Genomic DNA, 72,089 nt, shown 5'->3' with positions numbered 1-72,089 from the left:
ACCAAGTAACTAAGTCTGCCTGGCATACAAGAGGAGTTCCAGGATGACTGATTATATTTATCTTTTATTATGCATTTTAATACAAAAATAACAAAAAATTTAAAAGGTTCGATTCATCTGACACTTAAAAGTAATAGTCAAAAAGCAGGAGAAAAACAGGTGGCTGTGGCTTCTTTCTGGTGGCTTTTCAGTGCCTTCTCACCGTTCTACACTGGTTTAGCTGCAGTTCTGGTCCCCTAGCGGCTGGGAAAGAAAGGGCAAGGTAGGTCACACGTGGCCGGCACCCTCCATCTTGGTGAGGTCAGTCAGCCGGCAGCTAAGATGGCTGCCATCCACAGGTCACCTTCCATCTTGGTGAGGTCAATGAGCAATCACACCTTCCGGGGAAACACACACACACACACAAGTTGAATTTGAACTAAACATACAGTAGAGAAAAAGAAAAAGAGATCTAAAACAGAGAGCAAACCAAAAAAATATCCAAAATAACCTTTCCTGGGGTTAATGAAATAACAGAACCGCTGTGGCCATACACGCCTTTCATCCCATCACTCAGGAAGGAAGGAAACAGAGGCAATGCTGTGAATTGGAGGCAGGTCTGATCTAGATAGTGATTTCCAGGGCTATGTAGAGACTCCCCTGCCTGCCCCAACTAAGTCAATGAACAGGAAACATATAACTATAATTATTAACCTGGGATAAAACAAACAAACAAACAAGGGAAGGTGGTGCTGGGTGCCTGGTTTATGGTCTCTCTGTCTGTCTCTGTCTGTCTGTTTCTCTTCTCTCTCCTTCTTCTTCTCTCTCTCTCTCTCTCTCTCTCTCTCTCTCTGTCCTCTCTCCTTCCTCTCTCTCTGTCTCTCTCCTCCTTCTCTCTCTCTGTCTCTCCTCCCTCTCTGTCTCTCCTCCCTCTCTCTCCTTCCTCTCTCTCTTTCCCCCTCTCTCCTCTCTCTCTTTCTGTCTCTCTCTCCTCTCTCTCTCTGTCTCTCTCTCCAGTCTGTTTCTTTCTCTCTGTCTCTCTTTCTCTTTCTCTCTGTCTCTCTCTTTCTCTCTCTGTCTCTGTCTCTCTGTCTCTGTCTCTGTCTCTCTCTCTCTCTCTCTGACCCCAGGGGTGTACCTGCCTGCCTTGCTGAACACTGTATTATGTAATAAACTCAGTAGTTTTAGAAGTCAGGAGCTGGAAATATGTAAATTGCCTTTACATCCCTGTTATCTACAGGATGACAAGTAGTGTGGGGGCAAGAAAAAGAATTCAGAGAATCATGGTATGCACTCACTAATAAGTGGCTAGAAAATTGGAATAGCCAAAGCATAATCCACACATCAAATGATGTACAGGAAGAATGGAGGAGTGGCCCCCGGTTCTGGAAAGACTCAGTGTACCAGTATAGGGCAAAACCAGAACAGAGAAGTGGGAAGGGGTGGATGGGAGAAAAAGGGGAGGGAAAGGGGCTTATGTGACTTTTGGGAAGTGGGGGGGGGCAGAAATTGGGAAATCATTTGAAATGTAAATAAAAAATATATCGAATTAAAAAAGAAGAATTCAGAGGGTGGTATTTCTTTCTTTTTTCTTTTCTTTTCTTTCTTTCTTTCTTTCTTTCTTTCTTTCTTTCTTTCTTTCTTTCTTTCTTCTTTTTTTTTTTTTTTGGTTTTTTGAGTCAGGGTTTCTCTGTGTAGTCCTGCCTGTCCTGGAACTCATTCTGTAGACCAGGCTGGCCTCGAACTCAGAAATCCGCCTGCCTCTCCCTCCCAAGTACTGGGATTACAGGCATGCGCCACCATGCCTGGCTATGAGGGTGGTATTTCTTTCCTGGGTGACCCTGACTCAGAATCTAAAGAAAAAGAAAACTACACATTAAGAAGAAAATAAAGCAGCCGGGCAGTGGTGGCACACACCTGTAATCTCAGCTCTCTGGGAGGAAGAGACAGGTGGATTTCTGAGTTTGAGGCTAGCCTGATCTACAGAGTGAGCTCCAAGACAGCCAGGGCTATACAGAGAAAGCCTGTCTCAAAAAAAAAAAAAAAAGAAAAAGAAAAAAAGAGAAAGAAAGAAAGAAAGAAAGAAAGAAAGAAAAGCAAAGAAAAGAAAAGAAAAAGAAACAAATGTAAAAAAAGTGAATGAAGTCTCCAATTTATTGATTTGCCCCCCCCCATCTCAACTCTCTCTCAACAGCTCCATGCCCCTCCCACACACTGCCTTCTCCCTCCTCCCTGGGGGTGGGGGGGTGGGGGAGGGGTGGAGCAGAGCATTGCTGAGCTGACTGCACATTCCTGCCAGTCTGTGAAGTCTGCACATTCCCTGGCCTGGTGCACTTTACTGCTGAGCCATGTCTCTCCAGAGGCAAATTTCACGCGTGAAGTCTGCGAGCGAGTGATAGTTCAGCTTGAATGTCTGAACTCACTGTCTTTCAGGGCCACTTTGGCTCAGGCACCAGCCGAACCAAAACCCTAGGCTCTTTGGAAATGCTAATGGAGTTGCTAACACACCCTAACACAAAGAGGAAGACTATGGCCTAGCCTTGCCAGCTCTGGGATTTGTGAGGCAAAAATCTACACAATATTTACATGATTTGGAATTTCTACTTTATGTTTAATGTTTAATAAAATAAAGCGCCGGGCAGTGGTGGTGGCACACGCCTTTAATCCCAGCACTTGGGAGGCAGGGCAGGTGGATTTCTGAGTTCGAGGCCAGCTTGGTCCGTCTACAGAGTGAGTTCCAGGATAGCCAGGGCTACACAGAGAAACCCTGTCTCTAACGCCCTCCCCCCCCCCAAGAAACCTTGTTTCAAATAAATAAAAACTAAGCAAGTAATTGCATACATACATACATACATACACACATACATAAAAACAACAAATAATGAGAGCTAATGGCTGGGAGCTATCCATCACTCCAATGCACACAGACAGACATGCATCCACCCACTCACACGCATGCAACATACGCAAACATACAATACACAACACACACACACACACACACACACACACACACACGGTGGTCAAGCTAGGACCCACCCCAGATTTGTGTTTCAGAGAGCATTACTTATTCCTTCCTTCCTTCCTTCCTTCCTTCCTTCCTTCCTTCCTTCCTTCTTCCTTCCTTCCTTCCTTCCTTTTTTCCTTTCTTCCTTCCTTCTTTTTGCTTCAGACAGTGTGAATTACATTATCATTCTTAGTGACTGATATTTATGTTTATATAAATTTTAACCTATTTTGACTGTCTAGCTAACTAACCAAGTAACTAAGTCTGCCTGGCATACAAGAGGAGTTCCAGGATGACTGATTATATTTATCTTTTATTATGCATTTTAATACAAAAATAACAAAAAATTTAAAAGGTTCGATTCATCTGACACTTAAAAGTAATAGACAAAAAGCAGGAGAAAAACAGGTGGCTGTGGCTTCTTTCTGGTGGCTTTTCAGTGCCTTCTCACCGTTCTACACTGGTTTAGCTGCAGTTCTGGTCCCCTAGCGGCTGGGAAAGAAAGGGCAAGGTAGGTCACACGTGGCCGGCACCCTCCATCTTGGTGAGGTCAGTCAGCCGGCAGCTAAGATGGCTGCCATCCACAGGTCACCTTCCATCTTGGTGAGGTCAATGAGCAATCACACCTTCCGGGGAAACACACACACACACACACACACACACACACGCACACACACACATTGAATTTGAACTAAACATACAGTAGAGAAAAAGAAAAAGAAATCTAAAACAGAGAGCAAAACAAAACAATGTCCAAAATAACCTTTCCTGGGGTTAATGAAATAACAGAACCGGGTATGGTCATACATGCCTTTCATCCCATCACTCAGGAAGGAAGGAATCAGAGGCAATGTTGTGAACTGGAGGCAGGTCTGATCTAGATAGTGATTTCCAGGGCTATGTAGAGAACCCCCTGCCTGACCCAACTAAGTCAATGAACAGGAAAACTATGGCCGAATTTTATACTGCCCGCCTCGCTCCACCCCCCACGCGGTTGACCAGATGTCTTCTCTTGACTCTTTTTTTCCCCCCAATAAATGATTTTATGTACATATATACTATACATTGCATATATACACTTATATATTACACCTATACAAGGAATTTTAAAAATTCTACATGAGGTCAGGTATCCCAATGGGAGGAGCCTGGGAAGCCTTTTGTGGGCAACTGTGCAGGCATTGCATGAAAACATCCTGGGGTTCCTGATGGAATCTTGACTTGCATGTCTGTGCAGCACAAATTCAGCCAGATACATCGTCTTCCCCACTCAGCAAACACCCCAGCTCTCTCTTTGTTCCCTTCGGAACTATCACAATCCTTCTTTCTGGATCCTGTATTGGGTTTTAGGTGTTTTGTTTGTTTGTTTCTATTGCTGTGATGAGATACTGGACAAAAGCAACTTTAAAAAAGAGGGGTTAATTTTGGCTTAGAGTTGAGAGTACATTCCATTGTGATAAGGAAGACATACTAACAGGAGCTTGTGCCAGCTACTCGCACCAATTACCTGGGAAGCTTTAGTCCAGATATTTGAGTTTAAAAGCTTCCTATCTAGCCTTCTGCTCTGGTACTGGAGTTGCAGGGGACACTGAGGCCACTTATCAGGGGCCTGATGCTACTGAGCCATCCTTGCAGTGAAGTTCCCTGAATTATACATGATTCAAGAATGCTGGGAGATTCAGAAGCTTAAAATTGAATTTTCTAAGGATTTAAAAGAAATAAGTTATTTGTATTAGTCATACTTTTTCTTTATTATGGCTTCGTCATAAAGCAGGACAAGGTGACTGTCATAATCAGCTCCCGTTTTTCTTTTTGATCTGCCCAGAGCCCTAATTCATGCACGGTGATGGTCTCACAGTTAGGGTGGGTTGTCTCACTTCCATAAACCAAGTCTAGAAATTCCACCTCAGAATCAGGGCTCAAATCATAGTTCCTTTTTTTAAAAAACAACTTCCCTTTTCTTAAATCATGCTTAGCATTTTATAAAGAAGAAGTTATGTTGCATATAAAATTATGACTGCAATTGAAAGTGAAGCTGAGATCGCAGCCAATGATTTAGAAAGAATTCTGCAAGAGCTCAGAGGAGTTTCTGACAGAACTTTCTTAGGGGGTTCTGCTTTATCTGCTAGGTCAAAATGCCTTTCACCAAAATGGCGACTTCATGGTCATGAGCTTTCTAGGGGACTGCTCCCTTCTCTTTATACCTCTACAAGACTACAAGATGATAAAAGTTCTCACAGCAACCAGGCATGGTGAGGCATGTTTATAATCCCAGCACCTAGAGACTGAACCAAGGGGTTGTGAGTTCAAAGCCAGCCTAGGCATAGTGAGAGCTTGAAACAAAATAAAGCCCGTTCTCGACAAGTTTAAGTATTTCTAATATGTACGTATTTGTCTTTACTCTGCAACACTGTATTTCCTTATAACGTGGTATTCTTACATATTCTTTCGAGAGAAAACTCTCCTATGTGTTCTCTTTTGAGGCTAGATGCTTAGACATACACGCAACACCAAATCTTTTCGAGTTACAACGTGTTATTTAGGAAATACAAGACAATTTCGCAAGATGCGGGATTTCCTTAAAACATGGTATTCTGACATATTTTGTCGGGAGTACATTCTCCTGTGGGTTCTCTTTTGAGGGTACACGTTTATACATACATGCAACACCAAATCTCTTTGAGTCAGAACGTGTTGTTTATGAAAAACAAGATAATATTGCACGATGCGTTATTTATTCTCGTAAAGTTTAAGTATTTCTAATACGTACGTATTTGTCTTTACTCTGCAACAGTGTATTTCCTTATAACGTGGTATTCTTACATATTCTTTCCAGAGAAAACTCTCCTGTGCGTTCTCTTTTGAGGTTACACGCTTAGACAGACATGCAATACCAAAGATTTTCGAGTTACAACGTGTTGTTTAGGAAAAACAAGATAATTTTGCATGATGCGTTATTTCTTCTCATAAAGTTTAAGTATTTCAAATACGTACGTATTTGTCTTTACTCTGCAACACTATATTTCCTTAAAACGTGGCATTCTTACATATTCTTTTGAGAGAAAACTCTCCTGTGCATTCTCTTTTGAGGCTGCACGCTTAGACAAAAACGGAACACCAAAGCTTTTTGAGTTACAACAACTTGTTTAGGAAAAACAAGATAATTTCGCACGATGCGGGATTTTCTTAAAACGTGTTATTCTGACATATTTTTTTCGAGATAAAACTCTCCTGTGCATTCTCATTTGAGGCTACATGCTTAGACATACACGCAACACCAAAGCTTTTCGAGTTACAATGTTTTGTTTAGGAAAAACAAGATAATTTTGCACGATGCGTTATTTCTTTTCATAAAGTTTAAGTATTTATAATACGTACGTATTTGTCTTTACTCTGCAACACTGTATTTTCTTATAACGTGGTATTCTTACATATTCTTTCGAGAGAAAACTCTCCTGTGCGTTCTCTTTTGAGGCTACACGCTTAGTCATACACGCATCACCAAAGCGTTTCAAGTTACAACGTGTTGTTTAGGAAAAACAAGATAACTTCGCACGATGCGGGATTTCCTTAAAACGTGGTATTCTGACATATTTTTTCGATAGAAATATCTCCTGTGGGTTCTCTTTTGAGGCTACACGTTTAGACATACACGCAACACCAAATCGTTTCGAGTTACAACGTGCTGTTTAGGAAATACAAGATAATTTTGTACGATGCGTTATTCCCTCTCGTAAAGTTTATGTATTGCTAATACGTACGTATTTGTCTTTACTCTGCAACACTCTATTTTCTCATAACGTGGTAATCTTACATATTCTTTCGAGAGAAAACTCTCCTGTGCATTCTCTTTTGAGGCTACACGCTTAGACATACACGCAACACCAAAGCTCTTCGAGTTACAATGTGTTGTTTAGGAAAAGCAAGATAATTTCGCACGATTCGGGATTTCCTTAATACATGGTATTCTGACATATTTTTTCCGAGAGAAAATTCTCCTGTGGGTTCTCTTTTGAGGCTACACGTTTAGACATACACGCAACACCAAATCTTTTCGAGTTACTACGTGTTGTTTAGGAAATACAAGATAATTTTGTACGATGCATTATTTCTTATCGTAAAGTTTAAGTATTTCTAATACGTACGTATTTGTCTTTACTCTGCAACACTGTATTTCCTTATGACGTGGCATTCTTCCATATTCTTTCGAGAGAAAACTCTCCTGTGCTTTCTCTTTTGAGGCTACACGCTTAGACATGTACGCAACACCAAAGCTCTTCGAGTTAAAACGTGTTGTTTCGGAAAAACAATATAATTTCGCACGATGCGGGATTTCCTTAAAACATGGTATTCTGACATATTTTTCGAGTGAAAACTCTCCTGTGCGTTCTCTTTTGAGGCTACAAGCTTAGATATACACGCAACACAAAATCTTTTCGAGTTACAAAGTTTTGTTTAGGAAAAACAAGATAATTTTGCACGATGCGTTATTTCTTCTCGTTAAGTATTTCCAATATGAATGTATTTGTCTTTACTCTGCAACACTGTATTTCCTTTTAACGTGGTATTCTGACATATTCTTTCGAGAGAAAACTCTCCTGTGCGTTCTCTTTTGAGGCTGCACGCTTAGACATACACGCAACACCAAATCTTTTCGAGTTACAACGTGTTGTTTAGGAAATACAAGATAATTTTGTATGATGTGTTGTTTCTTATCATAAAGTTTATGTATTTTTAATAAGTACATATTTGTCTTTACTCTGCAGCACTGTATTTCCTTATAACGTGGTATTCTTACATATCCATTTGTGAGAAAACTCTCCTGTGCGTTCTCTTTTGAGGCTACACACTTAGACATAAACGCAACACCAAAGCTTTTCGAGTTAAAACATGTTGGTTAGGAAAAACAAGATTATTTCGCACGATGCGGGATTTCCATAAAACTTGGTATTCTGACATATCTTTTCGAGAGAAAACTCTCCTGTGCATTCTCTTTTGAGGCTACACGCTTAGTCATACACGCATCACCAAAGCTTTTCGAGTTACAACGTGTTGTTTAGGAAAAACAAGATAATTTCGCACGATGCGGGATTTCCTTAAAACGTGGTATTCTGATATATTTTTTCGAGAGAAAATTCTCCTGTGGGTTCTCTTTTGAGGCTACAAGCTTAGACATACACGCAACACCAAATCTTATGGTGTTACAACGTGTTGTTTAAGAAAAACAAGATAATTTTGCACGATGCGTTATTTCTTCTCCTAAAGTTAAGTATTTCCAAAATGTACGTATTTGTCTTTACTCTGCAACACTGTATTTCCTTATAATGTGGTATACTTACATATTCATTTGAGAGAAAACTCTCCCGTGCGTTCTCTTTTGAGGCTACACGCTTAGACATACACGCAACACCAAAGCTTTTCGTGTTACAACGTATTGTTTAATAAAAAACAAGATAATTTCGCAGGATGCGGGTTTTCCTTAAAACGTGGTATTCTGACATATATTTTTGAGAGAAAATTCTCCAGTGGGCTCTCTTTTGATGCTACACGTTTAGACATACATGTAACACCAAATCTTTACGAGTTACATCGTGTTGTTTAGGAAATACAAGATAATTTTTTACGATGCGTTTTTTCTTTTCATAATGTTTAAGTATTTCTTATACGTACGTATTAGTCTTTACTCTGCAACACTGTATTTCCTTATAACGTGTTATTCTTACATATTCTTTCGAGAGAAAACTCTCCTGTGCTTTCTCTTTTGAGGCTGCACGCTTCGACATACACGCCACACCAAATCTTTTCGAGTTACAACGTGTTGTTTAGGAAATACAAGATAATTTTGCACGATGCGTTATTTCTTCTCGTAAAGTTTAAGTATTTCTAATACGTACGTAATTGTCTTTACTCTGCAACACTGTATTTCCTTATAACGTGGTATTCTTACATATTCTTTCGAGAGAAAACTCTCCTGTGCATTTTCTTTTGAGGCTACACGCTTAGTCATACACGCATCAGCAAAGCTTTTCGAGTTACAACGTGTTGTTTAGGAAAACAAGATAACTTCTCACGATGCGGGATTTCCTTAAAACGTGGTATTCTGACATATGTTTTCGATAGAAAAATCTCCTGTGGGTTCTCTTTTGAGGCTACACGTTTAGACATACACCCAACACCAAATCGTTTCGAGTTACAACGTGCTGCTTAGGAAAAACAAGATAATTTTGTACGATGCGTTATTACCTCTCGTAAAGTTTATGTATTGCTAATACGTACGTATTTGTCTTTACTCTGCAACACTCTATTTTCTCATAACGTGGTAATCTTACATATTCTTTCGAGAGAAAACTCTCCTGTGCATTCTCTTTTGAGGCTACACGCTTAGACATACACGCAACACCAAAGCTCTTCGTGTTACAATGTGTTGTTTAGGAAAAGCAAGATAATTTCGCACGATTCGGGATTTCCTTAATACGTGGTATTCTGACATATTTTTTCCGAGAGAAAATTCTCCTGTGGGTTCTCTTTTGAGGCTACACGTTTAGACATACACGCAACACCAAATCTTTTCGAGTTACTACGTGTTGTTTAGGAAATACAAGATAATTTTGTACGATGCATTATTTCTTATCGTAAAGTTTAAGTATTTCTAATACGTACGTATTTGTCTTTACTCTGCAACACTGTATTTCCTTATGACGTGGCATTCTTCCATATTCTTTCGAGAGAAAACTCTCCTGTGCTTTCTCTTTTGAGGCTACACTCTTAGACATGTACGCAACACCAAAGCTCTTCGAGTTAAAACGTGTTGTTTCGGAAAAACAATATAATTTCGCACGATGCGGGATTTCCTTAAAACATGGTATTCTGACATATTTTTCGAGTGAAAACTCTCTTGTGCGTTCTCTTTTGAGGCTACAAGCTTAGATATACACGCAACACAAAATCTTTTCGAGTTACAAAGTTTTGTTTAGGAAAAACAAGATAATTTTGCACGATGCGTTATTTCTTCTCGTTAAGTATTTCCAATATGAATGTATTTGTCTTTACTCTGCAACACTGTATTTCCTTTTAACGTGGTATTCTGACATATTCTTTCGAGAGAAAACTCTCCTGCGCGTTCTCTTTTGAGGCTGCACGCTTAGACATACATGCAACACCAAATCTTTTCGAGTTACAACGTGTTGTTTAGGAAATACAAGATAATTTTGTATGATGTGTTGTTTCTTATCATAAAGTTTATGTATTTTTAATAAGTACATATTTGTCTTTACTCTGCAGCACTGTATTTCCTTATAACGTGGTATTCTTACATATCCATTTGTGAGAAAACTCTCCTGTGCGTTCTCTTTTGAGGCTACACACTTAGACATAACGCAACACCAAAGCTTTTCGAGTTAAAACATGTTGGTTAGGAAAAACAAGATTATTTCGCACGATGCGGGATTTCCATAAAACTTGGTATTCTGACATATCTTTTCGAGAGAAAACTCTCCTGTGCATTCTCTTTTGAGGCTACACGCTTAGTCATACACGCATCACCAAGTTTTTCGAGTTACAACGTGTTGTTTAGGAAATACAAGATAATTTTTTTGTACGATGCATTATTACTTCTCGTAAAGTTTAAGTGTTTCCAGTACGTAGGTATTTGTCTTTACTCGGCAACACTGTATTTCCTTATAACGTGGTATTGTTACATATTCTTTTGAGAGAAAACTCTCCTGTGCTTTCTCTTTTGAGGCTACACGCTTAGACATACACGCAACACCAAAGCTTTTCGTGTTACAACGTGTTGTTTAAGAAAAACAAGATAATTTTGCACGATGCATTATTTCTTCTCGTAAAGTTAAGTATTTCCAATATGTACGTATTTGTCTTTACTCTGCAACACTGTATTTCCTTATAACGTGGTATTCTTCCATATTCATTTGAGAGAAAACTCGCCACACCAAAGCTTTTCGAGTTACAACGTGTTGTTTAGTAAAAAACAAGATAATTTAGCTGGATGCGGGTTTTCCTTAAAACGAAGTATTCTGACATATATTTTTGAGAGAAAATTCTCCAGTGGGTTCTCTTTTGATGCTACACGTTTAGACATACATGTAACACCAAATCTTTTCGAGTTACATCGTGTTGTTTAGGAAATACAAGATAATTTTTTACGATGCGTTATTTCTTTTCATAAAGTTTAAGTATTTATAATACGTACGTATTTGTCTTTACTCTGCAACACTGTATTTCCTTATAACGTGGTATTCTTACATATTCTTTCGAGAGAAAACTCTCCTGTGCGTTCTCTTTTGAGGCTGCATGCTTAGACATACACGCTACACCAAATCTTTTCGAGTTACAACGTGTTGTTTAGGAAATGCAAGACAATTTTGTACGATGCGTTATTTCTTCTTATAAAGTTTAAGTATTTTTAATACGAACGTATTTGTCTTTACTCTGCAACACTGTATTTCCTTATAACGTGGTATTCTTTTTTTTTTTAGTTTCTTTTTTTTTCTTTTTTTTTATTATTCGATATAATTTATTTACATTTCAAATGATTTCCCCTCTTCTAGCCCCCCCACTCCCCGAAAGTCCCGCAAGCCCCCTTCTCTTCCCCTGTCCTCCCACCCACCCCTTCCCACTTCCCCGTTCTGGTTTTGCTGAATACTGTTTCACTGAGTCTTTCCAGAACCAGGGGCCACTCCTCCTTTCTTCTTGTACCTCATTTGATGTGTGGATTATGTTTTGGTTATTCCAGTTTTCTAGGTTAATATCCACTTATTAGTGAGTGCATACCATGATTCACCTTTTGAGTCTGGGTTACCTCACTTAGTATGATATTCTCTAGCTCCATCCATATGCCTAAGAATTTCATGAATTCATTGTTTCTAATGGCTGAATAGTACTCCATTGTGTAGATATACCACAATTTTTGCATCCACTCTTCTGTTGAGGGATACCTGGGTTCTTTCCAGCATCTGGCAATTACAAATAGGGCTGCTATGAACATGGTAGAACATGTATCCTTATTACATGGTGGGGAGTCTTCTGGGTATATGCCCAGGAGTGGTATAGCAGGATCTTCTGGAAGTAAGGTTCCCAGTTTTCGGAGGAACCGCCAGACTGATTTCCAGAGTGGTTGTACCAATTTGCAACCCCACCAACAGTGGAGGAGTGTTCCTCTTTCTCCACACCCTCTCCAACACCTGCTGTCTCCTGAATTTTTAATCTTAGCCATTCTGACTGGTGTAAGATGAAATCTTAGGGTTGTTTTGATTTGCATTTCCCTAATGACTAATGAAGTTGAGCATTTTTTAAGATGCTTCTCCGCCATCCGAAGTTCTTTAGGTGAGAATTCTTTGTTTAACTCTGTACCCCATTTTTTAATAGGGTTGTTTGGTTTTCTGGAGTCTAACTTCTTGAGTTCTTTATATATATTGGATATTAGCCCTCTGTCTGATGTAGGATTGGTGAAGATCTTTTCCCAATTTGTTGGTTGCTGATCTGTCCTCTTGATGGTGTCCTTTGCCTTACAGAAACTTTGTAATTTTATGAGGTCCCATTTGTCAATTCTTGCTCTTAGAGCATACGCTATTGGTGTTCTGTTCAGAAACTTTCTCCCTGTACCGATGTCCTCAAGGGTATTCCCCAGTTTTTTTTCTATTAGCTTCAGAGTGTCTGGCTTTATGTGGAGGTCCTTGATCCATTTGGATTTGAGCTTAGTACAAGGAGACAAGGATGGATCAATTCGCATTCTTCTGCATGCTGACCTCCAGTTGAACCAGCACCATTTGTTGAAAAGGCTATCTTTTTTCCATTGGATGTTTTCAGCCTCTTTGTCGAGGATCAAGTGGCCATAGGTGTGTGGGTTCATTTCTGGATCTTCAATCCTGTTCCATTGATCCTCCTGCCTGTCACTGTACCAATACCATGCAGTTTTTAGCACTATTGCTCTGTAGTATTGCTTGAGGTCAGGGGTACTGATTCCCCCAGATTTCCTTTTGTTGCTGAGAATAGTTTTAGCTATCCTGGGTTTTTTGTTGTTCCAGATGAATTTGATAATTGCTCTTTCTAACTCTGTGAAGAATTGAGTTGGGATTTTGATGGGTATTGCATTGAATCTGTATAGTGCGTTAGGCAAAATGGCCATTTTAACTATATTGATTCTACCGATCCATGAGCATGGGAGGTTTTCCCATTTTTTGAGGTCTTCTTCCATTTCCTTCTTCAGAGTCTTGAAGTTCTTGTCATACAGATCTTTCACATGTTTGGTAAGAGTCACCCCAAGATACTTTATACTGTTTGTGGCTATTGTGAAGGGGGTCATTTCCCTAATTTCTTTCTCAGCCCGCTTATCCTTTGAGTATAGGAAGGCCACTGATTTGCTTGAGTTGACTTTATAACCTGCCACTTTGCTGAAGTTGTTTATCAGCTGTAGGAGCTCTCTAGTGGAGTTCTTTGGGTCACTTAGGTAGACGATCATGTCGTCTGCAAATAATGATAGTTTGACTTCTTCCTTTCCAATTTGTATCCCTTTGACCTCCTTATGTTGTCGAATTGCCCGAGCTAGTACCTCAAGTACAATATTGAAAAGATAAGGAGAAAGGGGGCAGCCTTGTCTGGTCCCTGATTTCAGTGGGATTGCTTCAAGTTTCTCTCCATTTAGTTTGATGCTGGCTACCGGTTTGCTGTATATTGCTTTTACTATGTTTAGGTATGGGCCTTGAATTCCTGTTCTCTCCAAGACTTTAAGCATGAAGGGATGCTGAATTTTGTCAAACGCTTTTTCAGCATCCAATGAAATGACCATGTGGTTTTGTTCTTTGAGTTTGTTTATGTAGTGGATTGTATTGATGGATTTCCGTATATTGAACCAACCCTGCATTCCCGGGATAAAGCCTACTTGATCATGGTGGATGATCGTTTTGATGTGTTCTTTGATTCGGTTGGCAAGAATTTTATTGAGTATTTTTGCATCGATGTTCATAAGGGAAATTGGTCTGACGTTCTCTTTCTTTGTTGGATCTTTGTGTGGCTTTGGTATCAGCGTAATTGTGGCTTCGTAGAAGGAATTGGGTAGTGTTCCTTCTGTTTCTATTTTGTGGAATAGTTTGAGGAGTATTGGTGTTAACTCTTCTTTGAAGGTCTGGTAGAATTCTGCACTGAAGCCATCTGGTCCTGTGCTTTTTTTGGTTGGAAGACTTTCTATGACTCCTTCTATTTCTTTAGGCATTATGGGACTGTTTAGATGGTCTAGTTGGTCCTGATTTAATTTTGGTATTTGGTATCTGTCAAGGAAATTGTCCATTTCCTCCAGATTCTCCAGTTGTGTTGAGTATAGGCTCTTGTAGTAGGATCTGATGATTTTTTGGATTTCCTCAGTTTCCGTTGTTATATCTCCCTTTTCATTTCTAAGTTTGTTAATTTGGATACTTTCTCTGTGCCCTTTGGTCATTCTGGCTAAGGGTTTATCTATCTTGTTGATTTTCTCAAAGAACCAGCTCCTGGTATTGTTGATTTTTTGTATGGTTCTCTTTGTTTCTACTTGATTGATTTCGGCCCTGAGTTTGATGATTTCCTGCCTTCTACTCCTCCTGGGCGAAATAGCTTCTTTTTGTTCCAGGGCTTTCAGGTGTGTCATTAAGCTGGTAATGTATGCTCTTTCCATTTTCTTTTTGGAGGCACTCAGGGCTATGAGTTTTCCTCTTAGCACTGCTTTCATTGTGTCCCATAGATTTGGGTATGTTGTGTTTTCATTTTCATTGTGTTCTAAAAGGTCTTTAATTTCTTTCTTTATTTCTTCCTTGACCAAGGTATCATTGAGTAGAGTATTGTTCAGTTTCCACGTGTATGTGGGCTTTCTGTTGTTTCTGTTGCTATTGAAGACCACTTTTACTCCATAGTGATCAGATAGGAGGCATGGGATTAGTTCGATCTTCTTATATTTGTTGAGGTCTGTCTTGTGACCAATTATATGGTCGATTTTGGAGAAGGTACCATGAGGTGCTGAGAAAAAGGTATATTCTTTTGTTTTAGGATAGAATGTTCTATATATATCTGTTAAATCTAATTGGTCCAAAGCTTCAATTAGTTTCATTGTGTCCCTGTTTAGTTTCTGTTTTCCTGATCGGTCCATTGAGGAAAGTGCAGTGTTGAAGTCACCCACAATTATTGTGTTAGGTGCAATGTGTGCTTTTAGTTTTAATAAAGTTTCTTTTACGAAAGAGGGTGCCCTTGCATTTGGGGCATAGATGTTCAGGATTGACAGTTCTTCTTTTTGTATTTTTCCTTTGACCAGCAAGAAGTGTCCCTCAGGGTCTCTTTTGATGACTTTGGGTTGAAAGTCAATTTTATCTGATATTAAAATGGCTACTCCAGCTTGTTTCCTGAGACCATTTGCTTGTAAAATTGTCTTCCAGCCTTTTACTCTAAGGTAGTGTTTGTCTTTGACCCTGAGGTGTGTTTCCTGTAAGCAGCAAAATGTAGGGTCCTGTTTACGTATCCATTCAGTTAGTCTGTGTCTTTTTATTGGGGCATTAAGTCCATTGATGTTAAGAGATATTAAGGAATGGTTATTGTTACTTCCTATCATTTTTGACGTTATTTTTAAAATTTGAATGCTTAACTTCTTTTGGGTTTGATGAAAGGTTACTATCTTGCTTTTTCCAGGGTGAAGTTTCCCTCCTTGTATTGGTGTTGTCCTCCTATTATCCTTTTTAGGGCCGGGTTTGTGGATAGATATTGGGTAAACTTGGTTTTGTCATGAAATATCTTAGTTTCTCCATCTATGGTGATTGAGAGTTTTGCTGGATATAGTAGTTTTGGTTGGCATTTGGGTTCTCTTAGAGTCTGCATGAGATCTGCCCAGGACCTTCTAGCCTTCATAGTCTCAGGTGAAAAGTCTGCTGTGATTCTGATAGGTCTTCCTTTATATGTTACTTGGCCTTTTTCTCTTACTGCCTTTAGTATTCTTTCTTTATTTAGAACATTTGGTGTTTTGATTATTATGTGACGGGAAGTATTTCTGTTCTGGTCCAGTCTGTTTGGAGTTCTGTAGGCTTCTTGTATATTCATGGGCATCTCTCTCTTTAGGTTAGGGAAGTTTTCTTCCATAATTTTATTGAAGATATTTGCTGGCCCTTTAAGTTGTAAATCTTCACTCTCATCTATGCCTATAATCCTTAGGTTTGGTCTTCTCATTGTGTCCTGGATTTCCTGGATATTTTGGGTTACAAGCTTTTTGCATTTTGCATTTTCTTTAACTGTTGAGTCCATCGTTTCTATGGAATCTTCAGCATCTGAGATTCTTTCTTCTATCTCTTGTATTCTGTTGTTGATAAAAATATGGAACGCTTCACGAATTTGCGTGTCATCCTTGCGCAGGGGCCATGCTAATCTTCTCTGTATCGTTCCAATTTTAGTATATGTGCTGCCGAAGCGAGCACTGACGTGGTATTCTTACATATTCATTCGAGAGAAAACTCTCCTGTGTGTTCTCTTTTGAGGCTGCACTCTGAGACATACACGCAACACCAAATCTTTTCGAGTTACATCATGTTTCTTAGGAAATACAAGATAATTTTGTACTATGCGTTATTTCTTCTGGTAAAGTTTAAGTATTTCTAATATGTACGTATTTGTCTTTACTCTGCAACACTGTATTTCCTTGTAATGTGGTATTCTTACATATTCTTTCTAGAGAAAACTCTCCTGTGCATTATCTTTTGAGGCTACACACTTAGACATACACTCAACCCCAAAGCTTTTCGTGTTAAAACAGTTGTTTCAGAAAAACAACATAATTTCGCGCGATGCGGAATTTCCTTAAGACGTGGTATTCTGACATATTTTTTTTTTTTTTTTGAGAGAAAACTCTCCTGGGCGTTTTCTTTTGAGGCTACAAGCTGAGACATACACGCAACACCAAATCTTTTCGTTTTACAACGTGTTGTTTAGGAAAAACAAGATAATTTTGCAGGATGCGTTATTTCTTCTCGTAAAGTTAAGTATTTCTAATACATACGTATTTGTCTTTACTCTGCAACACTGTATTTCCTTATAACGTGGAATTCTTACATATTCATTCGAGAGAAAACTCTCCTGTGCATTCTCTTTTGAGTCTACACGCTTAGACATACATGCAACACCAAAGCTTTTCGAGTTACAACGTGTTGTTTAATAAAAAACAAGTGAATTTCACAGGATGCTGGTTTTCCTTAAAACGTGGTATTCTGACATATTCTTTCAAGAGAAAATTCTCCAGTGGGCTCTCTTTTGATGCTACACGTTTAGACATACATGTAACACCAAATCTTTTCGAGTTACATCGTGGTGTTTAGGAAATACAAGATAATTTTTTACGATGCGTTATTTATTCTCATAAAGTTTAAGTATTTCTAATACGTACGTATTTGTCTTTACTCTGCAACACTGTATTTCCTTATAACGTGGTATTCTTACATATTCTTTTGAGAGAAAACTCTCCTGTGAGTTCTCTTTTGAGTCTACACGCTTAGACATACAAGCAACACCAAAGCTTTTCGAGTTACAACGTGTTGTTTAGGAAAAACAAGATAATTTCGCACGATTCGGGATTTCCTTAAAACGTGGTATTCTGACATAAGTAACACGTGTTATTTAGGAAAAACAAGATAATTTTGCACGATGCTTTATTTCTTCTCAAAAAGTTTAAGTATTTCTAATACGTAAGTATTTGTCTTTAATCTGCAACATGGTATTTTCTTATAACGTGGTATTCTTACATATTCTTTCAAGAGAAAACTCTCCTGTGCGTTCTCTTTTGAGGCTGCACGCTTAGACATACACGCAACACCAAAGCTTTTCGAGTTACAATGTGTTGTTAAGGAAAAACAAGATAATTTTGCACGATGCGAGATTTCCTAAAATCGTGCTATTCTGACATATTTTTTCGAGATTAAACTCTCCTGTGCGTTCTCTTTTGAGGCTACACGCTTAGACATACACACAACACCAAATCTTTTCGAGTTACAACGTGATGTTTAGGAAATACAAGATAATTTTGTACGATGCATTATTTCTTCTCGTAAAGTTTAAGTATTTCTAATATGTATGTATTTGTCTTTACTCTGCAACACTGTATTTCCTTATAACGTGGTGTTCTTACATATTCTTTGGAGAGAAAATTCTCCTGTGCGTTCTCTTTTGAGGCTACACATTTAGACATACACGCAACATCAAAGCTTTTCGAGTTACAACGTGTTCATTAAGAAAAACAAGATAATTTCGCATGATGTGGGATCTTCTTAAAACGTGGTATTCTGACATATTTTTTCGAGAGAAAACTCTCCTGTGCATTCTCTTTTGAGGCTACCAGCTTAGACATACACGCAACACCAAATCCTTTCAAGTTACAACGTGTTATTTAGGAACAACAAGATAATTTTGCACGATGTGTTATTTCTTCTTGTAAAGTTTAAGTATTTCCAATACGTACGTATTTGTCTTTAATCTGCAAAACTGTATTTCCTTACGACGTGGTATTCTTACATATTCTTTCGAGTGAAAACTCTCCTGTGTATTCTCTTATGAGGCTGCACGCTAAGACATACATGCAACACCAAAGCTTTTCGAGTTACAACGTGTTGTTTAGGAAAAACAGGATAATTTCGCACGATGCGGGAATTCCTAAAAACGTGGTATTCTGACATATTTTTTCAAGAGAAAACTCTCCTGTGCGTTTTCTTTTCAGGCTACTCGCTTAGACATACACGCACCACCAAATCTTTTCGAGTTACAATGTGTTGTTTAGGAAAAACAAGATAATTTTGCACGATGCTTTATTTCTTCTCAAAAAGTTTAAGTATTTCTAATACGTAAGTATTTGTCTTTACTCTGCAACACTGTATTTCCTTATAACGTGGTATTCTTACATATTCTTTCAAGAGAAAACTCTCCTGTGCGTTCTCTTTTGAGGCTGCACGCTTAGACATACACGCAACACCAAAGCTTTTCGAGTTACAATGTGTTGTTAAGGAAAAACAAGATAATTTTGCACGATGCGAGATTTCCTAAAATCGTGCTATTCTGACATATTTTTTCGAGATTAAACTCTCCTGTGCGTTCTCTTTTGAGGCTACACGCTTAGACATACACACAACACCAAATCTTTTCGAGTTACAACGTGATGTTTAGGAAATACAAGATAATTTTGTACGATGCATTATTTCTTCTCGTAAAGTTTAAGTATTTCTAATATGTATGTATTTGTCTTTACTCTGCAACACTGTATTTCCTTATAATGTGGTGTTCTTACATATTCTTTGGAGAGAAAACTCTCCTGTGCGTTCTCTTTTGAGGCTACACATTTAGACATACACGCAACATCAAAGCTTTTCGAGTTACAACGTGTTCATTAAGAAAAACAAGATAATTTCGCATGATGTGGGATCTTCTTAAAACGTGGTATTCTGACATATTTTTTCGAGAGAAAACTCTCCTGTGCATTCTCTTTTGAGGCTACCAGCTTAGACATACACGCAACACCAAATCCTTTCAAGTTACAACGTGTTATTTAGGAACAACAAGATAATTTTGCACGATGTGTTATTTCTTCTTGTAAAGTTTAAGTATTTCCAATACGTACGTATTTGTCTTTAATCTGCAAAACTGTATTTCCTTACGACGTGGTATTCTTACATATTCTTTCGAGTGAAAACTCTCCTGTGTATTCTCTTATGAGGCTGCACGCTAAGACATACATGCAACACCAAAGCTTTTCGAGTTACAACGTGTTGTTTAGGAAAAACAGGATAATTTCGCACGATGCGGGAATTCCTAAAAACGTGGTATTCTGACATATTTTTTCAAGAGAAAACTCTCCTGTGCGTTTTCTTTTCAGGCTACTCGCTTAGACATACACGCACCACCAAATCTTTTCGAGTTACAATGTGTTGTTTAGGAAAAACAAGATAATTTTGCACGATGCTTTATTTCTTCTCAAAAAGTTTAAGTATTTCTAATACGTAAGTATTTGTCTTTACTCTGCAACACTGTATTTCCTTATAACGTGGTATTCTTACATATTCTTTCAAGAGAAAACTCTCCTGTGCGTTCTCTTTTGAGGCTGCACGCTTAGACATACACGCAACACCAAAGCTTTTCGAGTTACAATGTGTTGTTAAGGAAAAACAAGATAATTTTGCACGATGCGAGATTTCCTAAAATCGTGCTATTCTGACATATTTTTTCGAGATTAAACTCTCCTGTGCGTTCTCTTTTGAGGCTACACGCTTAGACATACACACAACACCAAATCTTTTCGAGTTACAACGTGATGTTTAGGAAATACAAGATAATTTTGTACGATGCATTATTTCTTCTCGTAAAGTTTAAGTATTTCTAATATGTATGTATTTGTCTTTACTCTGCAACACTGTATTTCCTTATAACGTGGTGTTCTTACATATTCTTTGGAGAGAAAACTCTCCTGTGCGTTCTCTTTTGAGGCTACACATTTAGACATACACGCAACATCAAAGCTTTTCGAGTTACAACGTGTTCATTAAGAAAAACAAGATAATTTCGCATGATGTGGGATCTTCTTAAAACGTGGTATTCTGACATATTTCTTCGAGAGAAAACTCTCCTGTGCATTCTCTTTTGAGGCTACCAGCTTAGACATACACGCAACACCAAATCCTTTCAAGTTACAACGTGTTATTTAGGAACAACAAGATAATTTTGCACGATGTGTTATTTCTTCTTGTAAAGTTTAAGTATTTCCAATACGTACGTATTTGTCTTTAATCTGCAAAACTGTATTTCCTTACGACGTGGTATTCTTACATATTCTTTCGAGTGAAAACTCTCCTGTGTATTCTCTTATGAGGCTGCACGCTAAGACATACATGCAACACCAAAGCTTTTCGAGTTACAACGTGTTGTTTAGGAAAAACAGGATAATTTCGCACGATGCGGGAATTCCTAAAAACGTGGTATTCTGACATATTTTTTCAAGAGAAAACTCTCCTGTGCGTTTTCTTTTCAGGCTACTCGCTTAGACATACACGCACCACCAAATCTTTTCGAGTTACAATGTGTTGTTTAGGAAAAACAAGATAATTTTGCACGATGCTTTATTTCTTCTCAAAAAGTTTAAGTATTTCTAATACGTAAGTATTTGTCTTTACTCTGCAACACTGTATTTCCTTATAACGTGGTATTCTTACATATTCTTTCAAGAGAAAACTCTCCTGTGCGTTCTCTTTTGAGGCTGCACGCTTAGACATACACGCAACACCAAAGCTTTTCGAGTTACAATGTGTTGTTAAGGAAAAACAAGATAATTTTGCACGATGCGAGATTTCCTAAAATCGTGCTATTCTGACATATTTTTTCGAGATTAAACTCTCCTGTGCGTTCTCTTTTGAGGCTACACGCTTAGACATACACACAACACCAAATCTTTTCGAGTTACAACGTGATGTTTAGGAAATACAAGATAATTTTGTACGATGCATTATTTCTTCTCGTAAAGTTTAAGTATTTCTAATATGTATGTATTTGTCTTTACTCTGCAACACTGTATTTCCTTATAACGTGGTGTTCTTACATATTCTTTGGAGTGAAAACTCTCCTGTGCGTTCTCTTTTGAGGCTACACATTTAGACATACACGCAACATCAAAGCTTTTCGAGTTACAACGTGTTCATTAAGAAAAACAAGATAATTTCGCATGATGTGGGATCTTCTTAAAACGTGGTATTCTGACATATTTTTTCGAGAGAAAACTCTCCTGTGCATTCTCTTTTGAGGCTACCAGCTTAGACATACACGCAACACCAAATCCTTTCAAGTTACAACGTGTTATTTAGGAACAACAAGATAATTTTGCACGATGTGTTATTTCTTTTTGTAAAGTTTAAGTATTTCCAATACGTACGTATTTGTCTTTAATCTGCAAAACTGTATTTCCTTAAGACGTGGTATTCTTACATATTCTTTCGAGTGAAAACTCTCCTGTGTATTCTCTTATGAGGCTGCACGCTAAGACATACATGCAACACCAAAGCTTTTCGAGTTACAACGTGTTGTTTAGGAAAAACAGGATAATTTCGCACGATGCGGGAATTCCTAAAAACGTGGTATTCTGACATATTTTTTCAAGAGAAAACTCTCCTGTGCGTTTTCTTTTCAGGCTACTCGCTTAGACATACACGCACCACCAAATCTTTTCGAGTTACAATGTGTTGTTTAGGAAAAACAAGATAATTTTGCACGATGCTTTATTTCTTCTCAAAAAGTTTAAGTATTTCTAATACGTAAGTATTTGTCTTTACTCTGCAACACTGTATTTCCTTATAACGTGGTATTCTTACATATTCTTTCAAGAGAAAACTCTCCTGTGCGTTCTCTTTTGAGGCTGCACGCTTAGACATACACGCAACACCAAAGCTTTTCGAGTTACAATGTGTTGTTAAGGAAAAACAAGATAATTTTGCACGATGCGAGATTTCCTAAAATCGTGCTATTCTGACATATTTTTTCGAGATTAAACTCTCCTGTGCGTTCTCTTTTGAGGCTACACGCTTAGACATACACACAACACCAAATCTTTTCGAGTTACAACGTGATGTTTAGGAAATACAAGATAATTTTGTACGATGCATTATTTCTTCTCGTAAAGTTTAAGTATTTCTAATATGTATGTATTTGTCTTTACTCTGCAACACTGTATTTCCTTATAATGTGGTGTTCTTACATATTCTTTGGAGAGAAAACTCTCCTGTGCGTTCTCTTTTGAGGCTACACATTTAGACATACACGCAACATCAAAGCTTTTCGAGTTACAACGTGTTCATTAAGAAAAACAAGATAATTTCGCATGATGTGGGATCTTCTTAAAACGTGGTATTCTGACATATTTCTTCGAGAGAAAACTCTCCTGTGCATTCTCTTTTGAGGCTACCAGCTTAGACATACACGCAACACCAAATCCTTTCAAGTTACAACGTGTTATTTAGGAACAACAAGATAATTTTGCACGATGTGTTATTTCTTCTTGTAAAGTTTAAGTATTTCCAATACGTACGTATTTGTCTTTAATCTGCAAAACTGTATTTCCTTACGACGTGGTATTCTTACATATTCTTTCGAGTGAAAACTCTCCTGTGTATTCTCTTATGAGGCTGCACGCTAAGACATACATGCAACACCAAAGCTTTTCGAGTTACAACGTGTTGTTTAGGAAAAACAGGATAATTTCGCACGATGCGGGAATTCCTAAAAACGTGGTATTCTGACATATTTTTTCAAGAGAAAACTCTCCTGTGCGTTTTCTTTTCAGGCTACTCGCTTAGACATACACGCACCACCAAATCTTTTCGAGTTACAATGTGTTGTTTAGGAAAAACAAGATAATTTTGCACGATGCTTTATTTCTTCTCAAAAAGTTTAAGTATTTCTAATACGTAAGTATTTGTCTTTACTCTGCAACACTGTATTTCCTTATAACGTGGTATTCTTACATATTCTTTCAAGAGAAAACTCTCCTGTGCGTTCTCTTTTGAGGCTGCACGCTTAGACATACACGCAACACCAAAGCTTTTCGAGTTACAATGTGTTGTTAAGGAAAAACAAGATAATTTTGCACGATGCGAGATTTCCTAAAATCGTGCTATTCTGACATATTTTTTCGAGATTAAACTCTCCTGTGCGTTCTCTTTTGAGGCTACACGCTTAGACATACACACAACACCAAATCTTTTCGAGTTACAACGTGATGTTTAGGAAATACAAGATAATTTTGTACGATGCATTATTTCTTCTCGTAAAGTTTAAGTATTTCTAATATGTATGTATTTGTCTTTACTCTGCAACACTGTATTTCCTTATAACGTGGTGTTCTTACATATTCTTTGGAGAGAAAACTCTCCTGTGCGTTCTCTTTTGAGGCTACACATTTAGACATACACGCAACATCAAAGCTTTTCGAGTTACAACGTGTTCATTAAGAAAAACAAGATAATTTCGCATGATGTGGGATCTTCTTAAAACGTGGTATTCTGACATATTTTTTCGAGAGAAAACTCTCCTGTGCATTCTCTTTTGAGGCTACCAGCTTAGACATACACGCAACACCAAATCCTTTCAAGTTACAACGTGTTATTTAGGAACAACAAGATAATTTTGCACGATGTGTTATTTCTTCTTGTAAAGTTTAAGTATTTCCAATACGTACGTATTTGTCTTTAATCTGCAAAACTGTATTTCCTTACGACGTGGTATTCTTACATATTCTTTCGAGTGAAAACTCTCCTGTGTATTCTCTTATGAGGCTGCACGCTAAGACATACATGCAACACCAAAGCTTTTCGAGTTACAACGTGTTGTTTAGGAAAAACAGGATAATTTCGCACGATGCGGGAATTCCTAAAAACGTGGTATTCTGACATATTTTTTCAAGAGAAAACTCTCCTGTGCGTTTTCTTTTCAGGCTACTCGCTTAGACATACACGCACCACCAAATCTTTTCGAGTTACAATGTGTTGTTTAGGAAAAACAAGATAATTTTGCACGATGCTTTATTTCTTCTCAAAAAGTTTAAGTATTTCTAATACGTAAGTATTTGTCTTTACTCTGCAACACTGTATTTCCTTATAACGTGGTATTCTTACATATTCTTTCAAGAGAAAACTCTCCTGTGCGTTCTCTTTTGAGGCTGCGCGCTTAGACAAAAACGCAACACCAAAGCTTTTCGAGTTACAAGTTGTTTAGGAAAAACAAGATAATTTCGCACGATGAGGGATTTCCTTAAAACGTGGTATTCTGACATATTGTTTCGAGAGAAAACTCTCTTGTGCCTTCTCCTTTGAGGCTACTCGCTTAGACATTCACGCAACACCAAATCTTTTCGAGTTACAACGTGTTTTTTAGGAAATGCAAGATAATTTTGTTCGATGCTTAATTTCTTCTCATAAAGTTTAAGTATTTCTAATAAGTACGTATTTGTCTTATTCTGCAACACTGTATTTCCTTATAACGTGGTATTCTTCCATATTCTTTCGAGAGAAAACCCTCATGTGCTTTCTCTTTTGAGGCTACACGCTTAGACATGCACGCAACACCAAAGCTCTTCGAGTTAAAACGTGTTGTTTCGGAAAAACAATATAATTTCGCAAGATGCGGCATTTCCTTAAACATGGTATTCTGACATATTTTTCGAGTGAAAACTCTCCTGTGCGTTCTCTTTTGAGGCTACATGCTTAGACATACACGCAACACCAAAGCTTTTCGAGTTACAACGTGTTGTTTAGGAAATACAAGATAATTTTGTACGATGCGTTATTTCTTCTCGTAAAGTTTAAGTATTTCTAATATGTACGTATTTGTCTTTACTCTGCAACACTGTATTTCCTTATAACATGGTATTCTTAGATATTCTTTCGAGAGAAAACTCTCCCATGCGTTCTCTTTTGAGGCTACATGCTTAGACATACACGCAACACCAAATCATTTCGAGTTACATCATGTTGTTTAGGAAATACAAGATAATTTTTTACGATGCGTTATTTCATCTCATAAAGTTTAAGTTTTTATAATAAGTACGTATTTTTCTTTACTCTACAACACTGTATTTCCTTATAACATGGCATTCTTACATAGTCTTTCGAGAGAAAAATCTTCTGTGCGTTCTCTTTTGAGGCTGCACGCTTAGACATACATGCTACACCAAATCTTTTCGAGTTACACGTGTTGTTTAGGAAATACAAGATAATTTTGTACGATGCGTTATTTCTTCTTATAAAGTTTAAGTATTTTTAATATGTACGTATTTGTCTTTATTCTGCAACACTGTATTTCATTATAATGCGGTATTCTTACATATTCATTCGAGAGAAAACTCTCTTGTGCGTTCTATTTTGAGGTTACACGCTTAGACATACACGCAACACCAAATCTTTTCGAGTTACAACATGTTTTTTAGGAAATACAAGATAATTTTGTATGAAGCGTTATTTCTTCTGGTAAAGTTTAAGTGTTTCTAATATGTACGTATTTGTCTTTACTCTGCAACACTGTATTTCCTTGTAATGTGGTATTCTTACATATTCTTTCGAGAGAACACTCTCCTGTGCGTTATCTTTTGAGGCTACACACTTAGACATACCCTCAACACCAAAGCATTTCGAGGTAAAACATGTTGTTTATGAAAAACTAGATAATTTCGCACGATGCGGGATTTCCATAAAACGTGGTATTCTGACATATTTTTTTGAGAGAAAACTCTCCTGTGCGTTTTCTTTTGAGGCTACACGCTTAGTGATACACGCAACACCAAATCCTTTCGTGTTACGACGTGTTGTTTAGGAAAAACAAGATAATTTTGCATGATGCATTAATTCTTCTCATAAAATTTAAGTATTTCTAATACGTACGTATTTGTCTTTACTCTGCAACACTGTATTTCCTTATAATGTGGTATTCTTACATATTCTTTCAAGAGAAAACTCTCCTGTGCATTCTCTTTTGAGGCTACACACTTGGACATACACGCAACACCAAAGCTTTTCGAGTTACCACGTGTTGTTTAGGAAAAACAAGATAATTTTGCACGATGCTTTATTTCTTCTCAAAAAATTTAAGTATTTCTAATACGTACGTATTTGTCTTTACTCTGCAACACTGTATTTACTTATAACGTGGTATTCTTACATATTCTTTCAAGAGAAAACTATCCTGTGCGTTCTCTTTGGAGGCTGCGCGCTTAGGCAAAAATGCAACACCAAAGCTTTTCGAGTTACAACAATTTGTTTAGGAAAAACAAGATAATTTCGCACAATGCGGTATTTCCTTAAAACGTGGTATTCTGACATATTTTTTCGAGAGAAAATTCTCCTGTGGGTTTTCTTTTGAGGCTACACATTTAAACATACAGGCAACACCACATCTTTCAAGTTACAACGAGTTGTTTAGGAAATACAAGATAATTTTGTACGATGCGTTATTTCTTCTTGTAAAGTTCAAGTATTTCTAATACGTACGTATTTGTCTTTACTCTGCAAAACTGTATTTCCTTATAACATGGTATTCATACATATTCTTTCGAGAGAAAACTCTCCTGTGCATTCTCTTTTGAGGCTACATGCTTAGACATACACGCAACTCCAAAGCTTTTCGAGTTACACCGTGTTGTTTAGGAAAAACAAGATAATTTTGCAGGATGCATTATTTCTTCCCATAAAGTTTAAGTATTTCCAATACGTATGTATGGGTCTTTACTCTGCAACACTGTATTTCCTTATAACGTGGTATTCTTACATATTCTTTCGAAAGAAAACTCTCCTGTGCGTTCTCTTTTGAGGCTACACGCTTAGTCATACACGCATCACCAAAGCGTTTCAAGTTACAACGTGTTGTTTAGGAAAAACAAGATAACTTCGCACGATGCGGGATTTCCTTAAAACATGGTATTCTGACATATTTTTTCGATAGAAATATCTCCTGTGGGTTCTCTTTTGAGGCTACACATTTAGACATACACGCAACACCAAATCGTTTCGAGTTACAACGTGCTGTTTAGGAAATACAAGATAATTTTGTACGATGCGTTATTCCCTCTCGTAAAGTTTATGTATTGCTAATACGTACGTATTTGTCTTTACTCTGCAACACTCTATTTCCTCATAACGTGGTATTCTTAAATATTCTTTCGAGTGAAAACTCTCCTGTGCGTTCTCTTTTGAGGCTACACTCTTAGACATACATGCAACACCAAAGCTTTTCGAGTTACAATGTTTTGTTTAGGAAAAACAAGATAATTTCGCATGATGCGGGATTTCGTTAAACGTGGTATACTGACATATTTTTTCGAGTGAAAACTCTCCTGTGCATTCTCTTTTGAGGCTAGACACTTAGCCATACACGCAACATCAAATCTTTTCGAGTTACAACGTGTTGTTTAGGAAAAACAAGATAATTTTGCACGATGCTTTATTTCTTCCCGTAAAGTTTCAGTATTTCTAATACGTATGTATTTGTCTTTCCTCTGCAACACTATATATCCTTATAACGTGGTATTCTTACATATTCTTTCGAGAGAAATCTCTCCTGTATGTTCTCGTTTGAGGCTACATGCTTAGACATACACGCATCACCAAAGCTTTTCGAGTTACAACGTGTTGTTTAGGAAATACAAGATAATTTTTTTCGATGCGTAATTTCTTCTCGTAAAGTTTAAGTATTTCTAATACGTACGTAATTGTCTTTACTCTGCAACACTGTATTTCCTTATAATGTGGTATTCTTACATTTTCTTTCGAGAGAAAACTCTCCTGTGCGTTCTCTTTTGAGGCTCCACGCTTAGACATACAAGCAACACCAAAGCTTTTCGAGTTACAACGTGTTGTTTAGGAAAAACAAGATAATTTTGCACGATGCATTATTTCTTCTCGTAAATTTAAGTATTTCCAATACGTAGGTATTTGTCTTTACTCTGCAACACTGTATTTCCTTATAAAGTTGTATTCTTACATATTCTTTAGAGAGAAAACTCTCTTGTGCGTTCTCCTGTGAGACTACACACTTAGACATACACGGAACACCAAAGCTTTTCGAGTTAAAACATGTTGTTTAGGAAAAACAGGATAATTTCCCACGATGCGGGATTTCCTTAAAACGTGGTATTCTGTCATATATTTTCGAGAGAAAACTCTCCTGTGCGTTCTCTTTTGAGGCTACAGGCGTAGACATACACGCAACACCAAATGTTTTCGAGTTACAATGTGTTGTTTAGGAAAAACAAGATAATTTTGCACGATGCTTTATTTCTTCTCAAAAAGTTTAAGTATTTCTAATACGTAAGTATTTGTCTTTACTCTGCAACACTGTATTTCCTTATAACGTGGTATTCTTACATATTCTTTCAAGAGAAAACTCTCCTGTGCGTTCTCTTTTGAGGCTGCGCGCTTAGACAAAAACGCAACACCAAAGCTTTTCGAGTTACAAGTTGTTTAGGAAAAACAAGATAATTTCGCACGATGAGGGATTTCCTTAAAACGTGGTATTCTGACATACAGAGTTACAATGTGTTGTAACTCTGACATACAGAGTTACAATGTGTTGTTTAGGAAAAACAAGATAATTTTGCACGATGCTTTATTTCTTCTCAAAAAGTTTAAGTATTTCTAATACGTAAGTATTTGTCTTTACTCTGCAACACTGTATTTCCTTATAACGTGGTATTCTTACATATTCTTTCAAGAGAAAACTCTCCTGTGCGTTCTCTTTTGAGGCTGCGCGCTTAGACAAAAACGCAACACCAAAGCTTTTCGAGTTACAAGTTGTTTAGGAAAAATAAGATAATTTCGCACGACGAGGGATTTCCTTAAAACGTGGTATTCTGACATATTGTTTCGAGAGAAAACTCTCTTGTGCCTTCTCCTTTGAGGCTACTCGCTTAGACATTCACGCAACACCAAATCTTTTCGAGTTACAGCGTGTTTTTTAGGAAATGCAAGATAAATTTGTACGATGCTTAATTTCTTCTCATAAAGTTTAAGTATTTCTAATAAGTACGTATTTGTCTTATTCTGCAACACTGTATTTCCTTATAACGTGGTATTCTTCCATATTCTTTCGAGAGAAAACTCTCCTGTGCTTTCTCTTTTGAGGCTACACGCTTAGACATGCACGCAACACCAAAGCTCTTCGAGTTAAAACGTGTTGTTTCGGAAAAACAATATAATTTCGCACGATGCGGGATTTCCTTAAACTATGGTATTCTGACATATTTTTCGAGTGAAAACTCTCCTGTGCGTTCTCTTTTGAGGCTACAAGTTTAGACATACACGCAACACAAAATCTTTTCGAGTTACAAAGTTTTGTTAAGGAAAAACAAGATAATTTTGCACGATGCGTTATTTCTTCTCGTAAAGTTAAGTATTTCCAATATGAATGTATTTGTCTTTACTCTGCAACACTGTATTTCCTTTTAACGTGGTATTCTTACATATTCTTTCGAGAGAAAACTCTCCTGTGCGTTCTCTTTTGAGGCTGCACGCTTAGACATACACGCAACACCAAATCTTTTCGAGTTACAACGTGTTGTTTAGGAAATACAAGATAATTTTGTACGATGTGTTATTTCTTCTCATAAAATTTAAGTATTTTTAATATGTACGTATTTGTTTTTACTCTGCAACACTGTATGTCCTTATAACGTGATATTCTTACATATGCATTTGTGAGAAAAGTCTCCTGTGCATTCTCTTTTGAGGCTACACACTTAGACATAAACGCAACACCAAAGCTTTTCGAGTTAAAGCATATTGTTTAGGAAAAACAAGGTTATTTCGCACGATGCGGGATTTCCATAAAACTTGGTATTCTGACATATTTTTTCGAGAGAAAACTCTCCTGTGCATTCTCTTTTGAGGCTACACGCTTAGTCATACACGCATCATCAAAGCTTTTCGAGTTACAGCGTGTTGTTTAGGAAATACAAGATAATTTTTTTGTACGATGCATTATTTCTTCTCGTAAAGTTTAAGTGTTTCCAATACGTAGGTATTTGTCTTTACCCGGCAACACTGTATTTCCTTATAACGTGGTATTCTTACATATTCTTTCGAGAGAAAACTCTCCTGTGCTTTCTCTTTAGAGGCTACACCCTTAGACATACACGCAACACCAAAGCTTTTCGTGTTAAAACGTGTTGTTTCGGAAAAACAACATAATTTCGCACGATGCGGAATTTCCGTAAAACATGGTATTCTGACATATTTTTCGAGAGAAAACTCTCCTGTGCGTTCTCTTTTGAGGCTTCAAGCTTAGACATACACGCAACACCAAATATTTTCGTGTTACAACGTGTTGTTTAAGAAAAACAGGATAATTTTGCACGATGCATTATTTCTTCTAGTAAAGTTAAGTATTTCCAATATGTACGTATTTGTCTTTACTCTGCAACACTGTATTTCCTTATAACGTGGTATTCTTACATATTCATTTGAGAGAAAACTCTCCTGTGAGTTCTCTTTTGAGGCTACACGCTTAGACATACACGCAACACCAAAGCTTTTCGAGTTACAACGTGTTGTTTAATAAAAACAAGATAATTTCGCAGGATACGGGTTTTCCTTAAAACGTGGTATTCTGACATATATTTTTGATAGAAAATTCTCCAGTGGGTTCTCTTTTGATGCTACATGTTTAGACATACATGTAACACCAAATCTTTTCGGGTTACATCGTATTGTTTAGGAAATACATGATAATTTTTTACGATGCGTTATTTCTTTTCATAAAGTTTAAGTATTTCTAATACGTACGTATTTGTCTTTACTCTGCAACACTGTATTTCCTTATAACGTGGTATTCTTACATATTCTTTCGAGAGAAAACTCTCCTGTGCATTCTCTTTTGAGGCTACACGGTTAGACATACACACTACACCAAATCTTTTCGAGTTACAACGTGTTGTTTAGGAAATACAAGATAATTTTGTACGATGCGTTATTTCTTCTTATAAATTTTAAGTATTTTTAATACGTACGTATTTGTCTTTACTCTGCAACACTGTATTTCCTTATAACGTGGTATTCTTACATATTCATTCGAGAGAAAACTCTCCTGTGCGTTCTCTTTTGAGGTTACACGCTTAGACATACACGCAAGACCAAATCTTTTCGAGTTACAACATGTTTTTTAGGAAATACAAGATAATTTTGTACTATGCGTTATTTCTTCTGGTAAAGTTTAAGTATTTCTAGTATGTACGTATTTGTCTTTACTCTGTAACACTGTATTTCCTTGTAATGTGGTATTCTTACATATTCTTTCGAGAGAAAACTCTCCTGTGCGTTATCTTTTGAGGCTACACACTTAGACATACACTCAACACCAAAGCTTTTCGAGTTAAAACCAGTTGTTTATGAAAAACTAGAAAATTTCGCACGATGCGGGATTTCCATAAGACGTGGTATTCTGACATATTTTTTTTCTGAGAGAAAACTCTCCTGTGCGTTTTCTTTTGAGGCTACACGCTTTGTCATAAACGCAACACCAAATCCTTTCGAGTTACAATGTGTTGTTTAGGAAAAACAAGATAATTTTGCACGATGCATTATTTCTTCTCATAAAGTTTAAGTATTTCTAATACGTACGTATTTGTCTTTACTCTGCAACACTGTATTTCCTTATAACGTGGTATTCTTACATATTCTTTTGAGAGAAAACTCTCCTGTGTGTTCTCGTTTGAGGCTACACGCTTAGACATACACGCATCACCAAAGCTTTTCGAGTTACAACGTGTTGTTTAGGAAAAACAAGATAATTTCGCACGATGCGGGATTTCCTTAAAACGTGGTATTCTGACATATTTTTCGAGAGAAAATTCTCCTGTGGGTTCTCTTTTGAGGCTACAAGCTTAGACATACACGCAACACCAAATCTTATCATGTTACAACGTGTTGTTTAAGAAAAACAAGATAATTTTGCACGATGCGTTATTTCTTCTCCTAAAGTTAAGTATTTCCAAAATGTACGTATTTGTCTTTACTCTGCAACACTGTATTTCCTTATAACGTGGTATACTTACATATTCATTTGAGAGAAAACTCTCCCGTGCGTTCTCTTTTGAGGCTACACGCTTAGACATACACGCAACACCAAAACTTTTCGTGTTACAACGTATTGTTTAATAAAAAACAAGATAATTTCGCAGGATGCGGGTTTTCCTTAAAACGTGGTATTCTGACATATATTTTTGAGAGAAAATTCTCCAGTGGGCTCTCTTTTGATGCTACATGTTTAGACATACATGTAACACCAAATCTTTACGAGTTACATCGTGTTGTTTAGGAAATACAGGATAATTTTTTACGATGCGTTATTTCTTTTCATAAAGTTTAAGTATTTCTAATACGTACGTATTAGTCTTTACTCTGCAACACTGTATTTCCTTATAACGTGTTATTCTTACATATTCTTTCGAGAGAAAACTCTCCTGTGCTTTCTCTTTTGAGGCTGCATGCTTAGACATACACGCTACACCAAATCTTTTCGAGTTACAACGTGATGTTTAGGAAATACAAGATAATTTTGCACAATGCGTTATTTCTTCTCGTAAAGTTTAAGTATTTCTAATACGTACGTAATTGTCTTTACTCTGCAACACTGTATTTCCTTATAACGTGGTATTCTTACATATTCTTTCGAGAGAAAACTCTCCTGTGCATTTTCTTTTGAGGCTACACGCTTAGTCATACACGCATCAGCAAAGCTTTTCGAGTTACAACGTGTTGTTTAGGAAAACAAGATAACTTCTCACGATGCGGGATTTCCTTAAAACGTGGTATTCTGACATAATTTTTCGATAGAAAAATCTCCTGTGCGTTCTCTTTTGAGGCTACACGTTTAGACATACACCCAACACCAAATCGTTTCGAGTTACAACGTGCTGTTTAGGAAAAACAAGATAATTTTGTACGATGCGTTATTCCCTCTCGTAAAATTTATGTATTGCTAATACGTACGTATTTGTCTTTACTCTGCAACACTCTATTTTCTCATAATGTGGTAATCTTACATATTCTTTCGAGAGAAAACTCTCCTGTGCATTCTCTTTTGAGGCTACACGCTTAGACATACACGCAACACCAAAGCTCTTCGAGTTACAATATGTTGTTTAGGAAAAGCAAGATAATTTCGCACGATTCGGGATTTCCTTAATACGTGGTATTCTGACATATTTTTTCCGAGAGAAAATTCTCCTGTGGGTTCTCTTTTGAGGCTACACGTTTAGACATACACGCAACACCAAATCTTTTCGAGTTACTACGTGTTGTTTAGGAAATACAAGATAATTTTGTACGATGCATTATTTCTTATCGTAAAGTTTAAGTATTTCTAATATGTACGTATTTGTCTTTACTCTGCAACACTGTATTTCCTTATGACGTGGCATTCTTCCATATTCTTTCGAGAGAAAACTCTCCTGTGCTTTCTCTTTTGAGGCTACACTCTTAGACATGTACGCAACACCAAAGCTCTTCGAGTTAAAACGTGTTGTTTCGGAAAAACAATATAATTTCGCACGATGCGGGATTTCCTTAAAACATGGTATTCTGACATATTTTTCGAGTGAAAACTCTCTTGTGCGTTCTCTTTTGAGGCTACAAGCTTAGATATACACGCAACACAAAATCTTTTCGAGTTACAAAGTTTTGTTTAGGAAAAACAAGATAATTTTGCACGATGCGTTATTTCTTCTCGTTAAGTATTTCCAATATGAATGTATTTGTCTTTACTCTGCAACACTGTATTTCCTTTTAACGTGGTATTCTGACATATTCTTTCGAGAGAAAACTCTCCTGTGCGTTCTCTTTTGAGGCCGCACGCTTAGACATACACGCAACACCAAATCTTTTCGAGTTACAACGTGTTGTTTAGGAAATACAAGATAATTTTGTATGATGTGTTGTTTCTTATCATAAAGTTTATGTATTTTTAATAAGTACATATTTGTCTTTACTCTGCAGCACTGTATTTCCTTATAACGTGGTATTCTTACATATCCATTTGTGAGAAAACTCTCCTGTGCGTTCTCTTTTGAGGCTACACACTTAGACATAAACGCAACACCAAAGCTTTTCGAGTTAAAACATGTTGGTTAGGAAAAACAAGATTATTTCGCACGATGCGGGATTTCCATAAAACTTGGTATTCTGACATATCTTTTCGAGAGAAAACTCTCCTGTGCATTCTCTTTTGAGGCTACACGCTTAGTCATACACGCATCACCAAAGCTTTTCGAGTTACAACGTGTTGTTTAGGAAATACAAGATAATTTTTTTGTACGATGCATTATTACTTCTCGTAAAGTTTAAGTGTTTCCAATACTTACGTATTTGTCTTTACTCGGCAACACTGTATTTCCTTATAACATGGTATTCTTACATATTCTTTTGAGAGAAAACTCTCCTGTGCTTTCTCTTTTGAGGCTACACGCTTAGACATACACGCAACACCAAAGCTTTTCGTGTTACAACGTGTTGTTTAAGAAAAACAAGATAATTTTGCACGATGCATTATTTCTTCTCGTAAAGTTAAGTATTTCCAATATGTACGTATTTGTCTTTACTCTGCAACACTGTATTTCCTTATAACGTGGTATTCTTCCATATTCATTTGAGAGAAAACTCGCAAAACCAAAACTTTTCGAGTTACAACGTGTTGTTTAGTAAAAAACAAGATAATTTAGCTGGATGCGGGTTTTCCTTAAAACGAGGTATTCTGACATATATTTTTGAGAGAAAATTCTCCAGTGGGTTCTCTTTTGATGCTACACGTTTAGACATACATGTAACACCAAATCTTTTCGAGTTACATCGTGTTGTTTAGGAAATACAAGATAATTTTTTACGATGCGTTATTTCTTCTCATAAAGTTTAAGTATTTATAATACGTACGTATTTGTCTTTACTCTGCAACACTGTATTTCCTTATAACGTGGTATTCTTACATATTCTTTCGAGAGAAAACTCTCCTGTGCGTTCCCTTTTGAGGCTGCATGCTTAGACATACACGCTACACCAAATCTTTTGGAGTTACAACGTGTTGTTTAGGAAATGCAAGACAATTTTGTACGATGCGTTATTTCTTCTTATAAAGTTTAAGTATTTTTAATACGAACGTATTTGTCTTTACTCTGCAACACTGTATTTCCTTATAACGTGGTATTCTTACATATTCATTTGAGAGAAAACTCTCCTGTGTGTTCTCTTTTGAGGCTGCACTCTGAGACATACACGCAACACCAAATCTTTTCGAGTTACATCATATTTCTTAGGAAATACAAGATAATTTTGTACTATGCGTTATTTCTTCTGGTAAAGTTTAAGTATTTCTAATATGTACGTATTTGTCTTTACTCTGCAACACTGTATTTCCTTGTAATGTGGTATTCTTACATATTCTTTCTAGAGAAAACTCTCCTGTGCATTATCTTTTGAGGCTACACACTTAGACATACACTCAACCCCAAAGTTTTTCGTGTTAAAACTGTTGTTTCAGAAAAACAACATAATTTCGCGCGATGCGGAATTTCCTTAAGACGTGGTATTCTGACATATTTTTTTTTTTTTGAGAGAAAACTCTCCTGGGCGTTTTCTTTTGAGGCTACAAGCTGAGACATACACGCAACACCAAATCTTTTCGTTTTACAACGTGTTGTTTAGGAAAAACAAGATAATTTTGCAGGATGCGTTATTTCTTCTCGTAAAGTTAAGTATTTCTAATACATACGTATTTGTCTTTACTCTGCAACACTGTATTTCCTTATAACGTGGTATTCTTACATATTCATTCGAGAGAAAACTCTCCTGTGCATTCTCTTTTGAGTCTACACGCTTAGACATACATGCAACACCAAAGCTTTTCGAGTTACAACGTGTTGTTTAATAAAAAACAAGTGAATTTCGCAGGATGCTGGTTTTCCTTAAAACGTGGTATTCTGACATATTCTTTCAAGAGAAAATTCTCCAGTGGGCTCTCTTTTGATGCTACACGTTTAGACATACATGTAACACCAAATCCTTTCGAGTTACATCGTGGTGTTTAGGAAAAACAAGATAATTTTTTACGATGCGTTATTTATTCTCATAAAGTTTAAATATTTCTAATACGTACGTATTTGTCTTTACTCTGCAACACTGTATTTCCTTATAACGTGGTATTCTTACATATTCTTTTGAGAGAAAACTCTCCTGTGAGTTCTCTTTTGAGTCTACACGCTTAGACATACACTCAACACCAAAGCTTTTCGAGTTACAACGTGTTGTTTAGGAAAAACAAGATAATTTCGCACGATTCGGGATTTCCTTAAAACGTGGTATTCTGACATAAGTAACACGTGTTATTTAGGAAAAACAAGATAATTTTGCACGATGCGTTATTTCTTCTCGTAATGTTTAAGTATTTCAAATACGTACGTATTTGTCTTTAATCTGCAACACGGTATTTTCTTATAACGTGGTATTCTTACATATTCTTTTGAGAGAAAACTCTCCTGTGCGTTCTCTTTTGAGGCTGCACGCTTAGACATACACGCAACACCAAAGCTTTTCGAGTTACAATGTGTTGTTAAGGAAAAACAAGATAATTTTGCACGATGCGAGATTTCCTAAAATCGTGCTATTCTGACATATTTTTTCGAGAGAAAATTCTCCTGTGCGTTCTCTTTTGAGGCTACACGCTTAGACATACACACAACACCAAATCTTTTCGAGTTACAACGTGATGTTTAGGAAATACAAGATAATTTTGTACGATGCATTATTTCTTCTCGTAAAGTTTAAGTATTTCTAATATGTATGTATTTGTCTTTACTCTGCAACACTGTATTTCCTTATAACGTGGTGTTCTTACATATTCTTTGGAGAGAAAACTCACTTGTGCGTTCTCTTTTGAGGCTACACATTTAGACATACACGCAACATCAAAGCTTTTCGAGTTACAACGTGTTCATTAAGAAAAACAAGATAATTTCGCATGATGTGGGATCTTCTTAAAACGTGGTATTCTGACATATTTTTTCGAGAGAAAACTCTCCTGTGCATTCTCTTTTGAGGCTACCAGCTTAGACATACACACAACACCAAATCCTTTCAAGTTACAACGTGTTATTTAGGAACAACAAGATAATTTTGCACGATGTGTTATTTCTTCTTGTAAAGTTTAAGTATTTCCAATACGTACGTATTTGTCTTTAATCTGCAAAACTGTATTTCCTTAAGACGTGGTATTCTTACATATTCTTTCGAGTGAAAACTCTCCTGTGTATTCTCTTATGAGGCTGCACGCTAAGACATACATGCAACACCAAAGCTTTTCGAGTTACAACGTGTTGTTTAGGAAAAACAGGATAATTTCGCACGATGCGGGAATTCCTAAAAACGTGGTATTCTGACATATTTTTTCAAGAGAAAACTCTCCTGTGCGTTTTCTTTTCAGGCTACTCGCTTAGACATACACGCACCACCAAATCTTTTCGAGTTACAATGTGTTGTTTAGGAAAAACAAGATAATTTTGCACGATGCTTTATTTCTTCTCAAAAAGTTTAAGTATTTCTAATACATAAGTATTTGTCTTTACTCTGCAACACTGTATTTCCTTATAACGTGGTATTCTTACATATTCTTTCAAGAGAAAACTCTCCTGTGCGTTCTCTTTTGAGGCTACACATTTAGACATACACGCAACATCAAAGCTTTTCGAGTTACAACGTGTTCATTAAGAAAAACAAGATAATTTCGCATGATGTGGGATCTTCTTAAAACGTGGTATTCTGACATATTTTTTCGAGAGCAAACTCTCCTGTGCATTCTCTTTTGAGGCTACCAGCTTAGACATACACGCAACACCAAATCCTTTCAAGTTACAACGTGTTATTTAGGAACAACAAGATAATTTTGCACGATGTGTTATTTCTTCTTGTAAAGTTTAAGTATTTCCAATACGTACGTATTTGTCTTTAATCTGCAAAACTGTATTTCCTTACGACGTGGTATTCTTACATATTCTTTCGAGTGAAAACTCTCCTGTGTATTCTCTTATGAGGCTGCACGCTAAGACATACATGCAACACCAAAGCTTTTCGAGTTACAACGTGTTGTTTAGGAAAAACAGGATAATTTCGCACGATGCGGGAATTCCTAAAAACGTGGTATTCTGACATATTTTTTCAAGAGAAAACTCTCCTGTGCGTTTTCTTTTCAGGCTACTCGCTTAGACATACACGCATCACCAAATCTTTTCGAGTTACAATGTGTTGTTTAGGAAAAACAAGATAATTTTGCACGATGCTTTATTTCTTCTCAAAAAGTTTAAGTATTTCTAATACGTAAGTATTTGTCTTTACTCTGCAACACTGTATTTCCTTATAACGTGGTATTCTTACATATTCTTGTAAGAATATGTAAGAAAACTCTCCTGTGCGTTCTCTTTTGAGGCTGCGCGCTTAGACAAAAACGCAACACCAAAGCTTTCGAGTTACAAGTTGTTTAGGAAAAACAAGATAATTTCGCACGATGAGGGATTTCCTTAAAACGTGGTATTCTGACATATTGTTTCGAGAGAAAACTCTCTTGTGCCTTTTCCTTTGAGGCTACTCGCTTAGACATTCACGCAACACCAAATCTTTTCGAGTTACAACGTGTTTTTTAGGAAATGCAAGATAATTTTGTACGATGCTTAATTTCTTCTCATAAAGTTTAAGTATTTCTAATAAGTACGTATTTGTCTTATTCTGCAACACTGTATTTCCTTATAACGTGGTATTCTTCCATATTCTTTCGAGAGAAAACCCTCATGTGCTTTCTCTTTTGAGGCTACACGCTTAGACATGCACGCAACACCAAAGCTCTTCGAGTTAAAACGTGTTGTTTCGGAAAAACAATATAATTTCGCAAGATGCGGCATTTCCTTAAACATGGTATTCTGACATATTTTTCGAGTGAAAACTCTCCTGTGCGTTCTCTTTTGAGGCTACATGCTTAGACATACACGCAACACCAAAGCTTTTCGAGTTACAACGTGTTGTTTAGGAAATACAAGATAATTTTGTACGATGCGTTATTTCTTCTCGTAAAGTTTAAGTATTTCTAATATGTACGTATTTGTCTTTACTCTGCAACACTGTATTTCCTTATAACATGGTATTCTTAGATATTCTTTCGAGAGAAAACTCTCCCATGCGTTCTCTTTTGAGGCTACATGCTTAGACATACACGCAACACCAAATCTTTTCGAGTTACATCATGTTGTTTAGGAAATACAAGATAATTTTTTACGATGCATTATTTCATCTCATAAAGTTTAAGTTTTTATAATAAGTACGTATTTTTCTTTACTCTACAACACTGTATTTCCTTATAACATGGCATTCTTACATAGTCTTTCGAGAGAAAAATCTTCTGTGCGTTCTCTTTTGAGGCTGCACGCTTAGACATACATGCTACACCAAATCTTTTCGAGTTACACGTGTTGTTTAGGAAATACAAGATAATTTTGTACGATGCGTTATTTCTTCTTATAAAGTTTAAGTATTTTTAATATGTACGTATTTGTCTTTATTCTGCAACACTGTATTTCATTATAATGCGGTATTCTTACATATTCATTCGAGAGAAAACTCTCTTGTGCGTTCTATTTTGAGGTTACACGCTTAGACATACACGCAACACCAAATCTTTTCGAGTTACAACATGTTTTTTAGGAAATACAAGATAATTTTGTATGAAGCGTTATTTCTTCTGGTAAAGTTTAAGTGTTTCTAATATGTACGTATTTGTCTTTACTCTGCAACACTGTATTTCCTTGTAATGTGGTATTCTTACATATTCTTTCGAGAGAACACTCTCCTGTGCGTTATCTTTTGAGGCTACACACTTAGACATACCCTCAACACCAAAGCATTTCGAGGTAAAACATGTTGTTTATGAAAAACTAGATAATTTCGCACGATGCGGGATTTCCATAAAACGTGGTATTCTGACATATTTTTTTGAGAGAAAACTCTCCTGTGCGTTTTCTTTTGAGGCTACACGCTTAGTGATACACGCAACACCAAATCCTTTCGTGTTACGACGTGTTGTTTAGGAAAAACAAGATAATTTTGCATGATGCATTAATTCTTCTCATAAAATTTAAGTATTTCTAATACGTACGTATTTGTCTTTACTCTGCAACACTGTATTTCCTTATAATGTGGTATTCTTACATATTCTTTCAAGAGAAAACTCTCCTGTGCATTCTCTTTTGAGGCTACACACTTGGACATACACGCAACACCAAAGCTTTTCGAGTTACCACGTGTTGTTTAGGAAAAACAAGATAATTTTGCACGATGCTTTATTTCTTCTCAAAAAATTTAAGTATTTCTAATACGTACGTATTTGTCTTTACTCTGCAACACTGTATTTACTTATAACGTGGTATTCTTACATATTCTTTCAAGAGAAAACTATCCTGTGCGTTCTCTTTGGAGGCTGCGCGCTTAGGCAAAAATGCAACACCAAAGCTTTTCGAGTTACAACAATTTGTTTAGGAAAAACAAGATAATTTCGCACAATGCGGTATTTCCTTAAAACGTGGTATTCTGACATATTTTTTCGAAGGAAAATTCTCCTGTGGGTTTTCTTTTGAGGCTACACATTTAAACATACAGGCAACACCACATCTTTCGAGTTACAACGAGTTGTTTAGGAAATACAAGATAATTTTGTACGATGCGTTATTTCTTCTTGTAAAGTTCAAGTATTTCTAATACGTACGTATTTGTCTTTACTCTGCAAAACTGTATTTCCTTATAACATGGTATTCATACATATTCTTTCGAGAGAAAACTCTCCTGTGCATTCTCTTTTGAGGCTACATGCTTAGACATACACGCAACTCCAAAGCTTTTCGAGTTACACCGTGTTGTTTAGGAAAAACAAGATAATTTTGCAGGATGCATTATTTCTTCCCGTAAAGTTTAAGTATTTCCAATACGTATGTATGGGTCTTTACTCTGCAACACTGTATTTCCTTATAACGTGGTATTCTTACATATTCTTTCGAAAGAAAACTCTCCTGTGCGTTCTCTTTGGAGGCTGCGCGCTTAGACAAAAACGCAATATCAAAGTTTTTCGAGTTACAACAAGTTGTTTAGGAAAAACAAGATAATTTCGCACGATGCGGGATTTCCTTAAAACGTGTTATTCTGACACATTCTTTCGAGAGAAAACTCTCTTGTGCATTCTCTTTTGATGCTGAACGCTTAGACCTACATGCAACACCAAAGCTTTTCGAGTTACAACGTGTTGTTTAGGAAAAACAAGATAATTTCGCACGATGCGGCATTTCCTTAATACTTGGTATTCTGACATATTTTTTAAAGAGAAAATTCTCCTGTGGGTTCTCTTTTTAGGCTAGACACGTTTAGATATACACTAAACACCAAATCCTTTCGAGTTACAACGTGTTGTTTAGGAAATACAAGATAATTTTGTACGATGCGTTATTTCTTCTCGTAAAGTTTAAGTATTTCTAATACGTACGTATTTGTCTTTACTCTGCAACACTGTATTTCCTTATAACGTGGTATTCTTACATATTCTTTCGAGAGAAAAACTCTCCTGTGCGTTCTCTTTTGAGGCTACACGCTTAGTCATACACGCATCACCAAAGCGTTTCAAGTTACAACGTGTTGTTTAGGAAAAACAAGATAACTTCGCACGATGCGGGATTTCCTTAAAACGTGGTATTCTGACATATTTTTTCGATAGAAATATCTCCTGTGGGTTCTCTTTTGAGGCTACACGTTTAGACATACACGCAACACCAAATCGTTTCGAGTTACAACGTGCTGTTTAGGAAATACAAGATAATTTTGTACGATGCGTTATTCCCTCTCGTAAAGTTTATGTATTGCTAATACGTACGTATTTGTCTTTACTCTGCAACACTATTTTCTCATAACGTGGTAATCTTACATATTCTTTCGAGAGAAAACTCTCCTGTGCATTCTCTTTTGAGGCTACACGCTTAGACATACACGCAACACCAAAGCTCTTCGAGTTACAATGTGTTGTTTAGGAAAAGCAAGATAATTTCGCACGATTCAGGATTTCCTTAATTCGTGGTATTCTGACATATTTTTTCCGAGAAAAAATTCTCCTGTGGGTTCTCTTTTGAGGCTACACGTTTAGACATACACGCAACACCAAATCTTTTCGAGTTACTACGTGTTGTTTAGGAAATACAAGATAATTTTGTACGATGCATTATTTCTTATCGTAAAGTTTAAGTATTTCTAATACGTACGTATTTGTCTTTACTCTGCAACACTGTATTTCCTTATGACGTGGCATTCTTCCATATTCTTTCGAGAGAAAACTCTCCTGTGCTTTCTCTTTTCAGGCTACACTCTTAGACATGTACGCAACACCAAAGCTCTTCGAGTTAAAACGTGTTGTTTCGGAAAAACAATATAATTTCGCACGATGCGGGATTTCCTTAAAACATGGTATTCTGACATATTTTTCGAGTGAAAACTCTCTTGTGCGTTCTCTTTTGAGGCTACAAGCTTAGATATACACGCAACACAAAATCTTTTCGAGTTACAAAGTTTTGTTTAGGAAAAACAAGATAATTTTGCACGATGCGTTATTTCTTCTCGTTAAGTATTTCCAATATGAATGTATTTGTCTTTACTCTGCAACACTGTATTTCCTTTTAACGTGGTATTCTGACATATTCTTTCGAGAGAAAACTCTCCTGTGCGTTCTCTTTTGAGGCTGCACGCTTAGACATACACGCAACACCAAATCTTTTCGAGTTACAACGTGTTGTTTAGGAAATACAAGATAATTTTGTGTGATGTGTTGGTTCTTATCATAAACTTTATGTATTTTTAATAAGTACATATTTGTCTTTACTCTGCAGCACTGTATTTCCTTATAACGTGGTATTCTTACATATCCATTTGTGAGAAAACTCTCCCGTTCGTTCTCTTTTGAGGCTACACGCTTAGACATACACGCAACACCAAAGCTTTTCGTGTTACCACGTATTGTTTAATAAAAAACAAGATAATTTCGCAGGATGCGGGTTTTCCTTAAAACGTGGTATTCTGACATATATTTTTGAGAGAAAATTCTCCAGTGGGCTCTCTTTTGATGCTACACGTTTAGACATACATGTAACACCAAATCTTTACGAGTTACATCGTGTTGTTTAGGAAATACAAGATAATTTTTTACGATGCGTTGTTTCTTTTCATAAAGTTCAAGTATTTCTAATACGTACGTATTAGTCTTTGCAACACTGTATTTCCTTATAACGTGTTATTCTTACATATTCTTTCGAGAGAAAACTCTCCTGTGCTTTCTCTTTTGAGGCTGCACGCTTAGACATACACGCTACACCAAATCTTTTCGAGTTACAACGTGTTGTTTAGGAAATACAAGATAATTTTGTGTGATGTGTTGGTTCTTATCATAAACTTTATGTATTTTTAATAAGTACATATTTGTCTTTACTCTGCAGCACTGTATTTCCTTATAACGTGGTATTCTTACATATCCATTTGTGAGAAAACTCTCCTGTGCATTCTCTTTTGAGGCTACACACTTAGACATAAACGCAACACCAAAGCTTTTCGAGTTAAAACATGTTGGTTAGGAAAAACAAGATTATTTCGCACGATGCGGGATTTCCATAAAACTTGGTATTCTGACATATCTTTTCGAGAGAAAACTCTCCTGTGCATTCTCTTTTGAGGCTACACGCTTAGTCATACACGCATCACCAAAGCTTTTCGAGTTACAACGTGTTGTTTAGGAAAAACAAGATAATTTCGCACGATGCGGGATTTCCTTAAAACGTGGTATTCTGATATATTTTTTTGAGAGAAAATTCTCCTGTGGGTTCTCTTTTGAGGCTACAAGCTTAGACATACACGCAACACCAAATCTAATCGTGTTACAACGTGTTGTTTAAGAAAAACAAGATAATTTTGCACGATGCGTTATTTCTTATCCTAAAGTTAAGTATTTCCAAAATGTACGTATTTGTCTTTACTCTGCAACACTGTATTTCCTTATAACGTGGTATACTTACATATTCATTTGAGAGAAAACTCTCCCGTGCGTTCTCTTTTGAGGCTACACGCTTAGACATACACGCAACACCAAAGCTTTTCGTGTTACAACGTATTGTTTAATAAAAAACAAGATAATTTCGCAGGATGCGGGTTTTCCTTAAAACGTGGTATTCTGACATATATTTTTGAGAGAAAATTCTCCAGTGGGCTCTCTTTTGATGCTACACGTTTAGACATACATGTAACACCAAATCTTTACGAGTTACATCGTGTTGTTTAGGAAATACAAGATAATTTTTTACGATGCGTTATTTCTTTTCATAAAGTTTAAGTATTTCTAATACGTACGTATTAGTCTTTGCAACACTGTATTTCCTTATAACGTGTTATTCTTACATATTCTTTCGAGAGAAAACTCTCCTGTGCTTTCTCTTTTGAGGCTGCACGCTTAGACATACACGCTACACCAAATCTTTTCGAGTTACAACGTGTTGTTTAGGAAATACAAGATAATTTTGCACGATGCGTTATTTCTTCTCGTAAAGTTTAAGTATTTCTAATACGTACGTAATTGTCTTTACTCTGCAACACTGTATTTCCTTATAACGTGGTATTCTTACATATTCTTTCGAGAGAAAACTCTCCTGTGCATTCTCTTTTGAGGCTACACGCTTAGTCATACACGCATCAGCAAAGCTTTTCGAGTTACAACGTGTTGTTTAGGAAAACAAGATAACTTCTCACGATGCGGGATTTCCTTAAAACGTGGTATTCTGACATATTTTTTCGATAGAAAAATCTCCTGTGGGTTCTCTTTTGAGGCTACACGTTTAGACATACACCCAACACCAAATCGTTTCGAGTTACAACGTGCTGTTTAGGAAAAACAAGATAATTTTGTACGATGCGTTATTACCTCTCGTAAAGTTTATGTATTGCTAATACGTACGTATTTGTCTTTACTCTGCAACACTCTATTTTCTCATAACGTGGTAATCTTACATATTCTTTCGAGAGAAAACTCTCCTGTGCATTCTCTTTTGAGGCTACACGCTTAGACATACACGCAACACCAAAGCTCTTCGTGTTACAATGTGTTGTTTAGGAAAAGCAAGATAATTTCGCACGATTCGGGATTTCCTTAATACGTGGTATTCTGACATATTTTTTCCGAGAGAAAATTCTCCTGTGGGTTCTCTTTTGAGGCTACACGTTTAGACATACACGCAACACCAAATCTTTTCAAGCTACTACGTGTTGTTTAGGAAATACAAGATAATTTTGTACGATGCATTATTTCTTATCGTAAAGTTTAAGTATTTCTAATACGTACGTATTTGTCTTTACTCTGCAACACTGTATTTCCTTATGACGTGGCATTCTTCCATATTCTTTCGAGAGAAAACTCTCCTGTGCTTTTTCTTTTGAGGCTACACTCTTAGACATGTACGCAACACCAAAGCTCTTCGAGTTAAAACGTGTTGTTTCGGAAAAACAATATAATTTCGCACGATGCGGGATTTCCTTAAAACATGGTATTCTGACATATTTTTCGAGTGAAAACTCTCTTGTGCGTTCTCTTTTGAGGCTACAAGCTTAGATATACACGCAACACAAAATCTTTTCGAGTTACAAAGTTTTGTTTAGGAAAAACAAGATAATTTTGCACGATGCGTTATTTCTTCTCGTTTAGTATTTCCAATATGAATGTATTTGTCTTTACTCTGCAACACTGTATTTCCTTTTAACGTGGTATTCTGACATATTCTTTCGAGAGAAAACTCTCCTGCGCGTTCTCTTTTGAGGCTGCACGCTTAGACATACACGCAACACCAAATCTTTTCGAGTTACAACGTGTTGTTTAGGAAATACAAGATAATTTTGTATGATGTGTTGTTTCTTATCATAAAGTTTATGTATTTTTAATAAGTACATATTTGTCTTTACTCTGCAGCACTGTATTTCCTTATAACGTGGTATTCTTACATATCCATTTGTGAGAAAACTCTCCTGTGCCTTCTCTTTTGAGGCTACACACTTAGATGTAAACGCAACACCAAAGCTTTTCGAGTTAAAACATGTTGGTTAGGAAAAACAAGATTATTTCGCACGATGCGGGATTTCCATAAAACTTGGTATTCTGACATATCTTTTCGAGAGAAAACTCTCCTGTGCATTCTCTTTTGAGGCTACACGCTTAGTCATACACGCATCACCAAAGCTTTTCGAGTTACAACGTGTTGTTTAGGAAATACAAGATAATTTTTTTGTACGATGCATTATTACTTCTCGTAAAGTTTAAGTGTTTCCAATACGTAGGTATTTGTCTTTACCTGCAACACTGTATTTCCTTATAACGTGGTATTGTTACATATTCTTTTGAGAGAAAACTCTCCTGTGCTTTCTCTTTTGAGGCTACACGCTTAGACATACACGCAACACCAAAGCTTTTCGTGTTACAACGTGTTGTTTAAGAAAAACAAGATAATTTTGCACGATGCATTATTTCTTCTCGTAAAGTTAAGTATTTCCAATATGTACGTATTTGTCTTTACTCTGCAACACTGTATTTCCTTATAACGTGGTATTCTTCCATATTCATTTGAGGGAAAACTCACAACACCAAAGCTTTTCGAGTTACAACGTGTTGTTTAGTAAAAAACAAGATAATTTAGCTGGATGCGGGTTTTCCTTAAAACGAAGTATTCTGACATATATTTTTGAGAGAAAATTCTCCAGTGGGTTCTCTTTTGATGCTACACGTTTAGACATACATGTAACACCAAATCTTTTCGAGTTACATCGTGTTGTTTAGGAAATACAAGATAATTTTTTACGATGCGTTATTTCTTTTCATAAAGTTTAAGTATTTATAATACATACGTATTTGTCTTTACTCTGCAACACTGTATTTCCTTATAACGTGGTATTCTTACATATTCTTTCGAGAGAAAACTCTCCTGTGCGTTCTCTTTTGAGGCTGCATGCTTAGACATACACGCTACACCAAATCTTTTCGAGTTACAACATGTTGTTTAGGAAATGCAAGACAATTTTGTACGATGCGTTATTTCTTCTTATAAAGTTTAAGTATTTTTAATACGAACGTATTTGTCTTTACTCTGCAACACTGTATTTCCTTATAACGTGGTATTCTTTTTTTTTTTTTTTTAGTTTCTTTTTTTTTTTCTTTTTTTTTATTATTCGATATAATTTATTTACATTTCAAATGATTTCCCCTCTTCTAGCCCCCCCACTCCCCGAAAGTCCCGCAAGCCCCCTTCTCTTCCCCTGTCCTCCCACCCACCCCTTCCCACTTCCCCGTTCTGGTTTTGCTGAATACTGTTTCACTGAGTCTTTCCAGAACCAGGGGCCACTCCTCCTTTCTTCTTGTACCTTATTTGATGTGTGGATTATGTTTTGGGTATTCCAGTTTTCTAGGTTAATATCCACTTATTAGTGAGTGCATACCATGATTCACCTTTTGAGTCTGGGTTACCTCACTTAGTATGATATTCTCTAGCTCCATCCATTTGCCTAAGAATTTCATGAATTCATTGTTTCTAATGGCTGAATAGTACTCCATTGTGTAGATATACCACATTTTTTGCATCCACTCTTCTGTTGAGGGATACCTGGGTTCTTTCCAGCATCTGGCAATTACAAATAGGGCTGCTATGAACATGGTAGAACATGTATCCTTATTACATGGTGGGGAGTCTTCTGGGTATATGCCCAGGAGTGGTATAGCAGGATCTTCTGGAAGTAAGGTGCCCAGTTTTCGGAGGAACCGCCAGACTGATTTCCAGAGTGGTTGTACCAATTTGCAACCCCACCAGCAGTGGAGGAGTGTTCCTCTTTCTCCACACCCTCTCCAACACCTGCTGTCTCCTGAATTTTTAATCTTAGCCATTCTGACTGGTGTAAGATGAAATCTTAGGGTTGTTTTGATTTGCATTTCCCTAATGACTAATGAAGTTGAGCATTTTTTAAGATGCTTCTCCGCCATCCGAAGTTCTTTAGGTGAGAATTCTTTGTTTAACTCTGTACCCCATTTTTTAATAGGGTTGTTTGGTTTTCTGGAGTCTAACTTCTTGAGTTCTTTATATATATTGGATATTAGCCCTCTGTCTGATGTAGGATTGGTGAAGATCTTTTCCCAATTTGTTGGTTGCCGATCTGTCCTCTTGATGGTGTCCTTTGCCTTACAGAAACTTTGTAATTTTATGAGGTCCCATTTGTCAATTCTTGCTCTTAGAGCATACGCTATTGGTGTTCTGTTCAGAAACTTTCTCCCTGTACCGATGTCCTCAAGGGTCTTCCCCAGTTTTTTTTTCTATTAGCTTCAGAGTGTCTGGCTTTATGTGGAGGTCCTTGATCTATTTGGATTTGAGCTTAGTACAAGGAGACAAGGATGGATCAATTCGCATTCTTCTGCATGCTGACCTCCAGTTGAACCAGCACCATTTGTTGAAAAGGCTATCTTTTTTCCATTGGATGTTTTCAGCCTCTTTGTCGAGGATCAAGTGGCCATAGGTGTGTGGGTTCATTTCTGGATCTTCAATCCTGTTCCATTGATCCTCCTGCCTGTCACTGTACCAATACCATGCAGTTTTTAGCACTATTGCTCTGTAGTATTGCTTGAGGTCAGGGATACTGATTCCCCCAGATTTCCTTTTGTTGCTGAGAATAGTTTTAGCTATCCTGGGTTTTTTGTTGTTCCAGATGAATTTGATAATTGCTCTTTCTAACTCTGTGAAGAATTGAGTTGGGATTTTGATGGGTATTGCATTGAATCTGTATAGTGCGTTAGGCAAAATGGCCATTTTAACTATATTGATTCTACCGATCCATGAGCATGGGAGGTTTTCCCATTTTTTGAGGTCTTCTTCCATTTCCTTCTTCAGAGTCTTGAAGTTCTTGTCATACAGATCTTTCACATGTTTGGTAAGAGTCACCCCAAGATACTTTATACTGTTTGTGGCTATTGTGAAGGGGGTCATTTCCCTAATTTCTTTCTCAGCCTGCTTATCCTTTGAGTATAGGAAGGCCACTGATTTGCTTGAGTTGACTTTATAACCTGCCACTTTGCTGAAGTTGTTTATCAGCTGTAGGAGCTCTCTAGTGGAGTTCTTTGGGTCACTTAGGTAGACGATCATGTCGTCTGCAAATAATGATAGTTTGACTTCTTCCTTTCCAATTTGTATCCCTTTGACCTCCTTATGTTGTCGAATTGCCCGAGCTAGTACCTCAAGTACAATATTGAAAAGATAAGGAGAAAGGGGGCAGCCTTGTCTGGTCCCTGATTTCAGTGGGATTGCTTCAAGTTTCTCTCCATTTAGTTTGATGCTGGCTACCGGTTTGCTGTATATTGCTTTTACTATGTTTAGGTATGGGCCTTGAATTCCTGTTCTCTCCAAGACTTTAAGCATGAAGGGATGCTGAATTTTGTCAAATGCTTTTTCAGCATCCAATGAAATGACCATGTGGTTTTGTTCTTTGAGTTTGTTTATGTAGTGGATTGTATTGATGGATTTCCGTATATTGAACCAACCCTGCATTCCCGGGATAAAGCCTACTTGATCATGGTGGATGATCGTTTTGATGTGTTCTTTGATTCGGTTGGCAAGAATTTTATTGAGTATTTTTGCATCGATGTTCATAAGGGAAATTGGTCTGAAGTTCTCTTTCTTTGTTGGATCTTTGTGTGGCTTTGGTATCAGCGTAATTGTGGCTTCGTAGAAGGAATTGGGTAGTGTTCCTTCTGTTTCTATTTTGTGGAATAGTTTGAGGAGTATTGGTGTTAACTCTTCTTTGAAGGTCTGGTAGAATTCTGCACTGAAGCCATCTGGTCCTGTGCTTTTTTTGGTTGGAAGACTTTCTATGACTCCTTCTATTTCTTTAGGCATTATGGGACTGTTTAGATGGTCTAGTTGGTCCTGATTTAATTTTGGTATTTGGTATCTGTCAAGGAAATTGTCCATTTCCTCCAGATTCTCCAGTTGTGTTGAGTATAGGCTCTTGTAGTAGGATCTGATGATTTTTTGGATTTCCTCAGTTTCCGTTGTTATATCTCCCTTTTCATTTCTAAGTTTGTTAATTTGGATACTTTCTCTGTGCCCTTTGGTCATTCTGGCTAAGGGTTTATCTATCTTGTTGATTTTCTCAAAGAACCAGCTCCTGGTATTGTTGATTTTTTGTATGGTTCTCTTTGTTTCTACTTGATTGATTTCGGCCCTGAGTTTGATGATTTCCTGCCTTCTACTCCTCCTGGGCGAAATAGCTTCTTTTTGTTCCAGGGCTTTCAGGTGTGTCATTAAGCTGGTAATGTATGCTCTTTCCATTTTCTTTTTGGAGGCACTCAGGGCTATGAGTTTTCCTCTTAGCACTACTTTCATTGTGTCCCATAGATTTGGGTATGTTGTGTTTTCATTTTCATTGTGTTCTAAAAAGTCTTTAATTTCTTTCTTTATTTCTTCCTTGACCAAGGTATCATTGAGTAGAGTATTGTTCAGTTTCCACGTGTATGTGGGCTTTCTGTTGTTTCTGTTGCTATTGAAGACCACTTTTACTCCATAGTGATCAGATAGGAGGCATGGGATTAGTTCGATCTTCTTATATTTGTTGAGGTCTGTCTTGTGACCAATTATATGGTCGATTTTGGAGAAGGTACCATGAGGTGCTGAGAAAAAGGTATATTCTTTTGTTTTAGGATAGAATGTTCTATATATATCTGTTAAATCTAATTGGTCCAAAGCTTCAATTAGTTTCATTGTGTCCCTGTTTAGTTTCTGTTTTCCTGATCGGTCCATTGAGGAAAGTGCAGTGTTGAAGTCACCCACAATTATTGTGTTAGGTGCAATGTGTGCTTTTAGTTTTAATAAAGTTTCTTTTACGAAAGAGGGTGCCCTTGCATTTGGGGCATAGATGTTCAGGATTGACAGTTCTTCTTTTTGTATTTTTCCTTTGACCAGCAAGAAGTGTCCCTCAGGGTCTCTTTTGATGACTTTGGGTTGAAAGTCAATTTTATCTGATATTAAAATGGCTACTCCAGCTTGTTTCCTGAGACCATTTGCTTGTAAAATTGTCTTCCAGCCTTTTACTCTAAGGTAGTGTTTGTCTTTGACCCTGAGGTGTGTTTCCTGTAAGCAGCAAAATGTAGGGTCCTGTTTACGTATCCATTCAGTTAGTCTGTGTCTTTTTATTGGGGCATTAAGTCCATTGATGTTAAGAGATATTAAGGAATGGTTATTGTTACTTCCTATCATTTTTGACGTTATTTTTTAAATTTGAATGCTTAACTTCTTTTGGGTTTGATGAAAGGTTACTATCTTGCTTTTTCCAGGGTGAAGTTTCCCTCCTTGTATTGGTGTTGTCCTCCTATTATCCTTTTTAGGGCCGGGTTTGTGGATAGATATTGGGTAAACTTGGTTTTGTCATGAAATATCTTAGTTTCTCCATCTATGGTGATTGAGAGTTTTGCTGGATATAGTAGTTTTGGTTGGCATTTGGGTTCTCTTAGAGTCTGCATGAGATCTGCCCAGGACCTTCTAGCCTTCATAGTCTCAGGTGAAAAGTCTGCTGTGATTCTGATAGGTCTTCCTTTATATGTTACTTGGCCTTTTTCTCTTACTGCCTTTAGTATTCTTTCTTTATTTAGAACATTTGGTGTTTTGATTATTATGTGACGGGAAGTATTTCTGTTCTGGTCCAGTCTGTTTGGAGTTCTGTAGGCTTCTTGTATATTCATGGGCATCTCTCTCTTTAGGTTAGGGAAGTTTTCTTCCATAATTTTATTGAAGATATTTGCTGGCCCTTTAAGTTGTAAATCTTCACTCTCATCTATGCCTATAATCCTTAGGTTTGGTCTTCTCATTGTGTCCTGGATTTCCTGGATATTTTGGGTTACAAGCTTTTTGCATTTTGCATTTTCTTTAACTGTTGAGTCCATCGTTTCTATGGAATCTTCAGCATCTGAGATTCTTTCTTCTATCTCTTGTATTCTGTTGTTGATAAAAATATGGAACGCTTCACGAATTTGCGTGTCATCCTTGTGCAGGGGCCATGCTAATCTTCTCTGTATCGTTCCAATTTTAGTATATGTGCTGCCGAAGCGAGCACTGACGTGGTATTCTTACATATTCATTCGAGAGAAAACTCTCCTGTGTGTTCTCTTTTGAGGCTGCACTCTGAGACATACACGCAACACCAAATCTTTTCGAGTTACATCATGTTTCTTAGGAAATACAAGATAATTTTGTACTATGCGTTATTTCTTCTGGTAAAGTTTAAGTATTTCTAATATGTACGTATTTGTCTTTACTCTGCAACACTGTATTTCCTTGTAATGTGGTATTCTTACATATTCTTTCTAGAGAAAACTCTCCTGTGCATTATCTTTTGAGGCTACACACTTAGACATACACTCAACCCCAAAGCTTTTCGTGTTAAAACTGTTGTTTCAGAAAAACAACATAATTTCGCGCGATGCGGAATTTCCTTAAGACGTGGTATTCTGACATATTTTTTTTTTTGAGAGAAAACTCTCCTGGGCGTTTTCTTTTGAGGCTACAAGCTGAGACATACACGCAACACCAAATCTTTTCATTTTACAACGTGTTGTTTAGGAAAAACAAGATAATTTTGCAGGATGCGTTATTTCTTCTCGTAAAGTTAAGTATTTCTAATACATACGTATTTGTCTTTACTCTGCAACACTGTATTTCCTTATAACGTGGTATTCTTACATATTCATTCGAGAGAAACCTCTCCTGTGCATTCTCTTTTGAATCTACACGCTTAGACATACATGCAACACCAAAGCTTTTCGAGTTACAACGTGTTGTTTATTAAAAAAGAAGTGAATTTCGCAGGATGCTGGTTTTCCTTAAAACGTGGTATTCTGACATATTCTTTCATGAGAAAATTCTCCAGTGGGCTCTCTTTTGATGCTACACGTTTAGACATACATGTAACACCAAATCTTTTCGAGTTACATCGTGGTGTTTAGGAAATACAAGATAATTTTTTACGATGCGTTATTTATTCTCATAAAGTTTAAGTATTTCTAATACGTACGTATTTGTCTTTACTCTGCAACACTGTATTTCCTTATAACGTGGTATTCTTACATATTCTTTTGAGAGAAAACTCTCCTGTGAGTTCTCTTTTGAGTCTACACGCTTAGACATACATGCAACACCAAAGCTTTTCGAGTTACAACGTGTTGTTTAGGAAAAACAAGATAATTTCGCACGATTCGGGATTTCCTTAAAACGTGGTATTCTGACATAAGTAACACGTGTTATTTAGGAAAAACAAGATAATTTTGCACGATGCGTTATTTCTTCTCGTAATGTTTAAGTATTTCAAATACGTACGTATTTGTCTTTAATCTGCAACACGGTATTTTCTTATAACGTGGTATTCTTACATATTCTTTCGAGAGAAAACTCTCCTGTGCGTTCTCTTTTGAGGCTGCACGCTTAGACATACACGCAACACCAAAGCTTTTCGAGTTAAAATGTGTTGTTAAGGAAAAACAAGATAATTTTGCACGATGCGAGATTTCCTAAAATCGTGCTATTCTGACATATTTTTTCGAGAGAAAACTCTCCTGTGCGTTCTCTTTTGAGGCTACACGCTTAGACATACACACAACACCAAATCTTTTCGAGTTACAACGTGATGTTTAGGAAATACAAGATAATTTTGTACGATGCATTATTTCTTCTCGTAAAGTTTAAGTATTTCTAATATGTATGTATTTGTCTTTACTCTGCAACACTGTATTTCCTTATAACGTGGTGTTCTTACATATTCTTTGGAGAGAAAACTCTCCTGTGCGTTCTCTTTTGAGGCTACACATTTAGACATACACGCAACATCAAAGCTTTTCGAGTTACAACGTGTTCATTAAGAAAAACAAGATAATTTCGCATGATGTGGGATCTTCTTAAAACGTGGTATTCTGACATATTTTTTCGAGAGAAAACTCTCCTGTGCATTCTCTTTTGAGGCTACCAGCTTAGACATACACGCAACACCAAATCCTTTCAAGTTACAACGTGTTATTTAGGAACAACAAGATAATTTTGCACGATGTGTTATTTCTTCTTGTAAAGTTTAAGTATTTCCAATACGTACGTGTTTGTCTTTAATCTGCAAAACTGTACTTCCTTACGACGTGGTATTCTTACATATTCTTTCGAGTGAAAACTCTCCTGTGTATTCTCTTATGAGGCTGCACGCTAAGACATACATGCAACACCAAAGCTTTTCGAGTTACAACGTGTTGTTTAGGAAAAACAGGATAATTTCGCACGATGCGGGAATTCCTAAAAACGTGGTATTCTGACATATTTTTTCAAGAGAAAACTCTCCTGTGCATTTTCTTTTCAGGCTACTCGCTTAGACATACACGCACCACCAAATCTTTTCAAATTACAATGTGTTGTTTAGGAAAAACAAGATAATTTTGCACGATGCTTTATTTCTTCTCAAAAAGTTTAAGTATTTCTAATACGTAAGTATTTGTCTTTACTCTGCAACACTGTATTTCCTTATAACGTGGTATTCTTACATATTCTTTCAAGAGAAAACTCTCCTGTGCGTTCTCTTTTGAGGCTACACATTTAGACATACACGCAACATCAAAGCTTTTCGAGTTACAACGTGTTCATTAAGAAAAACAAGATAATTTCGCATGATGTGGGATCTTCTTAAAACGTGGTATTCTGACATATTTTTTCGAGAGAAAACTCTCCTGTGCATTCTCTTTTGAGGCTACCAGCTTAGACATACACGCAACACCAAATCCTTTCAAGTTACAACGCGTTATTTAGGAACAACAAGATAATTTTGCACGATGTGTTATTTCTTCTTGTAAAGTTTAAGTATTTCCAATACGTACGTATTTGTCTTTAATCTGCAAAACTGTATTTCCTTACGACGTGGTATTCTTACATATTCTTTCGAGTGAAAACTCTCCTGTGTATTCTCTTATGAGGCTGCACGCTAAAACATACATGCAACACCAAAGCTTTTCGAGTTACAACGTGTTGTTTAGGAAAAACAGGATAATTTCGCACGATGCGGGAATTCCTAAAAACGTGGTATTCTGACATATTTTTTCAAGAGAAAACTCTCCTGTGCGTTTTCTTTTCAGGCTACTCGCTTAGACATACACGCACCACCAAATCTTTTCGAGTTACAATGTGTTGTTTAGGAAAAACAAGATAATTTTGCACGATGCTTTATTTCTTCTCAAAAAGTTTAAGTATTTCTAATACGTAAGTATTTGTCTTTACTCTGCAACACTGTATTTCCTTATAACGTGGTATTCTTACATATTCTTTCAAGAGAAAACTCTCCTGTGCGTTCTCTTTTGAGGCTGCGCGCTTAGACAAAAACGCAACACCAAAGCTTTTCGAGTTACAAGTTGTTTAGGAAAAACAAGATAATTTCGCACGATGAGGGATTTCCTTAAAACGTGGTATTCTGACATATTGTTTCGAGAGAAAACTCTCTTGTGCCTTCTCCTTTGAGGCTACTCGCTTAGACATTCACGCAACACCAAATCTTTTCGAGTTACAACGTGTTTTTTAGGAAATGCAAGATAATTTTGTACGATGCTTAATTTCTTCTCATAAAGTTTAAGTATTTCTAATAAGTACGTATTTGTCTTATTCTGCAACACTGTATTTCCTTATAACTTGGTATTCTTCCATATTCTTTCGAGAGAAAACCCTCATGTGCTTTCTCTTTTGAGGCTACACGCTTAGACATGCACGCAACACCAAAGCTCTTCGAGTTAAAACGTGTTGTTTCGGAAAAACAATATAATTTCGCAAGATGCGGCATTTCCTTAAACATGGTATTCTGACATATTTTTCGAGTGAAAACTCTCCTGTGCGTTCTCTTTTGAGGCTACATGCTTAGACATACACGCAACACCAAAGCTTTTCGAGTTACAACGTGTTGTTTAGGAAATACAAGATAATTTTGTACGATGTGTTATTTCTTCTCGTAAAGTTTAAGTATTTCTAATATGTATGTATTTGTCTTTACTCTGCAACACTGTATTTCCTTATAACATGGTATTCTTAGATATTCTTTCGAGAGAAAACTCTCCCATGCGTTCTCTTTGGAGGCTACATGCTTAGACATACACGCAACACCAAATCTTTTCGAGTTACATCATGTTGTTTAGGAAATACAAGATAATTTTTTACGATGCGTTATTTCATCTCATAAAGTTTAAGTTTTTATAATAAGTATGTATTTTCTTTACTCTACAACACTGTATTTCCTTATAACATGGCATTCTTACATAGTCTTTCGAGAGAAAAATCTTCTGTGCGTTCTCTTTTGAGGCTGCACGCTTAGACATACATGCTACACCAAATCTTTTCGAGTTACACGTGTTGTTTAGGAAATACAAGATAATTTTGTACGATGCGGTATTTCTTCTTATAAAGTTTAAGTATTTTTAATACGTACGTATTTGCCTTTATTCTGCAACACTGTATTTCATTATAATGCGGTATTCTTACATATTCATTCGAGAGAAAACTCTCCTGTGCTTTCTATTTTGAGGTTACACACTTAGACATACACGCAACACCAAATCTTTTCGAGTTACAACATGTTTTTTAGGAAATACAAGATAATTTTGTATGAAGCGTTATTTCTTCTGGTAAAGTATAAGTGTTTCTAATATGTACGTATTTGTCTTTACTCTGCAACACTGTATTTCCTTGTAATGTGGTATTCTTACATATTCTTTCGAGAGAACACTCTCCTGTGCGTTATCTTTTGAGGCTACACACTTAGACATACCCTCAACACCAAAGCATTTCGAGGTAAAACATGTTGTTTATGAAAAACTAGATAATTTCGCACGATGCGGGATTTCCATAAAACGTGGTATTCTGACATATTTTTTTGAGAGAAAACTCTCCTGTGCGTTTTCTTTTGAGGCTACACGCTTAGTGATACACGCAACACCAAATCCTTTCGTGTTACGACGTGTTGTTTAGGAAAAACAAGATAATTTTGCATGATGCATTAATTCTTCTCATAAAATTTAAGTATTTCTAATACGTACGTATTTGTCTTTACTCTGCAACACTGTATTTCCTTATAATGTGGTATTCTTACATATTCTTTCGAGAGAAAACTCTCCTGTGCATTCTCTTTTGAGGCTACACACTTGGACATACACGCAACACCAAAGCTTTTCGAGTTACCACGTGTTGTTTAGGAAAAACAAGATAATTTTGCACGATGCTTTATTTCTTCTCAAAAAATTTAAGTATTTCTAATACGTACGTATTTGTCTTTACTCTGCAACACTGTATTTACTTATAACGTGGTATTCTTACATATTCTTTCAAGAGAAAACTATCCTGTGCGTTCTCTTTGGAGGCTGCGCGCTTAGGCAAAAATGCAACACCAAAGCTTTTCGAGTTACAACAATTTGTTTAGGAAAAACAAGATAATTTCGCACAATGCGGTATTTCCTTAAAACGTGGTATTCTGACATATTTTTTCGAGAGAAAATTCTCCTGTGGGTTTTCTTTTGAGGCTACACATTTAAACATACAGGCAACACCACATCTTTCGAGTTACAACGAGTTGTTTAGGAAATACAAGATAATTTTGTACGATGCGTTATTTCTTCTTGTAAAGTTCAAGTATTTCTAATACGTACGTATTTGTCTTTACTCTGCAAAACTGTATTTCCTTATAACATGGTATTCATACATATTCTTTCGAGAGAAAACTCTCCTGTGCATTCTCTTTTGAGGCTACATGCTTAGACATACACGCAACTCCAAAGCTTTTCGAATTACACCGTGTTGTTTAGGAAAAACAAGATAATTTTGCAGGATGCATTATTTCTTCCCGTAAAGTTTAAGTATTTCCAATACGTATGTATGGGTCTTTACTCTGCAACACTGTATTTCCTTATAACGTGGTATTCTTACATATTCTTTCGAAAGAAAACTCTCCTGTGCGTTCTCTTTGGAGGCTGCGCGCTTAGACAAAAACGCAATATCAAAGTTTTTCGAGTTACAACAAGTTGTTTAGGAAAAACAAGATAATTTCGCACGATGCGGGATTTCCTTAAAACGTGTTATTCTGACACATTCTTTCGAGAGAAAACTCTCTTGTGCATTCTCTTTTGATGCTGAACGCTTAGACCTACACGCAACACCAAAGCTTTTCGAGTTACAACGTGTTGTTTAGGAAAAACAAGATAATTTCGCACGATGCGGCATTTCTTTAATACTTGGTATTCTGACATATTTTTTAAAGAGAAAATTCTCCTGTGGGTTCTCTTTTTAGGCTAGACACGTTTAGATATACACTAAACACCAAATCCTTTCGAGTTACAACGTGTTGTTTAGGAAATACAAGATAATTTTGTACGATGCGTTATTTCTTCTCGTAAAGTTTAAGTATTTCTAATACGTACGTATTTGTCTTTACTCTGCAACACTGTATTTCCTTATAACGTGGTATTCTTACATATTCTTTCGAGAGAAAAACTCTCCTGTGCGTTCTCTTTTGAGGCTACACGCTTAGTCATACACGCATCACCAAAGCGTGTACCTGCCTGCCTTGCTGAACACTGTATTATGTAATAAACTCAGTAGTTTTAGAAATCAGGAGCTGGAAATATGCAGATAAGATGGTGGGGTGCACTGGGCAGTGGGAAGCAGAGGCAGGCGAATTTCTGAGTTCGAGGCTAGCCTGGTCTACAGAGTGAGTTCCAGGACAGCCAGGGCTACACGCAATTTCACACGTGAAGTCTGCGAGCGAGTGATAGTTCAGCTTGAATGTCTGAACTCACTGTCTTTCAGGGCCACTTTGGCTCAGGCACCAGTTGAACCAAAACCCTAAGCTCTTTGGAAATGCTAATGGAGTTGCTAACACACCCTAACTAACACAAAGAGGAAGACTACGGCCTAGCCTTGCCAGCTCTGGGATTTGTGAGGCAAAAATCTACACAATATTTACATGATTTGGAATTTCTATTTTATGTTTAATGTTTAATAAAATAAAGCGCCGGGCAGTGGTGGCACACGCCTTTAATCCCAGCACTTGGGAGGCAGGGCAGGTGGATTTCTGAGTTCGAGGCCAGCTTGGTCTGTCTACAGAGTGAGTTCCAGGACAGCCAGGGCTACACAGAGAAACCCTGTCTCTAACGCCTCCCCCCCCCAAGAAACCTTGTTTCAAATAAATAAAAACTAAGCAAGTAATTGCATACATACATACATACATACACAGATACATACAAACAACAAATAATGAGAGCTAATGGCTGGGAGCTATCCATCACTCCAATGAACACAGACAGACATGCATCCACCCACTCACACGCATGCAACATACACAAACATACAATACACAACACACACACACACACACATACACACACGGTGGTCAAGCTAGGACCCACCCCAGATTTGTGTTTCAGAGAGCATTACTTATTCCTTCCTTCCTTCCTTCCTTCCTTCCTTCCTTCCTTCCTTCCTTCCTTCCTTCCTTCCTTCCTTTTTTCCTTTCTTCCTTCCTTCTTTTTGCTTCAGACAGTGTGAATTACATTATCATTCTTAGTGACTGATATTTATGTTTACATAAATTTTAACCTATTTTGACTGTCTAGCTAACTAACCAAGTAACTAAGTCTGCCTGGCATACAAGAGGAGTTCCAGGATGACTGATTATATTTATCTTTTATTATGCATTTTAATACAAAAATAACAAAAAATTTAAAAGGTTCGATTCATCTGACACTTAAAAGTAATAGACAAAAAGCAGGAGAAAAACAGGTGGCTGTGGCTTCTTTCTGGTGGCTTTTCAGTGCCTTCTCACCGTTCTACACTGGTTTAGCTGCAGTTCTGGTCCCCTAGCGGCTGGGAAAGAAAGGGAAAGGTAGGTCACACGTGGCCGGCACCCTCCATCTTGGTGAGGTCAGTCAGCCGGCAGCTAAGATGGCTGCCATCCACAGGTCACCTTCCATCTTGGTGAGGTCAATGAGCAATCACACCTTCCGGGGAAACACACACACACACACACACACACACACACACACACACACACACACACAAGTTGAATTTGAACTAAACATACAGTAGAGAAAAAGAAAAAGAAATCTAAAACAGAGAGCAAACCAAAACAATATCCAAAATAACCTTTCCTGGGGTTAATGAAATAACAGAACCGGCTGTGGCCATACAAGCCTTTCATCCCATCACTCAGGAAGGAAGGAAACAGAGGCAATGCTGTGAACTGGAGGCAGGTCTGATCTAGATAGTGATTTCCAGGGCTATGTAGAGACTACCCTGCCTGCCCCAACTAAGTCAATGAACAGGAAACATATAACTATAATTATTAACCTGGGATAAAACAAACAAACAAACAAACAAGGGAAGGTGGTGCTGGGTGCCTGGTTTATGGTCTCTCTGTCTGTCTCTGTCTGTCTGTTTCTCTTCTCTCTCCTTCTTCTTCTTCTTCTTCTCTCTCTCTCTCTCTCTCTCTCTCTCTCTCTCTCTCTCTCTTTGTCTCTGTCTGTCCTCTCTCCTTCCTCTCTCTCTGTCTCTCTCCTTCTTCTCTCTCTCTGTCTCTCCTCCCTCTCTGTCTCTACTCCCTCTCTCGCCTTCCTCTCTCTCTTTCCCCCTCTCTCCTCTCTCTCTTTCTGTCTCTCTCTCCTCTCTCTCTCTGTCTCTCTCTCCAGTCTGTTTCTTTCTCTCTGTCTCTCTTTCTCTTTCTCTCTGTCTCTCTCTTTCTCTCTCTGTCTCTGTCTCTCTGTCTCTGTCTCTGTCTCTGTCTTTCTCTCTCTCTCTGACCCCAGGGGTGTACCTGCCTGCCTTGCTGAACACTGTATTATGTAATAAACTCAGTAGTTTTAGAAGTCAGGAGCTGGAAATATGTAAATTGCCTTTACATCCCTGTTATCTACAGGATGACAAGTAGTGTGGGGGCAAGAAAAAGAATTCAGAGAATCATGGTATGCACTCACTAATAAGTGGCTATTAGCCTAGAAAATTGGAATAGCCAAAGCATAATCCACACATCAAATGATGTACAGGAAGAATGGAGGAGTGGCCCCCGGTTCTGGAAAGACTCAGTGTACCAGTATAGGGCAAAACCAGAACAGAGAAGTGGGAAGGGGTGGATGGGAGAAAAAGGGGAGGGAAAGGGGCTTATGTGACTTTTGGGAAGTGGGGGGGGGGGCAGAAATTGGGAAATCATTTGAAATGTAAATAAAAAATATATCGAATTAAAAAAGAAGAATTCAGAGGGTGGTATTTCTTTCTTTTTTCTTTTCTTTTCTTTTCTTTCTTTCTTTCTTTCTTTTTCTTTTTTTTTCTTTTCTTTTTTTTTTTTTTTTTTTGGTTTTTTGAGTCAGGGTTTCTCTGTGTAGTCCTCCCTGTCCTAGAACTCATTCTGTAGACCAGGCTGGCCTCGAACTCAGAAATCCGCCTGCCTCTCCCTCCCAAGTACTGGGATTACAGGCATGCGCCACCATGCCTGGCTATGAGGGTGGTATTTCTTTCCTGGGTGACCCTGACTCAGAATCTAAAGAAAAAGAAAACTACACATTAAGAAGAAAATAAAGCAGCCGGGCAGTGGTGGCACACACCTGTAATCTCAGCTCTCTGGGAGGAAGAGGCAGGTGGATTTCTGAGTTTGAGGCTAGCCTGATCTACAGAGTGAGCTCCAAGACAGCCAGGGCTATACAGAGAAAGCCTGTCTCAAAAAAAAAAAAAAGAAAAAGAAAAAGAAAAAAAAAAGAAAGAAAGAGAGAAAGAAAGAAAAGCAAAGAAAAGAAAAGAAAAAGAAACTAATCTAAAAAAAGTGAACGAAGTCTCCAGTTTATTGATTTGCCCCCCCCATCTCAACTCTCTCTCAACAGATCCATGCCCCTCCCACACACTGCCTTCTCCCTCTTCCCTGGGGGTGGGGGGTGGGGGAGGGGTGGAGCAGAGCATTGCTGAGTTGGCTGCACATTCCTGCCAGTCTGTGAAGTCTGCACATTCCCTGGCCTGGTGCACTTTACTGCTGAGCCATGTCTCTCCAGAGGCAAATTTCACGCGTGAAGTCTGCGAGCGAGTGATAGTTCAGCTTGAATGTCTGAACTCACTGTCTTTCAGGGCCACTTTGGCTCAGGCACCAGCCGAACCAAAACCCTAGGCTCTTTGGAAATGCTAATGGAGTTGCTAACACACCCTAACACAAAGAGGAAGACTATGGCCTAGCCTTGCCAGCTCTGGGATTTGTGAGGCAAAAATCTACACAATATTTACATGATTTGGAATTTCTACTTTATGTTTAATGTTTAATAAAATAAAGCGCCGGGCAGTGGTGGTGGCACACGCCTTTAATCCCAGCACTTGGGAGGCAGGGCAGGTGGATTTCTGAGTTCGAGGCCAGCTTGGTCCGTCTACAGAGTGAGTTCCAGGACAGCCAGGGCTACACAGAGAAACCCTGTCTCTAACGCCCTCCCCCCCCCAAGAAACCTTGTTTCAAATAAATAAAAACTAAGCAAGTAATTGCATACATACATACATACACACATACATACAAACAACAAATAATGAGAGCTAATGGCTGGGAGCTATCCATCACTCCAATGCACACAGACAGACATGCATCCACCCACTCACACGCATGCAACATACGCAAACATACAATACACAACACACACACACACACACACACACACACGGTGGTCAAGCTAGGACCCACCCCAGATTTGTGTTTCAGAGAGCATTACTTATTCCTTCCTTCCTTCCTTCCTTCCTTCCTTCCTTCCTTCCTTCCTTCCTTCCTTCCTTCCTTTCTTCCTTCCTTCCTTCCTTCCTTTTTTCCTTTCTTCCTTCCTTCTTTTTGCTTCAGACAGTGTGAATTACATTATCATTCTTAGTGACTGATATTTATGTTTATATAAATTTTAACCTATTTTGACTGTCTAGCTAACTAACCAAGTAACTAAGTCTGCCTGGCATACAAGAGGAGTTCCAGGATGACTGATTATATTTATCTTTTATTATGCATTTTAATACAAAAATAACAAAAAATTTAAAAGGTTCGATTCATCTGACACTTAAAAGTAATAGTCAAAAAGCAGGAGAAAAACAGGTGGCTGTGGCTTCTTTCTGGTGGCTTTTCAGTGCCTTCTCACCGTTCTACACTGGTTTAGCTGCAGTTCTGGTCCCCTAGCGGCTGGGAAAGAAAGGGCAAGGTAGGTCACACGTGGCCGGCACCCTCCATCTTGGTGAGGTCAGTCAGCCGGCAGCTAAGATGGCTGCCATCCACAGGTCACCTTCCATCTTGGTGAGGTCAATGAGCAATCACACCTTCCGGGGAAACACACACACACACACACACAAGTTGAATTTGAACTAAACATACAGTAGAGAAAAAGAAAAAGAGATCTAAAACAGAGAGCAAACCAAAACAATATCCAAAATAACCTTTCCTGGGGTTAATGAAATAACAGAACCGGCTGTGGCCATACACGCCTTTCATCCCATCACTCAGGAAGGAAGGAAACAGAGGCAATGCTGTGAATTGGAGGCAGGTCTGATCTAGATAGTGATTTCCAGGGCTATGTAGAGACTCCCCTGCCTGCCCCAACTAAGTCAATGAACAGGAAACATATAACTATAATTATTAACCTGGGATAAAACAAACAAACAAACAAGGGAAGGTGGTGCTGGGTGCCTGGTTTATGGTCTCTCTGTCTGTCTCTGTCTGTCTGTTTCTCTTCTCTCTCCTTCTTCTTCTTCTTCTTCTTCTCTCTCTCTCTCTCTCTCTCTCTCTCTCTCTCTCTCTCTCCTCTCTCCTTCCTCTCTCTCTGTCTCTCTCCTCCTTCTCTCTCTCTGTCTCTCCTCCCTCTCTGTCTCTCCTCCCTCTCTCTCCTTCCTCTCTCTCTTTCCCCCTCTCTCCTCTCTCTCTTTCTGTCTCTCTCTCCTCTCTCTCTCTGTCTCTCTCTCCAGTCTGTTTCTTTCTCTCTGTCTCTCTTTCTCTTTCTCTCTGTCTCTCTCTTTCTCTCTCTGTCTCTGTCTCTCTGTCTCTGTCTCTGTCTCTCTCTCTCTCTCTCTGACCCCAGGGGTGTACCTGCCTGCCTTGCTGAACACTGTATTATGTAATAAACTCAGTAGTTTTAGAAGTCAGGAGCTGGAAATATGTAAATTGCCTTTACATCCCTGTTATCTACAGGATGACAAGTAGTGTGGGGGCAAGAAAAAGAATTCAGAGAATCATGGTATGCACTCACTAATAAGTGGCTAGAAAATTGGAATAGCCAAAGCATAATCCACACATCAAATGATGTACAGGAAGAATGGAGGAGTGGCCCCCGGTTCTGGAAAGACTCAGTGTACCAGTATAGGGCAAAACCAGAACAGAGAAGTGGGAAGGGGTGGATGGGAGAAAAAGGGGAGGGAAAGGGGCTTATGTGACTTTTGGGAAGTGGGGGGGGGCAGAAATTGGGAAATCATTTGAAATGTAAATAAAAAATATATCGAATTAAAAAAGAAGAATTCAGAGGGTGGTATTTCTTTCTTTTTTCTTTTCTTTTCTTTCTTTCTTTCTTTCTTTTTCTTTTCTTTTCTTTTCTTTTTTTTTTTTTTTTTGGTTTTTTGAGTCAGGGTTTCTCTGTGTAGTCCTGCCTGTCCTGGAACTCATTCTGTAGACCAGGCTGGCCTCGAACTCAGAAATCCGCCTGCCTCTCCCTCCCAAGTACTGGGATTACAGGCATGCGCCACCATGCCTGGCTATGAGGGTGGTATTTCTTTCCTGGGTGACCCTGACTCAGAATCTAAAGAAAAAGAAAACTACACATTAAGAAGAAAATAAAGCAGCCGGGCAGTGGTGGCACACACCTGTAATCTCAGCTCTCTGGGAGGAAGAGGCAGGTGGATTTCTGAGTTTGAGGCTAGCCTGATCTACAGAGTGAGCTCCAAGACAGCCAGGGCTATACAGAGAAAGCCTGTCTCAAAAAAAAAAAAAGAAAAAGAAAAAGAAAAAAAAAAGAAAGAAAGAAAGAAAGAAAGAAAGAAAAGCAAAGAAAAGAAAAGAAAAGAAAAAGAAACTAATCTAAAAAAAGTGAACGAAGTCTCCAGTTTATTGATTTGCCCCCCCCCATCTCAACTCTCTCTCAACAGATCCATGCCCCTCCCACACACTGCCTTCTCCCTCCTCCCTGGGGGTGGGGGGTGGGGGAGGGGTGGAGCAGAGCATTGCTGAGCTGGCTGCACATTCCTGCCAGTCTGTGAAGTCTGCACATTCCCTGGCCTGGTGCACTTTACTGCTGAGCCATGTCTCTCCAGAGGCAAATTTCACGCGTGAAGTCTGCGAGCGAGTGATAGTTCAGCTTGAATGTCTGAACTCACTGTCTTTCAGGGCCACTTTGGCTCAGGCACCAGCCGAACCAAAACCCTAGGCTCTTTGGAAATGCTAATGGAGTTGCTAACACACCCTAACACAAAGAGGAAGACTATGGCCTAGCCTTGCCAGCTCTGGGATTTGTGAGGCAAAAATCTACACAATATTTACATGATTTGGAATTTCTACTTTATGTTTAATGTTTAATAAAATAAAGCGCCGGGCAGTGGTGGTGGCACACGCCTTTAATCCCAGCACTTGGGAGGCAGGGCAGGTGGATTTCTGAGTTCGAGGCCAGCTTGGTCCGTCTACAGAGTGAGTTCCAGGACAGCCAGGGCTACACAGAGAAACCCTGTCTCTAACGCCCTCCCCCCCCCAAGAAACCTTGTTTCAAATAAATAAAAACTAAGCAAGTAATTGCATACATACATACATACACACATACATACAAACAACAAATAATGAGAGCTAATGGCTGGGAGCTATCCATCACTCCAATGCACACAGACAGACATGCATCCACCCACTCACACGCATGCAACATACGCAAACATACAATACACAACACACACACACACACACACACACACACACACACACACACACACACACACGGTGGTCAAGCTAGGACCCACCCCAGATTTGTGTTTCAGAGAGCATTACTTATTCCTTCCTTCCTTCCTTCCTTCCTTCCTTCCTTCTTTCCTTCCTTCCTTCCTTCCTTCCTTCCTTTCTTCCTTCCTTCCTTCCTTCCTTTTTTCCTTTCTTCCTTCCTTCTTTTTGCTTCAGACAGTGTGAATTACATTATCATTCTTAGTGACTGATATTTATGTTTATATAAATTTTAACCTATTTTGACTGTCTAGCTAACTAACCAAGTAACTAAGTCTGCCTGGCATACAAGAGGAGTTCCAGGATGACTGATTATATTTATCTTTTATTATGCATTTTAATACAAAAATAACAAAAAATTTAAAAGGTTCGATTCATCTGACACTTAAAAGTAATAGTCAAAAAGCAGGAGAAAAACAGGTGGCTGTGGCTTCTTTCTGGTGGCTTTTCAGTGCCTTCTCACCGTTCTACACTGGTTTAGCTGCAGTTCTGGTCCCCTAGCGGCTGGGAAAGAAAGGGCAAGGTAGGTCACACGTGGCCGGCACCCTCCATCTTGGTGAGGTCAGTCAGCCGGCAGCTAAGATGGCTGCCATCCACAGGTCACCTTCCATCTTGGTGAGGTCAATGAGCAATCACACCTTCCGGGGAAACACACACACACACACACACAAGTTGAATTTGAACTAAACATACAGTAGAGAAAAAGAAAAAGAGATCTAAAACAGAGAGCAAACCAAAACAATATCCAAAATAACCTTTCCTGGGGTTAATGAAATAACAGAACCGGCTGTGGCCATACACGCCTTTCATCCCATCACTCAGGAAGGAAGGAAACAGAGGCAATGCTGTGAATTGGAGGCAGGTCTGATCTAGATAGTGATTTCCAGGGCTATGTAGAGACTCCCCTGCCTGCCCCAACTAAGTCAATGAACAGGAAACATATAACTATAATTATTAACCTGGGATAAAACAAACAAACAAACAAGGGAAGGTGGTGCTGGGTGCCTGGTTTATGGTCTCCCTGTCTGTCTCTGTCTGTCTGTTTCTCTTCTCTCTCCTTCTTCTTCTCTCTCTCTCTCTCTCTGTCCTCTCTCCTTCCTCTCTCTCTGTCTCTCTCCTCCTTCTCTCTCTCTGTCTCTCCTCCCTCTCTGTCTCTCCTCCCTCTCTCTCCTTCCTCTCTCTCTTTCCCCCTCTCTCCTCTCTCTCTTTCTGTCTCTCTCTCCTCTCTCTCTCTGTCTGTCTCTCCAGTCTGTTTCTTTCTCTCTGTCTCTCTTTCTCTTTCTCTCTGTCTCTCTCTTTCTCTCTCTGTCTCTGTCTCTCTGTCTCTGTCTCTGTCTCTATCTCTCTCTCTCTGACCCCAGGGGTGTACCTGCCTGCCTTGCTGAACACTGTATTATGTAATAAACTCAGTAGTTTTAGAAGTCAGGAGCTGGAAATATGTAAATTGCCTTTACATCCCTGTTATCTACAGGATGACAAGTAGTGTGGGGGCAAGAAAAAGAATTCAGAGAATCATGGTATGCACTCACTAATAAGTGGCTATTAGCCTAGAAAATTGGAATAGCCAAAGCATAATCAACACATCAAATGATGTACAGGAAGAATGGAGGAGTGGCCCCCGGTTCTGGAAAGACTCAGTGTACCAGTATAGGGCAAAACCAGAACAGAGAAGTGGGAAGGGGTGGATGGGAGAAAAAGGGGAGGGAAAGGGGCTTATGTGACTTTTGGGAAGTGGGGGGGGCAGAAATTGGGAAATCATTTGAAATGTAAATAAAAAATATATCGAATTAAAAAAGAAGAATTCAGAGGGTGGTATTTCTTTCTTTTTTCTTTTCTTTTCTTTCTTTCTTTCTTTCTTTTTCTTTTCTTTTCTTTTCTTTTCTTTTTTTTTTTTTTTTTTTTTTTTTGGTTTTTTGAGTCAGGGTTTCTCTGTGTAGTCCTGCCTGTCCTGGAACTCATTCTGTAGACCAGGCTGGCCTCGAACTCAGAAATCTGCCTGCCTCTCCCTCCCAAGTACTGGGATTACAGGCATGCGCCACCATGCCTGGCTATGAGGGTGGTATTTCTTTCCTGGGTGACCCTGACTCAGAATCTAAAGAAAAAGAAAACTACACATTAAGAAGAAAATAAAGCAGCCGGGCAGTGGTGGCACACACCTGTAATCTCAGCTCTCTGGGAGGAAGAGGCAGGTGGATTTCTGAGTTTGAGGCTAGCCTGATCTACAGAGTGAGCTCCAAGACAGCCAGGGCTATACAGAGAAAGCCTGTCTCAAAAAAAAAAAAAAAAAAGAAAAAGAAAAAGAAAAAAAAAGAAAGAAAGAAAGAAAGAAAGAAAGAAAAGCAAAGAAAAGAAAAGAAAAAGAAACTAATCTAAAAAAAGTGAACGAAGTCTCCAGTTTATTGATTTGCCCCCCCCATCTCAACTCTCTCTCAACAGATCCATGCCCCTCCCACACACTGCCTTCTCCCTCCTCCCTGGGGGTGGGGGGTGGGGGAGGGGTGGAGCAGAGCATTGCTGAGTTGGCTGCACATTCCTGCCAGTCTGTGAAGTCTGCATTCCCTGGCCTGGTGCACTTTACTGCTGAGCCATGTCTCTCCAGAGGCAAATTTCACGCGTGAAGTCTGCGAGCGAGTGATAGTTCAGCTTGAATGTCTGAACTCACTGTCTTTCAGGGCCACTTTGGCTCAGGCACCAGCCGAACCAAAACCCTAGGCTCTTTGGAAATGCTAATGGAGTTGCTAACACACCCTAACACAAAGAGGAAGACTATGGCCTAGCCTTGCCAGCTCTGGGATTTGTGAGGCAAAAATCTACACAATATTTACATGATTTGGAATTTCTACTTTATGTTTAATGTTTAATAAAATAAAGCGCCGGGCAGTGGTGGTGGCACACGCCTTTAATCCCAGCACTTGGGAGGCAGGGCAGGTGGATTTCTGAGTTCGAGGCCAGCTTGGTCCGTCTACAGAGTGAGTTCCAGGACAGCCAGGGCTACACAGAGAAACCCTGTCTCTAACGCCCTCCCCCCCCCAAGAAACCTTGTTTCAAATAAATAAAAACTAAGCAAGTAATTGCATACATACATACATACACACATACATACAAACAACAAATAATGAGAGCTAATGGCTGGGAGCTATCCATCACTCCAATGCACACAGACAGACATGCATCCACCCACTCACACGCATGCAACATACGCAAACATACAATACACAACACACACACACACACACACACACACACACACACACACACACACACGGTGGTCAAGCTAGGACCCACCCCAGATTTGTGTTTCAGAGAGCATTACTTATTCCTTCCTTCCTTCCTTCCTTCCTTCCTTCCTTCCTTCCTTTCTTCCTTCCTTCCTTCCTTCCGTTTTTCCTTTCTTCCTTCCTTCTTTTTGCTTCAGACAGTGTGAATTACATTATCATTCTTAGTGACTGATATTTATGTTTATATAAATTTTAACCTATTTTGACTGTCTAGCTAACTAACCAAGTAACTAAGTCTGCCTGGCATACAAGAGGAGTTCCAGGATGACTGATTATATTTATCTTTTATTATGCATTTTAATACAAAAATAACAAAAAATTTAAAAGGTTCGATTCATCTGACACTTAAAAGTAATAGTCAAAAAGCAGGAGAAAAACAGGTGGCTGTGGCTTCTTTCTGGTGGCTTTTCAGTGCCTTCTCACCGTTCTACACTGGTTTAGCTGCAGTTCTGGTCCCCTAGCGGCTGGGAAAGAAAGGGCAAGGTAGGTCACACGTGGCCGGCACCCTCCATCTTGGTGAGGTCAGTCAGCCGGCAGCTAAGATGGCTGCCATCCACAGGTCACCTTCCATCTTGGTGAGGTCAATGAGCAATCACACCTTCCGGGGAAACACACACACACACACACACAAGTTGAATTTGAACTAAACATACAGTAGAGAAAAAGAAAAAGAGATCTAAAACAGAGAGCAAACCAAAACAATATCCAAAATAACCTTTCCTGGGGTTAATGAAATAACAGAACCGGCTGTGGCCATACACGCCTTTCATCCCATCACTCAGGAAGGAAGGAAACAGAGGCAATGCTGTGAATTGGAGGCAGGTCTGATCTAGATAGTGATTTCCAGGGCTATGTAGAGACTCCCCTGCCTGCCCCAACTAAGTCAATGAACAGGAAACATATAACTATAATTATTAACCTGGGATAAAACAAACAAACAAACAAGGGAAGGTGGTGCTGGGTGCCTGGTTTATGGTCTCCCTGTCTGTCTCTGTCTGTCTGTTTCTCTTCTCTCTCCTTCTTCTTCTCTCTCTCTCTCTCTGTCCTCTCTCCTTCCTCTCTCTCTGTCTCTCTCCTCCTTCTCTCTCTCTGTCTCTCCTCCCTCTCTGTCTCTCCTCCCTCTCTCTCCTTCCTCTCTCTCTTTCCCCCTCTCTCCTCTCTCTCTTTCTGTCTCTCTCTCCTCTCTCTCTCTGTCTCTCTCTCCAGTCTGTTTCTTTCTCTCTGTCTCTCTTTCTCTTTCTCTCTGTCTCTCTCTTTCTCTCTCTGTCTCTGTCTCTCTGTCTCTGTCTCTGTCTCTCTCTCTCTCTCTCTGACCCCAGGGGTGTACCTGCCTGCCTTGCTGAACACTGTATTATGTAATAAACTCAGTAGTTTTAGAAGTCAGGAGCTGGAAATATGTAAATTGCCTTTACATCCCTGTTATCTACAGGATGACAAGTAGTGTGGGGGCAAGAAAAAGAATTCAGAGAATCATGGTATGCACTCACTAATAAGTGGCTAGAAAATTGGAATAGCCAAAGCATAATCCACACATCAAATGATGTACAGGAAGAATGGAGGAGTGGCCCCCGGTTCTGGAAAGACTCAGTGTACCAGTATAGGGCAAAACCAGAACAGAGAAGTGGAAAGGGGTGGATGGGAGAAAAAGGGGAGGGAAAGGGGCTTATGTGACTTTTGGGAAGTGGGGGGGGGCAGAAATTGGGAAATCATTTGAAATGTAAATAAAAAATATATCGAATTAAAAAAGAAGAATTCAGAGGGTGGTATTTCTTTCTTTTTTCTTTTCTTTTCTTTCTTTCTTTTTCTTTTCTTTTCTTTTCTTTTTTTTTTTTTTTTTTTTGGTTTTTTGAGTCAGGGTTTCTCTGTGTAGTCCTGCCTGTCCTGGAACTCATTCTGTAGACCAGGCTGGCCTCAAACTCAGAAATCCGCCTGCCTCTCCCTCCCAAGTACTGGGATTACAGGCATGCGCCACCATGCCTGGCTATGAGGGTGGTATTTCTTTCCTGGGTGACCCTGACTCAGAATCTAAAGAAAAAGAAAACTACACATTAAGAAGAAAATAAAGCAGCCGGGCAGTGGTGGCACACACCTGTAATCTCAGCTCTCTGGGAGGAAGAGGCAGGTGGATTTCTGAGTTTGAGGCTAGCCTGATCTACAGAGTGAGCTCCAAGACAGCCAGGGCTATAC

General features: G+C 38.1%; 2 non-coding genes across 2 annotated transcripts; both read right to left on the bottom strand.

Annotated features, from left to right (window-relative positions):
- Positions 1 to 16,318: 16,318 nt before the first annotated feature.
- Positions 16,319 to 16,425, bottom strand: LOC127676157 (U6 spliceosomal RNA). Its single transcript, XR_007975689.1, has one exon. It is a non-coding gene; the product is annotated as a U6 spliceosomal RNA (small nuclear RNA).
- A 36,196-nt stretch (positions 16,426 to 52,621) lies between these two features.
- On the bottom strand, positions 52,622 to 52,728 carry LOC127676164 (U6 spliceosomal RNA). Its single transcript, XR_007975696.1, has one exon. It is a non-coding gene; the product is annotated as a U6 spliceosomal RNA (small nuclear RNA).
- Between the last annotated feature and the right edge of the window lie 19,361 nt (positions 52,729 to 72,089).

The sequence above is a fragment of the Apodemus sylvaticus genome, unplaced genomic scaffold (assembly GCF_947179515.1).
Source record: "Apodemus sylvaticus unplaced genomic scaffold, mApoSyl1.1 scaffold_211, whole genome shotgun sequence".
Taxonomy (NCBI): domain Eukaryota; kingdom Metazoa; phylum Chordata; class Mammalia; order Rodentia; family Muridae; genus Apodemus; species Apodemus sylvaticus.
The sequence above is the reverse complement of the archived record's forward strand: the minus strand, read 5'-3'. Positions and strand labels throughout refer to the sequence as shown.